We start from the raw sequence: 72,089 nt of genomic DNA on the forward strand, positions 1-72,089 counted from the left end.
GACTCCTTGCACTATCAACTCACAGATCAAATAGGATATATTCACCCGTAGGCAAACGATTAATTCCTGACTACAATGCATTTGCTCTTATGTATTTCAAAACTACACCCAATCTCGCTACCTGATGACCCTTATCGGAATCTGTTTAGAATATACGATACACAAAAAATTGCAATTCCTCAACATTAGGCCAAATGCAAGCTCCTCTGTTTGTTCTTTCTGAAGTTCATTAACACTTTCAAATGACACATAAAGGTTCGAGTTTGTTTCTTTTGAGTCTAGCCATTCTGTGCAGGCTTCTTCATCAGTTGGCTCAAACATACTAATCACGTGATCATTCTTCTGGTCGGAGATGTCCTCGTTTGTTTGTAATAACAAGATCGTAGGACCAATGGTCTTTATCGGCCATCAGCTAGTCATCCATTCAATAACCTATAAATCAAAGAATCAAATGAACATTCTAAGAAATGGAACGTTCAAAATTGTTCTATTCTCTCAAAATTCCATCTCATCTCAAATTTGAAAATTAAAATTTGATCTAACTTATGCAAGAGACATTTCAAAGATGTCGATCAGTGTTAGTCTACATGGAGCTCGTTTGATTACATAATATTGCTATTTCTCTTTTAGGGGAAAAAAGATGATGTTTAAGGTGTTTCTCCCTAATGTTCATATTTTAAATATTACTTATGATGTAACAAAAATTTCACCTTGAGTTCGGTTGGGTGAACAAGTACTCTTTGCTTATTTGATGTGGGTAGGGCAGAGCAGAGCTTTGGTGTAGATCTACACAGATGAACAGAAGTTAGGAGGCACCCGAAAAGTGCATGGATAAAACCATGAGAAACACCTAATATTTATAGAATTAGGAGGAGCTAGATAACTTGTAGGAAAAGAATATAGTAAAAAAAAAAAAGGTCCTTAAAATATTAGATTTGAACTGATATGATCTTAGTTTTAGTAGACCATAAATTTTGAATGTATCTCGATATCTTTGGAATTCTATGCTTATATTGAAAGATTGGTCTATTTGTTTTACATTTGAGAATTTATCTTTGTTTATCCTCATATTTTTTGAGCTCGGCTACCTGGTCCTTTACTTCTTGCAAGACCTTTCCTGAGCTGAGATCAGTTCAAACTTCATGTAAGGTGTTAGTTCTTACTCTGACTTAATTGTATCAAACATGGTCCGAGCCTACTTTGTAAATGGACTCGGGTATTTAGTGGTTCGGTTCAAACTCGGGTCACGTAATCTATTCATGGGTATCAATATTTCCTTTCTCTTTTTTGTTTAAAAGAAGCATGAAATTTGGACCATATATTTGGATTAAGATGTTGCTGACCTGAGCACATAATGTTAATTCTAATCTTGTGTTTCTTCAATGTTTGGGTTTGATCAGAATCGTAGAAATGGGTGATCAAGATTTTGATCAGTTTGCTTCATTTCCCACCGTTGATAAAAGTATTAACATTGGAGATCGTGCGATGGTTTACCTTCATGATGCTTCTACTCGGATTTCCGCCTAAAACCAGATCGTCAGATTGTTTTTATCGCGTAGCTGCCATCATTCGAGTTCATCTATAAATATGTGATCACTTCCTGTCATTTTCACTTTATTTCTTTTTCGTTTTGTTACTCTGTCGAATTTTCTAACAAATCGTAACCAGATTTTCCTGCTTGGTTCCTTCTTCTTGTTATATTTGTGATCTTAGTAATTTATTATTATTTTCTTCAAAATATCTAGTCCCAATGTCTAGTCCTATCCCTAGATAGTTCGGGAGGTAGTCGAATATGTAGGTGCCCCTTCCCCTTCCGAGCACTGTTCGATCTCCGAGCATGATACACCTTATGCTCGAAGACTCAAACAGACTCGAGCTAATGAAGCTCGGCTGAGGGCAGGCAGACTTCCTTGGTACAAGGTTAGTGGGTCTACTTAGATCATAAGAGAGGGGTGAGATTAGATGTCGGGTGTGCCCCCATGTATTGACTTGCTTATGCCCGGGGTAGATGATATGGCTCATAATCCGAGGGCTTCCACACTTCTTACACCGAATAATTAGTGAAACGTCCCTTACTTTTAAATTTAAAATATAATAAATACTACTATTTTTTTAATAAACATTTTCCTCTAAACATCGAAACCATCCCCACCTAAATACTTTAAAATTTAAAATATAAAATTCATAAAAATTCGTAAATCGTTAACCATAAAACGTATGTCGACTAAAAATAATCCAATAATTTAAGTTTCAAAATCAATCATAAAATTTCCATAAAATAGTCCTCAAAATTTTCTGAAACTTTCAATACTAAGCTAATGCATAAAATATATATTTGTCCCTCGGGAGTGTACTATCGGGCCCGATCCACTCAAGCGTCAGCGCATCCCTCAACATTATCCTCCCTACAACCATTCAAACCTAGTAAATCTAACGACTCAGTACGTTCTAACCATACGCAACAAATAATACATATACAGGCACATGCAGGTTTAAAATAAATTTTTTAATAAAATAAGTTGGCGTAAAAACTCGTAAGCATATATAATTTTCGTAAATCATTTAAACATGTAATATCATTTAGCTTCCTCAACGTAAATCATTTTAGCATATAATATCATAAATCATTTCCTCATCACATATCATTTTGGGTGAAGTTTGATCTTTGAAAGTGACTATCTTTTATCATTCATCATTTAGTCGATTGATCAATCTATACACCAAGCACCTAGGGGCGCGGCGTTAGCAACTCTCATCACTGGACTGTGGCTAAATATGAAAATACGATCGTTGGGCTCCTTCTGGGGCTTTTTCTCTCACGATATTCCCATTTGTAAGTTCACAATTCCTTCTTAAAACGGATCTCCCACATATCCTCTGTGGCACAGTCAATTCATATCCTTCAAAATATTTTTCATTTCATTTTATTATAAATTATCGTGTCCTTCAAAAATCATAAAAATAACATTTCGGGAAAATCATTCAGCCTTTGCATATATCATAAAAATATCATATTTTAATCATATAAAGTTTAAAATATCATTTAGCATATATTATGATTCTTCGAGACACTGCCAGACCTCTCGAACTACCCGGGATGTAAAATAACCATTTTACCCTTGGACCCCGAACTTCTCGATTTTGACTTTTATTGACTCAAACCGATCCCGAATCATCATATAAGCTTAAATTTGACTTCTAATATTTTCAAACTCGAGCTTTTCGATTTAATTACTTAATAGCTAAACCGTAAAGCGTTTTGAACCCGAATTAATTCAAAATTTAATATTTTCTTCCCAAATTTTAAAATTAGACTTTTCATCCTTAAAATACCCCCGTGAACCACGATCCAACACCCGTGGACCATGGTTCGAGTCCCTTATTTTTTCCTCACCATTTCCGAACCATTTTCTCCTTCCTAAGCCACGCCCTTCCAAAAACCCGAGCCACCTTGGACCAGACCACGCCCAGACCCTTGCCTACCCTCCTGGACACTCACCGACCAGCCCAGACCAGCGCACTAGCCCCTTCGCACCCTGCAGCCTAGCCTCACGTATGCACGCACAAGGGAATCCTAGGGCTCGCGGCTGCGCCACCTTAGAACCCACGAGTCTAGTGCCTAGGGGACCCATTAACCCTTCTGGCCTCAACCTGCACAGGGCCTGACCAAGCCATGGTCAGCCCTAGCGCGGCCCCTCCCCTTAACCAAGCCACACGTCTCTCAAACCCCATGGAAAACCCTAAGCGTTAGCCACCCGACTCCAGGTGTTCCCTACCCTTGTCCAGTCTTCGTCTCGCACTTAACAACTCTTTTCCCGTCCCTTAAACCTCTCGTATTGGCAGCGTGTCCTTTGAAATGTATAACACAATTAATATATGCATAGAAACGTCAAAACCTTGAAAGTAAACGTCTAAACATTACATAAATTGATCTAAACGTATTTCATGCTTAAAAACATAAATCATGCATAATATGATTTGAATGGTGCAAAAAAAAGTTTAGAAGCGTGCCTTTTGCGTTTAAAACACTCGAAATACGAATACCGAAGCGGTGGAACTTTGGTGACGAACGGATGACGATTTCTCTATATTTTCTCGTCAAAACCCACTGGAAACCCACCTTGGGATGCAAGGGAGTCGGGTGATCGTTGTTGGAAGAAAAAACGACGAAGAAAAATGAATAACGAAGGAGAAAAAAATCAAAAACTTCCCTTGCAAAGAGTCCAAGTTCTCGGCCGTTCCTCATCTTCACTTCACGTGAATTGCGTGAGTGTGTTTCGGTGTGTTTGTAGGTGTGTGTGTGTGTTTAGGGTTTAGGGTTAGTTACTATAAAAAAAAAAGCTTCTTAATTATTTAATTAATGAGCTTAATCAAAATTAGTTTTTAATTAATAAATTAGGTACATTAAGATTTATAAAATCATCAGGTCTCAAATTAAAATATTAAAAATATCTATTTTCAAAAAAATATCTTATAAAATACATAATTTCCTTGCTCCCACTAATTAATTTAAGTTTGATCTTAAAAATGCAAAAAATCTTAAATTATTTAAAATAAATATTTTCTTAACTAAAAATTAAAATTTAGCTTTTAAATCTTTAACACCTTAATCGTCCCCGGTCCTCGGCCAGCTACCGATATTCGCCTGAAAATCTTTAAATTATGCAATCGAGCAAAATTACACAATTAATCATTTAGTCACTCAAAATATATCATTCATGCATCCAAAATCATTTAATTAAAATATTTTAGTAATTTAATAATTTCATACATGCGGTTTAGGTGGACTGATTTTTGGGCGTTACAAATAGATATGGGTATTATGTTTCCCGTCCACCGTATTATCCAGAAAATGTACTAACATTACTGTTTTGCCCATCCAATTAACCCCAAACTCCCACTCTACTTTCCTCTCCCTGGGAGTTATTTTTAGGTACTTCAGCCGAGCACCAGTTTCTAGGAGGAGGCTCAATCTCTCATAAAGGATGGTCGAACAAGTTTTTCTTTATTCATTCTCCTAAGCCCTGAGTCTGCAAAATGGACTGGGCAGAGAAGGTGATTGCTCAGCCGTCTCCTGATCTTGATATGAATCCAGTCCTTCCCAGTTGGAGTACATCTTATGGACCAACAGGTTGTTGACATCTTCATTAAGTCATTACCAGACGTTAAGTTTTCTTAATATCCTAATATTCTTGGTTTAATTGATTTAAATTATTGCATAAATTTAGGAGGAACAAAAGTGGAGCATATAAAACAATATATCAAACTGTTACACAAATCTGAGCGCTTTGGACGGAGCTTTTAAAAGTTTGATTTTATCATATGCTCTGACCGTTTCTCTCTGGAACATATTAGTCTTATTAAACGGTCCGATATTAAATAATATGAATTATTTTAAATCCTCATTATTGCGTAATCAGTTTCTATTAGTCGGATTTTGTAACCCAGATATATGAACTGACATTTTTTAACTTTTAAAATTTTCAAGATTCACCAGTTACATACAAACACATGGACTGTCATATATATATAAAATCGAATCATATATATGTTCGATGTTAAACGCATTTAACTCTTTCTGATTTTTCCACACTCTATGCATTTTATTCTATCTGCATTTCTTGTGTTCTAGCACTCTAACCGTTTCAAATAGCTATTCAAGCCATTTTATTCAAATAACCTGAAAATGACAAGCTGCTCCAACAACATCCTTGCCATCAATTTTTTTCATCTTCTATGTTAAACTATTTGTAATTTTAGTTTGTTATGTTATAAGAATTGCGTTTTAGTATTTCTATTTTTTTTTTGTCAATTTTGATAATTTATTTTACAATGTTATTCGTTTTTCATCTTCATAGAAATGCTTGTTTGGATGCATCGACAATTTCTTACCAACATGAATCACTTGATATCTGAAACATATACATTTGTGTTATAATCTCAACTATATATATTTGTGTTTGTCAAAAAATATAACATTTCATACTTAAAAATTATATTTACGTATTTAATTTGATTTAATTCATACTTAAAATTTGTATAATGTGTGGAGACTTCAATAAATCTATTTTTTTAGTACTACGTTTACACGTTTTTTCTTAAAAAGCGAGCCACCTTCCCGCCTCGCCACGCGGCTCGCTATCCGTAGGGAGCAACCAGAAAGGATGTTTTGCTTGAAAGGGCAGTGGGATCTCTCTCTCTTCCGCACTTTCACTTATCAAATATCAAGGCATCTCACTGTGTTATTCAGGCACCCTTTTCTCTGTAATTAGGAATTACGATTGGGGAATTCCGTCCGATTCCAAGCATTTTTTTAAAAACATTTGGGAGCCCATTTGATTAGTTAAGTCGAAACTTGATCGATGATCTTGTTTTAAAAAAATTTGGTATACCATCGATTAGGAACGTGATGATTTTGTCACATTCGGCTGTTTGGAGCAACTACTGCCCCTCTGTTCGCTCCAACCATATGATGAGGTAAGATTAGCTAACCATTCTTATGGACTTCAGTTTTGCTTTTGCCACCTTTCTGTTTATGTATGTGTCGTGCATACCATGTGGTTTTAAACTTTGGTGGGCTTCTTTTGCAGGAGTTTTACTTGCAGATCAAATTCAGGTGATCGAGCGTCATATGCTTCCAGGTGTATGCCTCTATCTTCTTGGAATGTGAGCTCCGTTGNTTTTTTTTTTTTTTTTTTTTTTTTTTTTTTTTTTATCATAGTATAGTGGCAATAGTTTTCATTAAAGAAGTATCATTATTTGCTTTAAATAAATGGCTCAGGCAAGGCGGGAATTGGGTGTAAGGAGCCAAAGGCATGTTTCCGTTTATGCAAGTCCAGCAGGAGAAAGAATGGACGTTTTTGTTGAGGAGGTTTGTCTATAGGATGCGCGCACTTGCATCCTTGCAATTTTAATAGCATAATTGTTTCTGATTTTCAACATTTACTGTTTGATGAAATGCGGCAATGAAGGATGATACAGTGATATATGTCATTTTAGTTCACGTATTGTATCATGTGTAGACTACATGTTTAGTTATCATATTTCAGTTTACTGTTGGCATGGCATGTCATTGTTTTTTTGGAATATATACCCTTTCTATTAGAGTATTTGATGTTATTTTCTTTGAACTGGAATTAATTTACTTGTATGGTAGTTTTATCTCTGGCTGATATTTGGATGCGATATTTTTGTATATCTGAAAGCATATGACCTATTTCTTTTGGGGCGATGTGGCAAATTGAAATCAATTGTTCGTTTTGTTTACTTGTATCTACTACATTTATTACCATTGAAGCCTAGTTTTTTTGTCCGTTACTTCCTTCAAAGTTTCAGCGAGTGTCTTTTGATCAACAAATGTGATTGACCATGATCACCTAGTTTGTTTGGCATTAGAAATTTTTTTATTTGAAAATATATTTGCATAATTGAAATATATTTGCATAATTGAAGCTCTAAGACTTCATTTTCATGATTATGATAAACAAGTGTTTTTCGATATTGTATCAGGCTCTTGTTTGTGAATAAATACTTTTCCTCCTCTTGTTCCTCTACTCTAGGAAGAATCATCCCAGTTAGAGGTGCCATCGCTTAAAGTTTTTCCAGGTCAGGCACAACCCCTAGGAGTGTCAGAGGTTGAAAGTGGAACCAATTTTGCTATTTTCTCCCAAAATGCTACAGCTGTTACACTTTGCTTGTTTCCTCAAAAGAGGTTTGAATGGATTTCTTCTCATATCAGGAACTTTCTGTTTTTCCATGTTCTATGTTTGTTTCATATCTCATCATGTGATGTTTGGTTCATAAGTTATGTGCCATTTTCTGTTGGAAGCCAATTTTATCTTTTTCCTTTTTTGATATTGGGCCGAACAAAATTATTTGACCGAGTTTCCTTTATCATCTATATAATACAAAATTTTTCATTGTTTAATTTTTGCTCTGAAATTTTGGTGAACTAGTTTGATATATAAGCTGTAGTTGTAGCCATGATGCACGGATACTTCAAATATATGTTTATGACATCGAAACTTCATGGACAAGCTAGGCAGCATAGCCTAAAAAAATTCAAAATGGCAAAATGTTATGGTGTCAATTATATACTTGGGATGTATTTGACAGATTTTGAAACCAGCGGAGGGTTTTTTGCTGTATCTTAAATTTCAAAGATGAGAAATATATCGATGTTACTTTCTCCTTTCATTCAGCCCGTTTCTTTAGATATGTAGCCTCACAAGCTATATCTCTTACACTCTACTTCCTATCACAGACACTTTAGTATGTATGTAGACAATCCATTGTAATAATCCATATATTTTTATTTCATATTGTATACTTGAAGAGATCTTTATGAAGAATCTAATACTTCAATTGTACTTTAATAGCCGGAGTTCTGTTCGATAAACTACAATACATTCACGAGTGCATCGCTGTCTCAAACTTTAATGCGATTTAACGTCGTTGGTTTTCTGATATATCAGTAATGTTGATGTACATGTTCATTTCATGTACTATCTCTGTTAGTGTCTGTTCATATCTCGATTCTATGTAATTATGTTTTAAACATATATGTTTTTCTGTAAAAAACTAAGAAGCCAACATTGTTCATGACTGAGGAGATCCATCTCTAAAATGTGGCTTTCATTTGAAAACCTTTTATATGTGTGTTCAGAGAAAAACAGAACATAGATGATCAAGGGATGATTACAATATCATTGGACCCACTGGTCAATAAAACTGGAGACATATGGCACATCTGTGTTGAGGTAGTTTATTTATTAATATAGTCTTTGTTTCCGTGACCTTGTTAAACTGTATTTTTCACGAGTGAATTTATGTATTGACTTCAGATATATTGGATAATTTTATTTCTGTAAATGAGGAATGAATCAATCAAAGTGGGAAAGGAACCGATATCGATTTCATGCCGGACAAGCCAAATAAAATCGAGCGAAAATGATTGAAATCATAAAAGACTTTGTATCAAGCACGTAGGGCTCACTTTCAAGTTAATAATGTCATCCCAATGTTATCGAGTCTATACTTATATTTTCTCATAAGTCCTTTTTAGGTATTCAGCTTAATCTCATCTTCAACTGCAAGTACTTCAACCTTTTCCTTGATTGCTTATTTCTAAATCAATAAAAATCTGAATAGAATTTTTGAAGATCATGGTTCAATATAATAAGGTTGATTAACATTAATGGTTTCTTAATAATGCTTTTAATTTTTTTTTATAAGAAACGATATTTTTATTAATAATATTGTGTCAAATTACATTAGTGGACTAGTGATCCACTATATGGAGAAGTACATGACACGTTACATTTTAATGATAAACAAAAGCCCAATCTCGCAATATATCAAATATGGAGACATTCTTGAAATCTTCATGAGTGCCGATCCACATGGCCACTGATATCTTTATTCTTTCCCAACATTGATCTCTTGTTTCTTCCTTGTCTTCAAAAATTCTTCTATTTCTTTCCCGCCATACAAACCAACAAATGCACTGAACCACGACACGCCAAAAAGTTCTTCCCCTGGTGCCTGTCAGCTGTCCTAGATCCATAGCAAATAAATCCCTTGTTGATTCCGGCATCACCCATATCAACTCAAGTTCTTTCAACGCCTTAGCCCACAAACCTCTCGTGAATGGACAGTGGATGAGCATATGATCCTGACTCTCTGAGTCATTTCGACACAAAACACACCAGCTTGGACAAATAGCAATTGAGGGCCACTTTATTTGCATCACCTCCGAGGTCGGTAGCTTACCCTGAGCAGCAATCCATGAGAATACCTGAATTTTTTTCGGGACCGGAACCTTCCAAATTTGATTAAGTAGAGGGAAAAGTGGAAAGGTAGAACTTTGGAAAAAAGACTCGAAGAATGATTTGACTGTGAAAACCCCAGATGAATTAGACCCTCGCCACACTCGGAAATCATCTACCCCCTCAATCAACCTAACTCTCTCTATAACTCGGACAACTGAATGAGCTCGTCATCTGTGACTGCCCTTCTAAAGTGAAAGTCCCAAGAAGGAGTAGACAAGTCATTATTGAAAAAGACATAATGAGAGATTGACATATTACGAACTGTTGATAACTGAAATAAAGCAGGAAAAAGCTCTTTGAAAGAAGAATCCCCCAACCACCTATCTTCCCAAAATCTAACTTTATTACCCCCTCTAACCTCTAATGACACACACCGCTGAAACGTCGGGTAGATTCGGGAAATAAACTTCCAAGGGCACTTGAACGTGACATTTCTCGCCAAACCCGCATCCCACCCATTTTCTTGTAACCCGTATATGCTGACAATAATTTTCTTCCAAAGTGTTCCATCTTTGGTGCAAAATCTCCACCACCACTTCCCCAACATGGACTTGTTTCTCAATATGATATTAATAATGCTTTTAATTCATTCATACTTACTAACTTAACAAACTTTTTTACTAGTTATATACATCTATGAACAAAAAGAAAGTAATTCTGATCTTGTTATTCATCACAAATTATCCTAGAATATGTACAATGACAGTGAACAAAAGAAGTGGGAAAAAATCCTCTAAAAAGGAAAGAAGCTAAATCATAGTACAAAATTTTTTGACAATTCCCAAATATTTTCTAAATATATATATCATACTTCCTGATAGTCCCCTTCAAGCTGGTGAGTGGGATGCCTTTCATTCCAAGCTTACTTTATGATCTTTGACAAACCACATTAGACTATCCTATGGCTAGAAACTGCTACTTGATCATTTGTAGACACAAATTTAGAAGAAAATAAGCCGCTATCAAGCTTCTCCATTATCGAGTGTCTATCAGCCTCGATTTCTTTTGTCCTATCAAGTTGTATAGGATAGGAAAATTACCACTATAAGCTTTAGTGACACTTTCCATTTGATTTTCAACTTCCAAGTTAATCACAGCCACAACAGATTTCCCAAGCTATTGACCTAAACTCTGCTACAACACTTGCTTGAGCCATCACAGTTTGCTTTTTACTCCCCCATGCTATCAGATTTTGCACGAGATAAATGCAATTTTCAAAATTGGATCTCTTATCAATAACAAATATTGCAAGTCTACATTTGTGTTGATCTCTAAAGATAAATTCTCTCATGCATCTTCTTGTTATATGTTTAAATATTGCATATACCACTTTTGAAGTTTGTGAAAAGTAGCAAATAAATCCAACAATTTTTAACATTGCATACACCCCTCTCATGTTTGTATTTTTCTTATATTTTCTTATATTTAATCATTAAAAATGTAAGATAAATACGAACTCAACGGTAATGTAAGATAAATACAAGGGTGTATTTCCATTTATAAAAGGCTCAGATATTTCTCCTGAATAAAGATACAAGTGTTTGAAAGTTGTGATATCTAAAACCTTAGCGAGAGTAAATCTGTTTAAGATCTTAACATAATTAAGAACTCACCTTCTTTTTTTAATTAATCTTCATTTTGTGGTTAGTATTGTTTGTGTGAAGTTAATACTTGATGGTAAATTGTTTGCGAATAAGATCAAGTCAAGTTAATACCTTGATGGTAAATTATTCTTTTTTATTTATTAGGATTTGCTGCGTCACGATATCCTCTATGGCTACCGAGTTGATGGTCCCCATGATTGGCATAAAGGGCATCGTTTTGATATCGAAAATATTTTAATTGATCCATATGCGAAGCTCATTGAAGGACGCAGGGTATTTGGTGATACCAACAATAAGATGTCTACATTCTTCGGAACTTATGATTTTGACAGCTTGCCATTTGACTGGGGGGAAGACTACAAGGCTCCTGGCATACCTGAGGTAATCAATATGAACAAAGTGAATGGTGCTCTCCCTATTTGTTTTGTTGGAGATACTAATTGGTTTTCATAATTGGAGGACGTCGGTTCTTCTTGTAGTTGCTTGGTATATCTGCAGAAAAGTATCGAGCAAGATAGGGACGAGAAAACCCTAGATTTCTTATTATTTTCTGATAATAATTTTAGTACTAAGTGTCAATTGCATAGGAAAAGAAGCAGAAATAAATCCCAACAAATCAGAAAATCACATCTTATTTTACCACATTTAATTCTATCTAATCAAAATCTAATCTAATCACTTATTTAAAATATTAAATCACATTTATTGACAATAACCATTTGAGTTAAGACTGGGCAGGAGGTTAAAGTATCTAAAATGACTCTCTTTCCTTGGTATAATATGCTTTACAATAGATTTTACATTGCACATTTTTGGGTTGAGGTTTTTGTGTGGGTGGGTTGGTTCCATTGGATTAGTTAAATAAACAACGTTATGGAAAGTCTGATTTTACTTTACCGAAGTTGTTACTGTGCAAGTTGTGAAATTCTTATTTGTAGGATCTTTCTTAATCTTTCGTTCTAAACAAATGGGAATTGTTATTGTCCAGTTAAACTATTGCACAAATAGCTCTTTTTGTATTTTATGAAACTGATTGGTTGTGTTCATACAGAGTCCTCAACCTTCCATTACTGGTATTGCCTAATTGGGGTGATGTTTCTGGTATGTTAATTCAAAATAGCTACACCCCCATTCATGTCACCAGATTGTCTTGAACCTATCATTAGTGATGGTGCCTGTTGGGTTCTACTGTGCTAGTTTTGGTGTGTTTGTTCACGATAAATTGCAACCCCACTGTGTCACTTGATTGTCTTGAATCTGCCATAACTGGTGGTGCAGCTTGATGTCTCAGTTTTGATGTGTTATTCATAATAAATGCCATCTATGTCCGTCCTTTGATGGCATCACATTAGTAAATATTTTTAGTTTGTCTCTTAGGTTTCCATTAGTACTTTGTATATTTTTCACATATTTGACTGCAGGACATTGCCCACTGGTTTTGCAGAAGGATCTTGTTATATATGAAATGAATGTCCGTGCTTTTACAGCTGATAAATCTAGTGGGCTGGATCCAAGTATTTGTGGAAGCTACCTTGGTGTGATTGAGAAGGTATTATTAACATGCAATTATAAACGATATTTGAACATTTAATTTTGTACATGATACTAACATTTTATAGGGCGTATTTTTGGTGTGTTTGCTCTATCCTTTTAAAGGGTCAATGTTATTGCAGTACCCTTTTGTTTGCATTGTCAAGACATACCATTGCTTTGAATGAGCATCATTTTTCTTTCCAGGGTCAATCCTACATTTGTGTCCCCATCCCAGATCAGTTTCAACTTGCACTGATATTTTCGTTATCAATGTAGTGTTCATAGTGAGACTTGCTACTACATAATCATCGCAGCAAAATAAGGACAGAAAATCCTTTCAGACGTTAGGAAAGCAAAATAAATCGAGATTGATATCCCTCCGATCATTATAAGTAGCATACCTCTATCAGCTATGAAGAGGCAAGCCTAGGGTCAATACCATTCTTAATAGTATCACAAAAGAGCTAGGGAGTTTTCACCTCTACTGTTTGGTTGCGATGTAATGGAAATAAATAATTGGCAGTCTGGGACATGCTGTTGTTTAGCTTTGCTAGCGTAGTTTTAGTGCATCAAGGATTAAGAGTTAATTTGTTTGGCCTGTCAGAGAGAGAAGATATTGAAACATTGAAAGGGGCAGTGAATATGGCAGTGACGAGGTTCCGTAGTTGGGTTTATGACTGGATGAAGCCTCATTGAGCAATACTAAAAAGAGTTGATGAAAAATATTGTTTTTTTTCCTCCCTTTTTTTCATTAATTAGAAGCATATGACTTTTTACTCTCTCTCATAGGATGATGCAGATTGACTTTCAAATGGTCGGCACTAGTTTCTAAGTTAAATGGTTATGGACATTTTAAAATGTCTTTCGTTTTTTAGATACTTGTTCTGTGGAAAACTGAAACTAGGCATTTTTATCGAACATATTTATATTTGTCATATACCGTGCTGCCTGTGATAACTTAATTGGTTTCCAAAATTTGCAAATGCGTAATTTCCTTTCCTGCAAGATACCCCACCTTGTGGAGCTGGGAATCAATGCAGTTGAGTTGTTACCTGTCTTTGAGTTTGATGAAATGGAGTTCCAAAGGCGCCCTAATCCAAGAGATCACTTGGTATGCTTAATTGAGGTCTTCTATTTTTTTCACTCCTGAAAATCTTTGTCTTGGGCTTCGTTGAGTTTGGTTTTAGCGTCACTGCAGTAATTCTTTATTGATCACAAGTCTGTTTTTTGAACTATGTTACATTATTTAAACATAAATACAAGTTGCCTTTTACTTTGAGATTGCTTTCTGATGAATCCTTGTTGAATGTTTACAAATTGGATTCTAAAAAAGATCAACACTTGGGGTTATTCAACTATAAATTTCTTTGCTCCTATGAGTCGGTATGCGAGTAATGGTGGAGGACCCCTTAATGCTTCTCGAGAATTTAAAGAAATGGTTAAGGCGTTTCACAATGTTGGAATCGAGGTATTCTTCTTCCATTTTATGACTTTTCAATTTGAAAATTTATTTCATGCTCGTAATGCCTCTGTGCTGCTTGTCCTACCTATCATTTTGAAATCTTTGACATGGCATATGGTACTCTTGCTTTTTCAGGTGATTTTAGACGTTGTATATAATCACACAAATGAGGCTGACGATGAGTATCCGTATACCACTTCATTTCGTGGTATTGACAACAAGGTGATTAAGCTCTTCACTGCAGCTGAGTAACATATTCTTTTTAATGACTATTTCCTTCCCTTTTTTGTTGAATGGCCCCTAATTTGGAATTTTTGTGACATTCTGGAGAATTGCTGATTCTCTGTCCATGCTATCCCATTTACATTTTAAATGAGTTTCTTGCAAAAATGTTGAAGCTTTAAATAGATTTGTCGAATGCTTTCATATGCCGTTAGTTTGTTCATGGTATAAGAGATATGTAGTGAGCTGAATACATGGGCACTGGACGTGCATTGATCACCTCATGAGAATTATGACACTTTAAGTTTTTAACTGTTGAGAAGACGTAAGGCACTCGTATTCAGTAGTAAATATTCAACAATTTATAGAGCATTAAAATATTTTCTCACTGGTGTTATGGTAACTTGGGCAAGAAAATCCTGATAGCCTTATGACGACCTGGCTAATAAATCTTTACCAGGAATCTTTGAGTTTAGGATGTGGCTGTCTCCATGCAGTTTGGGCGTACTACTTCATTCAGCAAAATCTTGGAATAAATGTTGTCTCACTGGTGTTGGGATAACTTGGGAAAGAAAATTCGGATAGCCTTATGACGACCTGGGTAATAAATATTTACCAGGAATCTTTGAGTTTAGGAGGTGGCAGTCTCCATGCAGTTTGGGTGTACTACCTCATTCAGCAAAGTCTTTGCTCTTAACTTCCAACAATTTATATAAAGTAGCTTCCTTTTGCCATCCCCAGGCTGATTACTCGAGCCACTATGTGCTTTGCCAGGAATTTAAGCCTTGAAAAGTTTGCAAACAATTTTGCTTTTAAGCAAGCTATGGGAGATCACAATCTGTTTATAGGAGAAACGTAGATAATATTAGTCTACTTATTGGCGAAGCCATTATCATAGGGATGGAGAAGCTTTGGAACTATTTGTCTAAAGAATTTGAACGGAGGACTTGGAACATGGAAGCTCTAAAATATTTCTTAGGCATTGAAGTGTCAGTCTAAGAGCAGACTCTCTCTCTCTCTGGACAAGAGTATGCATAAGATCTCTTGTTTGAAACAGAGAACTTAACTTGTCAACCTGCAATTCTCCACTGGGATGAATAATAATTTTACCGTATCTTGATCGAACTCCGACAAACATAGAGTGATATTAATCTATGTAATTCACACTAGATCAACTTATCTGGACAATCCGTGTTGTGAGTCTAGTCACGTGCAATCCAAATGGCTGATGCATTAGTTCAGTTAATTGTATCTTGGGTTATTGTAAATCTTCTCGAGGCAAAGGTGTATTTTGTTCTCTAGATGTGGTCATCTGGATATTTCTGGGTCGAAAGCTGAATACCATGCTCTTCATCATGCGACTATGGAGCTTACCTGGTCGAATATTTCTAGGGAAAATTTTGGTCAAAGGACCACTGTGTGTTTTTTAATACAGAGGGAGGGCTATTTTTTTTTTCAAAAAAAAAAAAAAAAACGCAGTGGGTCCTTTTTTAAAACTGCCTCTATTTTCTAAAATGAACTTGGCTTTGGTTTATAAAAACCTATGACGGTCATCTGTGATTACACATAAGTTATTTAGATAGCTAATAATCCCGGGCTACACGGTTGGACAGAGCATTTTAAGCTTGACAGGAAGTACATAAAAAATAGCGTAGATTCTGGTAAGATAATGGTTCTTCACATTAAGAGTGCATATCATGTAGTTGATATGATGACTCATGTTATTCCCAGTGACCATTCTATGTAACGCTATCCAAGTTGGACATGTGTGATATCTCTGCACCAATTTTAGGGGGAGAGTCGGTACACACAGCTGGGATAATATTTGTATTATTATATTTCCTTTTTATATAGGTTTCGATGTATTAGAATTATGATATTAGTCACTTGATTGATTCTGAAGTGTATATTTGACTTTATTGGAATAGGCTGTGTATACTTTGTACAAATACATCTTGTGATACATGAAAATGATCAGACCAATTCGTTATCCGTTCCTGTAGGCACTTCTTTGTATGCATTAACTATAAACAAAGAGAAACACATTCCAACTGTAATGAAAAATATTTGTACTCTTATACAACAATTCATTATTTCACACAGAAACAAAAGTATATGTAATCTAAGACCTGCATGTTACAGTGAGAGATGGATGTTCGAATTTGACCTTGTATTTGAAATTGATTCTGTTTAATATTGTGTACCTCAATAGAAAGTTCTTTACAGCAGGTGTGTTATGTTTCAAAAGTAGAATAATTGCTGCTAAACTACTTATTACATATTGTTGTAAGAGAATCTTACTAATGTAAATATTTACGGAACTAAAATATTTGTTACAGAGCAACTTTAGACCTGCTTTAATAAATATATGCATTTGTATCATATTTACTTATAAAAATTTTAAATACATGTTACTTGGTGTTTACAAAAGCAATTTTGTTTACGTGACATTGTAAGAGTCAATTTAAGTGGCTAGATTTTTATTATAATGTGCCAAACTCAGTTTCCAGATACCGAAGATCATCTGTTTATAGTCTTTGAAGTTTATCTGGACTTTATTTTTCTAAGAATTGATCTGGAAATTTGTGTCTGTTTCCTTAAATTGTTATTGCATCTTACTCCTCTCTCACTTGCATGCTAAACCTTATGTAGGTTTATTACATGGTAGACTTGAACAATAAAGCTCAGCTGTTGAACCACTCTGGTTGTGGTAATCTCTAATCATTTTCTCTTTCATAGAAGTTCTATTTATTTGATTCTTTTGAAGTCAACTTTAAATAACTTTGTGTTCAAATTCAATGAACTTTTTTTTGAGAATGCTATCTGGTACTTGTATCATTTGTTATCTCATTCTTTGCTCTGTATGAGAGTGAACCGGTCGATGCACTGTGCATTTCATTGGGAACAATTTTAGTTGTAATAATAATGATATACACCAGGTCCCAAATTTAACTTGAATGATTACTAACATTTATTTTTTCTCATAGCTTTTGACAATTATTTTGGCAATAGATTTCTTCTTCGGACGACATGATGCTAGAACCTTGTTCAGAGATGTTTTTGCTGGTATTGACCCAAATTTGGATGCTCAAGTACCGGCAATTCATGACGATGCTAGAATTCATGATGATAGGCGATAGGTAGCAAGAAATCTCGTATAATTGAAATCTTGAACCAAATTAATTCATTAGTAAATTGCAGTTGCTTCCCAGTTTATAGGAAGTTGGTTGCTAGAGAAATCATATCACACAAACTATTTCTGGACAAAGGATTTTTGGTCTTTGATAGTGGTATTTTAAGATCTTTGAAACAAATTTTCGGCTTGAAAAATAATTATATTTTGGTAAAAGGGGTTGTTCTCATTCCCTTACGTTTAACAAATTGTTGCACATTGGAGATGTTTTAGTTCCGTAACAATTTGCTTTCTGCATCATGCAGCCAAGTATATTTCCCCAAGGACCCTAAGAGATCATAATTAGCAAATCAAAGACAAATTTAAGTATAAAACATTAATCATGTCTTAGTTCATGGGCTACCTCAGCATCAAATCGAGGCCCGTATGAAGGTCCTATGTGGTCCACCAGTCCTCTTGTGACATCCTTTTTAGTGACATGATCTCTTAATTGAGATTGTGTCTATCTTGACCATATATTTTTTAACCAGTCTACTGTTTCTAGTTCAGAGTATCAACATTTCTTATGTTTTTAACAGAATATTTTAATTGAATCTTTATTTTTAATAATTTCTATTACAGCAGAGATCCTTCGTTAATTTTATTTAGGAACTGTTCTCAATATTGTTGATGAGTTTGATAGACAATCTTTTGCTAGTGGTTTCAAATTGAATTGTTGCCACATTGTGGATTGGATCTAGATGAAAAATACCTGGATAACACGGTTATATTGCATCATCTAAGGTGAGTCAAGATTGAGCTAAGATTGTCTAATTAAATTTTGTTTATAATCTCGAAGTAAAAAACACAGTATTCAAAGCCATAATAATGAAATTGAAAAGGAAAATATGAAAATATCTGCATAGCCCTGTTGGAAATCTGATATCCTGCGTAAAATTATTGCTTGAATGCCAAGAAGCTTAAAGATTTATATGCTTTTTATTCAAAAGTTCAGCTCTGACAAAGAATAAATTAATCTAATTATACATGGGTGTAAAATGCAGCTTTCTGGCGTAAGATCCAGAAACAACAACATACGAGCCTTTATCCTTAAGTGGAGTCGGTTATATGGATCCCCTACGCCATTGTGTTCTATCTCTTATTATATTCTCATCTATATTTAGATAACGTATATCGTGTATAATCATTATTATACAAGTCTTTTTTGGTCTTTCTCTTCGTCTATCAATATGGATACTAATCATGGTCTCGCATCTCTAACCTAGAGCTTCTATTGGTCTAGTCATCTTTGTACGTGTCCATATCATCTGAGGCGTGTCTCCTTCAATTTTTCTTCGACAACCCCAACTTTTTGTGTGATATACTCTTTTTTTAGCCTATCAATTATTGTATGTCTTCACATCCACCTTAGTATCCTCATCTCCGCGACTCTAAATATTTTGTTCATGTGTCCGCTTTACTGAACAACATTCGGATCCATATAACTTTGCAGACCTAACCGTTATTCTCTAAAACTGCCCTTTGAGCAGAATATCAGATTCACTTATCCAGTTCCACCATCCTACTTGTATTATATGTGGTACATCTCAATCAACCCCAACATCTTTCTGTGAAAACGATTTTAGATACTTAAAGGTCTCACTCATCGTTAAGACATAAATCGAGTGAGACTCTATCATAATTTTTTCTCGAATAAGTCCTCATGAGAACTGAACTCGTGGTCAGTTTGTGGCCATGACGGTGGTTCCTATTTGCCTTCCAAGCATGAGTACGATGCCATGTCATCCATGTAAGCTCGACGCATTTTCATGAATTGTTTTCGTGGTCCGTCATAATGTGATGATTAGTGTGTCAAACTGAGTGTTGAGGGGGCAAAGATTACACATACCTGGTCACATAGTTTCTTTGGTTCTTTGGTTGTCTTTCAGAGCCAATATATTGGACACAATTTTTGTTGGTTATTATGTCTTTTAACCAAATTTGTATCTGTAGCCAACCTATAAATCAAATGAACATCAAGTCGAAGCCTGCAATGCTCAGAATAAAACATGCCAAGTAAGCATCAACACAACTATAAAGTACAAATAAAATGGCAAGTGTGATATCCATAAAAATTGATTAAACCTTGAAATCTAGTGGATCACATTTCATTCTTGTATTTTAAGTTTTTAGAGTAACAATCATATCCTGGAAAGTGCGATACTATAGACATAGTTGCAACTTAGTTCGAATCGAGTTTCAAGCTTGAGTGAGTTATTATTTATCTCTTTTTCTCATGTATTGCTTGGGCTTGCAATGCATACTTGTGGTAATATATCCTAGAGTGCTGTGTAGGGGTGCAATAAGTCCTGTATTTGGCTTATCTTTCTTCTTTTAATTTGAATGGAAGGACTTCATTCATATATTGCATGGACAGGGAGATTGATGCGCATATCTGTCATTCGAATTGCATTCTCCCTTTAACTTCATGCCCAAAATTATTAACTTGTTTAATTATGGATATTTTGTCATGAAAGTTTCATTAATTATTATAGCATTAAGAAAGGAAAAAAATGCATCTGTACAGTGAAAGGTACTACTATCATGTTTTTGTCAAAGAATACGCTCTTTATCTCAATGTAGAATAGACCCAATAGGACCTCAAGGCAGCTTCCATATTTTCAACAGGTTGCCCTCAAATATATAGTATTTCGTTTAATAGGTTCAAGATTTGACTCTTATAGCCTTAGCTCCCAAAGATGCAACTAACAGCTTGCTTTTATACTATTCCATCACATCTCTGATTCCTAGGCACAATCGACTAAGACTGTACGTAATGGGCTATACTAGCAGCTATGTTGCATCTACCACACTTGGAAAGACGATAAACTGTTGTTGCAAAAGTATTTATTTCATAGGCTTATAAAAACCTACAAACTTCTCCCACTAGCTCAATGTCGGATTGGGTATTACAGTAAAATCTGAATTTGGTTTATTCTTTACTTTTTGCTTAAAATTTATGGATGTTCTGATTTAAAAATCAACAAAAGTGAGAGTAAGACATTATTTATAGTTTTCGACTTGGGGAACTTATTATATAATTTCTGAAAAGAAAGATTTCATTTTTTTTTTTCTGGGAACCATATTAAATTGTTTTATTTTTGAAGATGTTCAGTGCTCTCAGTCATGGTCTTTGTAACAGGTAATACATTGAACTGTAACCATCCTGTTGTCATGGAATTGATACTTGACAGCCTGAGACACTGGTAAATTCCGATTATCACCATCATGATACTTTGGTTGATGCTTTATTCTGCGGTTCTTCTACATGTGAATTAATCTACAGTATGGAAATTCTTTTAAAGTGAATTGCTTTTTTTTAATCATAAAATTGTCACCATGTTATAAAAACTGTTATGCGTATATTTAGTTTCATGTTGAACATTAGCATAGATATATTAATATTAAAGAAACTTCATTGTTTGATGGTTGCATTGGAATCATGTTTATTGTGAATACGGAAACACTGAAATCACGATCTTAGTGGAACTAATTGATCTCTTTAACATCTTGAAATGAACTATGTAGATTATTGTCGAGCAATTAGGATTTGATAGGGTTCAATTGAGACTAGGATTTTATATTATAGGAAAGATAGGATATTTCCCAGATTTGTTGGGATTTGATTTTGTTCCTTTGATCTATATAAAGTATACCAATCAGTATCTTTATTATTAGAAAATAAGAGGATATGTTCTTGAATGCCAGACATATTATTCTTCATGGTCTTGGAGACAGGGATTGACCATGAATTTTAAAGCAGCCATGGTTGGCACCAGTTCCAGCGATGACAGTGGTGCAATCTAATAAACTATCGCTCCCTCGTATTCTCTCTTCAAATGACGATCCAAAAATTGAATGGGAAGAATTATTTGGAGTGGGATCAACCAGTCTGACTTGTCATCACTGACTTGTTATTGATGACAAAGTCAAACTAGGGTTTATAAATGGCGAAGTGAAAGCCCCGAGTTTGACCTGACTCGAAATACAAGCAGTGTTGTTCCGAGAATTCGCTGGTCACGAGTCACGACATGATTAATCAATTCTATGGAGCCGGCTATCGGAAAACCTTTCATGTTTTTACCCACGGCCCGTGATGTTTGGGAGCCGGTCCGAGAAACTCCGATGCTGAAAATTACTCCCAACTGTACGAGCTAAATACTCGTTTATGGCAGATGCAACAAGGCAACAAGGATGTCACGACATATTACAACGAGTTAATGGTTCTATGGCCGGAATTGAACCTTCTTGATGTTGACGAGTGGGAGAGCAGCAAGGACTGTTCGTGATACAAGACAAATCTGGATTGCAACGGAATGTTTGTCTTACTTGCGGGTTTAAATAAGGAATTGGATGAGGTTCGAGGTTGGGTACTTGGGCGAAACCTCTGCTCAGCCTTTGGGAACAGTTTTCCGAGGTTTGCCGTGAGAAAACTCGTTGTCAAGTGATGCTGAAACATGTTGAACCCACCGTGGAATCTGAAGGTTCGGCCCTTGTGAGTCGAGATGGGATCCGAGGGAAAACCGTTTTGTGATAAATGCAAGAACTGTGGCACATTGCCATATGGTTGAAAGTGCCTTGCTAGGCCTTGATTGTGTTTGAGGAGAAGAGGAAGAGTTAGCTCGAGAGATTGGCTGTGGGAAGGAAAGTTGGCGCATTACATATCTGGGGATTCCACTTGGCGGAAATCTGATGAAAATTTCGTTCTGGGAACTTGTTTTTATCTAAAGATGTCTAAGAAGCTGGCAAGTTGAAAGAAAGTTTTTTTGTTGAGGGGGAAGATTAACTTTTATTTGTGCGGTGTTAATGCGTTACCAATGGACTTCATTTCTTTTTTCGGGTCCCTAAGGGTATAGTGGAGATTATGGAAAGGACTATGAGAGATTTTCTATGGGATGGAGTTGATGGAGATTCACATTGCCATACGGTTGCGTGGGATCAACTGATCAAGTTTGTAAACCGAAAGAAAGAGGGGGTTTGGGTATTGGAGATATTTGTCTGAGGAATAGGGTCATACAGTTGCGTGGGATGAATTGATCAAGTTTGTAAACCGAAAGAAAGAGGGGGTTTGGGTATTGGAGATATTTGTCTGAGGAATAGGGGGTCCTTATGGGGAAATGGTGGTGGAGGTGCTCTGTTGAGGAGGAATTACTATGGAAGAATGTTATCCAGAGTAAAGGGTTATAGGATAATGGTTGGGATGCAAGTTTAACAAGATAAGGTATATTTAGAAGTATTTGAAAGTTTATTTAGAGAATTTATCCAGCTTTTCACCAGTTTGTGAGGGTAATGTCTAGAAAGGGTAATATGGTCAAGTTTTGGGAGGAGAGGTGGGAGATTTTTCTTTTAGGGATTTTTATCCGATTTTATTTTAGCTATCATCGGTTCATAATAAGCCCATTTCTCATTTTATTCAGTTGGAGGATTTTTTCTTCTCTTCTTCTTTATCTTGGGACTTGCATTTATGGAGGGATCTGTGGGATGAGGAAGTGAATGACTTGAGTTCATTGTTAGGTTCTTTAGAGAGGGTTAAATTGATTGAGGAGGTTGATGATATCAAGGTTTCGGATGGGGATTCCTATGGTGTTTTTTCAGTGAAGTCCTTCTATGAGTCTTTCCGATCAGTGATTTTTTATTTTCTCTCTTTAATACCATTTGGATAGCGCCGATCCCTCCAAAGGTTAAAAGTATTCTCGTGGACTGCGGTGTTGGGTAAGCTTCCCACTTGTGAGATAATGTAAAAAATGGCATTCGTGTGCTTTGTGTCCGAATTGGTGTGTGCTGTGCCAGAATTAGGGAGAAAATAAGGATCATTTACTTATTCGTTGTTCTATCACGACCTGTCTTTGGTTTAGAGCTTTGAAGGAGATGGGTTTTGTTTGGATTGCTTCAAGATCTCCGCACGAGCGCGAACTTTATGCGGCAGATCTTGGTCATCTCGGTAGGAGTGGTAGAATTTTTTGGATAGTGATAGTTCATTGTATTTGCTGGTCAGTTTGGTTCGAGCTTCTAGCTGGATTGGGAAGCATGTAGAGTTTAGAACTTCTCGATTTCAGATTTAGTGAGGAATTGAAGTTATATATATTGTTGATTTGAGCTGGTTGGGTTTTTGTTTTTCTTCTTTCTTTCTGTGCGATTTGCTGGAGAATACATGGTAAACCAGTCCATCTTAAGAAAAAGTTTTGTAGCAATAGGTCAAACACTTGTGGTCTTGATCTTCAAGCAGACAAGGAAGATTTTGGAACGCCCTCATCCTCCTCATACTCATTCCTTCCCTTTAACAAATGATTAGCTCGAGCATCTGATAAAAGTGTTTAACTCCCGCCAAGACACATCCACTCCATCATGTTCCTTGGCCAAGACATGTATTTATTCTTGTGCAAATATTGCACATTCAATTGCCAGCAAACCATATGACAGGATCATCGCATTTTTTTCCCTCATGTGCTGTACACCGGAAACTTAAGTTTAAAATTGCAGATGGCTCATTTGCATCTGTTGTAGGGAAAAGAACTATTGTTACTTCCCCTTCTTTTGACCCTTACAAATGTGTTACACATCCCCCCTTTTATTCTATAATCATTTGTCAATTAGCAAACTCACTTTTGATCTCAAATGTCAGGTCAAATTTTTGTCTTCTCATTGTGAATCTTAGGATTTGACCTCGAAGATGGTGATTGTCAATGCTAGACAGGATGGTGGCCTTTACTCTTTTGCTGCTCAATCCTTCCTTGGTAGACGTGATCCTACCAAGTGTCTCAACTCAGTTTCCCACTCTAGTGTCGATGATATTTTATTATGGCGTACTCGGTTAGGTCATCCAAACTTTAGTTATTTAAAAAGATTGTTTCCCAAGTTTATCAACAAAAATATTTGTACTTTGCATTGTGAATTTTGTGAGTTAGCCATACATCATAGTTCTATTTTTCCGTCTCCAGCATATAAAAGGTCTGCACCATTTACCATGATTCACAGTGACATTTGGGGCCAATGCAAAGTAAAAACTATTACTGATAAACGGTGGTTTGTGTCTTTTATTGACGATTATTCACGGATGACTCGGGTATTCCTTTTGAAAGGTAAGTCTGATGCAGGAATCACCTTTCTAAATTTTTCAAAATGGTTCAGACTCGATTTCACACTAGGATCAAGATTTTTCGGACTGATAATGGAGGGAATACTTTAATAATAGGCTAAGATAGTTTTTTCGAGAGCAGGGGGTTATTTACCAAAGTTCTTGCCCCATACACCTCAACAAAATGGTGTGGTTGAACGCAAAAACAAACATGTTCTTGAAGTTGCTCGAGTAAGTAGTTTTGAAACTGAAATTTCCAAGTATCTTTGGGGAGAGAGTTTTGACAGCCACCTATTTGATATATAGACTTCCATCCAATATTTTGAATTTCCAATCTCCCATAAATATTTTTCAAAAAGGTTTTCCCAATACGTGCTTTATCACCAAAATTCAATATATGGTAGTCTAGCATTTGTTCACATCTTTGATCATAGCATTTTGAAACATGACCCAAAGGCAAGGAAATGTATCTTTGTTGGTTATCCTGCAAACCAATGGTCATATGACTTTGACCCTGTGGGGGAATCCAAAGTTAGTGAAGATGACCACTTAATTGATTCTGATTTTAACATAGAACTTGGAAACTATGAAATATTTGGCTTGTCTAGATATGAACCAATTTTTTATCACACTAACATAACAATGGAGACAAGTGAGAAACAATCCAAAGGGTTAGTTTATACAAGGAAGATGGCCCCAAAGAAAGGGGGAAAACATGTCATGCAACAACGCCATGAGTCCACTCATAGGCTTGATCATGAAACTCAAAATGATTTGTTGACAATGTGCAAAACACCTTGAAGCTGTATATCGAATTCTGAGATATCTAAAGGGAACTCCATGGAAGGGATTGCTAATTGAAAAAAATACAAACGAGAAGTCGAAGCGTATACAAATGCTGATTGGGCAGGATCATTGACTGATCGGAGATCAAACTCTGGGTATTGCACATTTGTGCGGGGCAACTTGGTAACATGGAGAAGCAAAAAGCAAGAAGTAGTTGCAAGAAGCAGTGTGGAGGCTGAATTTAGGTCCATGGCAAAAGGAGTGTGTGAAGTATTGTGGCTCAAAAGAGTCATGGAGTGATGGAGGATCTAAAATTGACTGAATTCCCATGAAGCTGTACTGTGATAACAAGGCAGCCATTGGTTCAAAAGAGTCATGGAGTGATGGAGGATCTAAAATTGACTGAATTCCCATGAAGCTGTACTGTGATAACAAGGCAGCCATTGTGAAAAATATGGAGTAATATGTATTCCTTTTGTTCTAAGCTTACTACAAGTTGCTGACTTCCTAACCAAAGGCTTATCCAAACAAACCTTTGAAGAACAAGTTAGCAAGATGGGCATGATGGATATCTTCACACCAAATTGAGGTGGAGTGTTGAGCAGTTAGGATTTGATAGGGTTTAAATGAGACTAGAATTTTATATATAGTATTGGTAAGATAAGATATTTCCAAGATTTGTTGGGATTTGATTTTGTTCCTTTGATCTGTATATAGTTTACCAATCAATAACTATATCATTAGAAAATAAGAGGATATATTTTTTTTGAATGTCAGACATATTATTCTGCAATTACATATGAATTCGGTTTTTCCTTCTATTTCTTTTTAATTTGTTGTCACCTCTTGTGCACATTTTAATTAGGAAGGCATTTTCTAATAAATGATCGGTGACTCGTTCCTCTTTGTCGAATGTATCACATTTTATTCTTCAAATGTATTTCTAGTATGATTAAATGATTTGATAGCACTATTAACAATGTAGTTAACCACAAAACTGATAAATTTTTGTTATGTTTTGAGTTTAGTTCATCGTTTTTTGAATGTGGAAATATTTAACTTCCCGCTTGAATATATTATCTTTTTATTGTTTCAGAACAATATATTTTGATTCTTGGAAACCCTTTTGACTTGTTTAGTTTTAGCTGCGATCTATATACGAATGAATTTTAACTATTTGACACTCTAATTGTAGGGCACTTCATTATCATGTGGATGGATTCCGCTTTGATCTTGCTAGTGTGCTCTGCCGAGGAACTGATGGTTCTCCTTTGAATGCTCCCCCACTGATCCGAGTAAGTTACTGAACATTTGCAATTATAGTTGTCACAGGAATGACATCTGAATGATGTCAAGGCTTGTTTCAGTAAAATTCTGTTTTTTTTTTCAATTTGCTGTTTTCTTCGGTGGGTTAAAAAACAGCTATCACTTTCTTTAATTTTGATCCCCCCTTCTATTGGCTGTTTGTCCTTCGTCTTTTCGGTTTTCAACGTCTGCGTGCATTTTTCCTTGTACCATAAAATTTGATATCCCTTTCCATGTAGAAAATCTAGAGAATCTGAGCATGTTATATGATTTACTTATCGAACAACAATACAATATTGGTTATTGAAAAGTGAAAAAACAATGAACAGTTTGAGGAAAATGAAAGACTTGTATTCCTCTTATTTTCTGAACACTTAATTCTGTACAAGATACATATATTTTTAAAGGAAAGATTCTTACAAAATTAATTTGGTTTATAGATGTCAAATAACACACAACCTACAATCCAAAGTAGACATATTTGCTTGTGAATAGAACTATTTTCTGACTGCCACACAAGCAATAGAGTTTAGCTATTTGCTGCCTTAATATTATTAAATGGTGCAGGAAATTGCCAAAGATACAATTTTATCGAGGTGTAAAATCATTGCCGAGCCTTGGGATTGTGGCGGTCTTTATCTTGTTGGAAGATTTCCAAATTGGGATAGGTAATCTCTGAGATATTTTTTATTTAGTCTCTAGGAACTCTATAGATGTTGGCATATTTTGTCTTGCATTAGCCGCAGTATATATATGGAAAACTGAAATAGAGGGAGAAAATGTTGATTTTATTGATGTATGTAGAATAAGTAATAACGTGTGCAATAGAAATTTAAATCCCAAGAATTGTGGCATAATAAAATCCTACCTTACCAAAAATAGAGAATAGAAAAATCCTATCAAATCACCTAAATATATAGTGATTTAAATTATAAATATTTTCTACCCTACCCTTCAAGCTTGGTAAATGTTGACGAGACCAAGCTTGTCTACAAGAAACTCCAGTGTTTGCTCTGACAATCCTTTTGTAAGATCTGCTAATTGGTGAGATGCAGGCTCATACTCCACGCATAGAATCCTTCAACCATTTTTTCTCTAAAGAGGTGACACTCAACCTATGTATGTTTAGTCCTGTCACGCTGAACTAGATTGTGAGCTATATTGATAGCTTACTTGTTATCACAATAAATTCTCATTGGGTCTTCACGCTGAATTTTACACTCCTTCATTACTTTTTTTCTATCCACGTGAGTTTACGTACCCCATGAGTCATAGCTCTATTCTCGACTTTTGCACTGATTCTTGCAATAACTGATTGTTTATCGCTTCGCCATGTTACTAAATTTCCCCACACCATTGTACAATATCCAGAAGTTAGCTTTCGATCCATGATTGATCTGGTCCCAATCATTATCAGCGAAAGCATTCAATTTTTTATCATCATTTTTCGCAAAGAGTAACCCTCTTGTACGAGTTGATTTCAAATATCTCATAATTTTATAGATTGCATTGAGATGCCCTTGACATGGTGAGTGTGAAGACAGTGAAAATTCCAACCAGCAGCTCGATTTAGAACGGCTCGACTTTTAGCGGCTCGACTTGCAAACGGCGAGAAATGTGAATGGCCAGATGTATGAAAGACGAGAAATGTGAGCGACGAATATGTGAATAGCGAGATATCTGGCATCTCGATATCAGATATTTCTAGAACAGCTCGAGTTCATCTGATGACCAGTTTCGAATGACAATGGTAATGGCCGGATTTAAAGCCAATGATGGGGCATATTTACAGTTTTGCAACTGACGAATTAAGGCTGATTATGACCACAATGAAGTTTACCATATTTAGCCTATTGCCTCGCCTATAAATAGATGACCGAGTGCCATAAAAAATCACACATCTCAAGCTCCAAAACTCTCTCAAAATTCGTGTATATCCAGCGGCGAGATTCTGTCATTTTCTCGAGCAACCATTAGTACCGAGGTTCTGTCCAACTGTTAGCACCGGCGGAAGAATTATAGCAACTTGTCAAACAATAGTCCAACGGCGATTTTGTCCATCTCCAAGTAGCAGCGGTCAGAGTTACTGAAGCTTTGCAACAGCTTCCTGACGCAACCAGCGGCCAGCTTTATTCGCATATCGATTCAAGTTACAGCAAGTAGGCTTTTGTTTTAAAAGTCGATATGTATGATTTAAATCGATTGACCATGATATGGCCATTGCATTCTTTGAACCCTTTTTTGAACCGTTGGTTTGAAATACGATTTCGAAATCACTATTCGAATATCGAACCACTAAATTGTTTATTATATAACCGTTGTTTGGTTGTGATATTCTTGAAAAGTTCGATGGTTAAGATATGTATTGTTTATTGTAAGCATGAGAAAATATTTGTTTTAGCACTGTTACAACTTGATTTGAAATGGTAAAGAATTTCAGTTCTACTTGTTATTTGAAATTTGTTTCTTGATATGAGATCAAGACTAATTATGATGATTTCTTGCTTGTCGATACTTGGGAGATTTGTCATTTGATGTATATGTTTATGCATCTTGAATATTTAAAGATTATACGTATATATTCTTCTGTGTTCGAGATTTGAGGGAAGATCAATTGGAGGATGAAGAGCAATATCAGTTTTGGGGATGGTGATTAAGCCCAATTTCGAAGAAGAATAATAAGTTTTCTTTTTGTTATATTTTGTTTATCGTTGTTCGTAACTGCATTTTCGTTTTGATCGTACTGTAAAGACAATTTATCTATTTTAGGAAATAGATTGGTTTAGGTTATCATTCGGAGAAAAATTGGTTCGAACAGAATGACATTAACATAGAACGAAACGGAGAAGCATAAACGAACAAACAGACGGAACGAAACGATTTGAAGCAACATAGTGATTTTTGAAATCCACACTTATTCACATCATGCAGTAGACGATCGAATTTTAAAACATACATAATCTTTAAAACATATAAACCCACTTACCTGAAAGATTGTTCCAAAAATCTTGGAATGAACAAGTTGAATTTGACATTAAAAAATCAGTCACCTTGCAAAAATGTTTTTGTCTAATAGAACCGTTGGATCGATCTGAATTTTGGATATGTTGCTCCAAACACGTGTAGGTATATTCTGAACGGTGGAGATCGGATTTGGACGTATAAAACAATGATCAAAACTTTCTGAAATTGGGCAGAATTTTGGTACTCGAAAATTGCAATTTTTGGAGAGAACTTTTGATGTTGTTTTGGTGTGATTTCACTTATTCCTTTGTCACTATTTATAGACACCAATGTGATTTTAAGTATTCCCCCTCCATGCCAAAGGTTGCATGATTTATGGCATGTAATCACCAATGTGTCTTTAGGTCTTCCCCCTCCATGCCAAAGGTTGCATGGTTTATGGACTTAAATATCACCGATGTGACTTTAGGCCTTCCCCCTCCATACCAAAGGTTGCATGGTTTATGACATTAATCACCAATATGACTTTAGGTCTTCTCCCTCCATGCCAAAGGTTGCATGTAATTTATTCTCCTCTATGACATAATTCATCTTCAATGCAAAACTAAAATCAACTTGATACTTTGTCTCTTTGTATAGTAAAATTTTGGTTCTTCACAATTTACAAGATGTGGAGGTATGTTATGCACTTGTGGGTGGGAATTGTGTTTTCATGAGAATAGATTAAGTAATCATGATACCCATTTCATTTATCAAGAGCTTTGGACATATGCCATTATCCAACCGTTGAATGCTTTTGCTTTATTCGTTCCTACTGTTTTGTTTTATTTTCTTGTTTGTTAATTTATTCACGTGCATGTGTGCATACGAAATTAATGTGCCGATTTATTTGGGTTATAGGTGGGCTGAATGGAACGGGATGTACCGAGATGATGTTAGAAGATTTATAAAGGTGATACAAGCAAAGAAACTTACACCAATAAGATAATTACAATTTTTTAACAAAAATCCCCATGGACTCATTTTAAAGACATGTTCACATTTTCTGTGAAGCTGGATGGCTCTCTGTTTCGTAAAATGGACGATAGGCTGCTGGAAAATTCATCTAAAAATTATGGCAATTTGTGGCAGATATTAATTCAATTCAATTATACTCTCTAATAACTTCAATTGATATGTACTTTTTATTATATTGGTGTGAGAATCACACAAAAATCAAGTTGTAGTGTCATCCATTTATAAATTCCCACATTCCCTGGCCTGTGAAGTTCTGCATCCTTGGCCTAATCGGAGAATCCTGTTTTAAGTGAGGTTTTTATTCAACAGCTACCAGCAGATAAAATTTCTGTAATATTTAAAGAATATTCAAATGAAAAAGTCAATTCCATATGGTTTCATAAACTGTATTTTTGTCATTCTCAGATTTATTTTCATCTCATCCTTTGACAACCTTTCCTTCAGGGAAATTTGTTAAACTTTTGAAGGAACCAACAGCATGTTCTTGGTTGAATAAAATGAACCTGGACCAGTCATTTTCTGCCATTATTCTATTGTATTATTTGGACTGCATGCATAATTTCTCTTGGAGTTGCAAAAAAATGGATTTTGCATAAGTTTTGTTCTCTTGATAAAATTCAACATGGTTTCAGATTAGAAGATATGAAGAGGATTTCGGGTTTGGTACAATTTTTATGTCACCGTCGTGCATTCCCCAAAGAAATCCAATATGCATTTTTCAATATATTCCAGTGCCTTCATTTTAATTGTTTTTTTATATTTTATATTGAGGAGTGCTTGTCGTGTTTGTTATACTGTTCATTCTTCCCACTTAGGGATTGGCTCTATCATGAAGGCAGTTCTATGAATATATTTCTAACACTACATTTTATATATGGCAATGGACACCAAATTTGATACTAGGAGGATTTGTGATTGAAAATTATAGATCTTAGCATGCGCCCATCATCATTATTTTTTTCCCTAATCATTAAATGTCATATTTGTACAGGGTGACTGCGGTGTGAAAGGAAGATTTGCTACTATGATTGCAGGTTCTGCTGACCTTTACAAAGTAAGTGTCATGTAATGTTACTGATTTTTTTACGGTTATCTATCTAGCTGTTATTTGTAGTGTTTGTGCCCACAAGATCATACTTTTCTTTGCCACTTTGTTCATGCCTTGATTCTTAGTTATCCTTCTTTTCATGTTGTAATAGCTATTGTTAGTTTTATTTGACTGTGCAAGTGTGATGTCTTTTTCTTATTGTTGAGTTCTGCAAATGGATTAGCATTCTTGTGTTTTGAGATATTTTGGCATCAGGAAAAGGTGCCAAAAGCAAATATTCGAATATCAATTTTTTATGATGATGAGAGAGCTAAGAATAACAGTAATCATACAAGGTTATCATGCCTTCAAAACGTTTATTTACAAACATGGAGTTGAGCAAGGGATTTGTGTAACATAATCTCAACAATGAAACTGTTAAAGCTTTCAAATGTACGAATGAGCCCAAGAAGTTGGGTAGCATAATTGAGAAGGATATGTGATGCAACCTTGTGATTGAAAAAAAGTCTTAAAATTAAATTCTTAGGTTAGGCTTTAGTTTAATAGGGTCAAATCAGGTTAGCTTGAAATAATTTCATATGTATGATTCCGAGGTTTGATTTATATAGGAGTGAGTTTGATGGAGTTAACCTCTACTATAAGATTAATGATGAAAAAAATCATCAATCCACTTGTGCCAACAAGATGAATGATGATAAGAATCGTCAACCCACTTGTACCAACCAAAAAAAAAAAAAACCCACTTGTACCAACCATAGCTAACAAAGCAAAAATAAAATTGTATTCGTTATTTTATGTATCTGTTTTGATGACCATGAAAGCGTTGGAAATGTAAATATAAATGTAATGGTAGAAATTAGCAGAGAAGCCTTCCCCCATAAGAAACGACAGTACAACGCTAGGATGGAGGCAAAAATAAATTTTAAATTAAATAATTATAAAAAAATATAAATGTAATAAGTGGAAAGCACGCATGTTTTGAATTATGATAACTATTATTACATCCGCATATATGTTCTAACAAAAAGGCGGTTGTAGCAAAAAATTTAATTTAGCATAATAACAAAATAATTGCCGCTTTTCCCGAAATGGTTCATTTTTTGTCTCATGCGCCTAATTCGTTCCTTAACTTTCACGTGACTATCACGTGCTCAAATATGTTAGTTCTAATGTTTTGCTAACATCAAGGATTTAATCAGATGCTAAATTCCGTAATATTAAGGACCATTTTGGCACGTTAGGAACAAAAAAAACCAAATTGAGAAAAGTCCCTAAAATCTACCCCTGTAGAATAATCTTCATTGATCGAAATTTTAAATAGTTTCCAAACTTTTCACCTGTTATGGGTGTCTTGTAAGATAGGTGGCTCATCTTAGCGGTGTAAACAAATCGATTCGGTTAGCTCCCTTCAGTTTTCCAGCAAGTTTTCGTCACTTTTCTTCAAGAAAATCCAGCCACTAATAGTTCAGGATCAACCCTCGCATCTTCCCCGCTTCGGTATCGTTGGTTCGGTAACTTTAAATATCAAAAGACATGTATAATCTTTTGTTTCTGCATCGATCTTGTTATATTATATGTTCTTATGTTTATTATGTGTAAAAATTCATGTATGTTGTGCAAAGTTTGAGCAAAAATGGTTGGATCGCTTTTGAAATGATTTTCGGATCTCAAAACTCGAAATTTGCTGTCATTTTAAATACTGCGATTTTTCGGTCGATTTTCTGGAAAAACTTTCAACATATAAAACGTAATACTTTTCGATAGCTTCGATTTGACAGTAAATTCGAAATTTTTGGACAAGAAACGAGTGAGTTATGATCGTTTTCGAGGACTGCTCAAACTGCAATTTTCTGAAAATATGTTCTTGATGAATTCTTGAAGTTTATTTGTTGCAGGCTTTGTTGGGAACCGTTGGGTGATCGTTGCTGCATTTAAGTATTGTGAGTATGATGTTGGGATGATTTTTGGTGATTCGTTTCGTGTCGATAGGCACTTGGTTGCATTAGAAGTCGTAGGAAACATTTTGGTGTCAAAATGTCGTGTTCACAGTTTGAGTTGCGTCGTATGGTTTGCAACGTTGTTTTGAGGCGTCATGGGAGTTTGAATCATTGTCATAGCATCCTAGGATGGGTCTCGAGGTGTTGGTTCACGGTCCGTATGGTCGAATTAGGAGGATTAAGCCCCAAGTACAGTGATTTCCGTTAGTTTACCATTCCAGTAGGTACACGGACCCGTAGCCGGACCCTTACACGGTGTCCGTGCCCTTGTTTCCTTCGAAATGTGAATTTCCAGCGCCTACACGGACCCGGACCTGGACCCTTACACAGGGTCCGTGTCTTCCAAACAAAAAAAAAATTTTTTTTAGGGATTGTTTTGGGGTTTGATGTCGTGATTTAGTACGATGATTAAACGAAGTCAAGTCCCGAGAGATTTAGAACGTCATAAGGAAATTTGTCATTTTGGGTGTGAGCATGACTAATACGTCTAAGTTATGAAAGATAAGTGTTTTAATTCATGTTAGTACGTGCAGCAGTGGCCCCAAGCGAGATCCAACGAATCCTCCAACGTCAAGTAAGTATGTTCGACGTGCAAAAGAAAATATTTTAAGTTTTTGAGGTATGCTAAATGTCTTGTGACCAATTATGAACGGGTTTGGGAGTCGGTGAACGTGACCGAGGACCTCTCCACCCCGGTAAAGCATAACCGGGTTTAGATCAGGATTGGAAAGCGGTAAAGCATGACCACGGACAAATCCACTCAGTAAAGTATGACAGGGGATCTCATGTATGTGGTAGTGGATTTTTCCTGCCAGCCCAGTACTGTGGTTTAGTCTGATCAGGCACATTTATGTATGGATCACTTGCTTTGAAATATATCTCTACGCCAAATGATGAAGTTTATGCCATCAACGTAAAACTTTTCATAAACATTGATGCAACATGCATAAACTTCATCATTTTGCGTAGAAATATGTTTCAAAGTAAGTGACTCATACATAAATGGGCCTAATCAGACTAAACCACAGTGCTGGGCTGACAGGGTAAATCCACTGCCACATACATGAGATCCCCGATCATGCTTTATCGGGTGGATTGGTCCCTGGTCATGCTTTACCACTTTCCAATCCCTGATCTAAACCCGGTCATGCATTACCGGAATAGAGAGGAGGTCCTCGGCCACGTTCACCGACTACCAAACCTGTTCATAATTGGTCACAAGACATTTAGCATACCTCAAAAACTTCAAATATTTTCTTTTGCACGTCGAACATACTTACTTGGCGTTGAGGGAATCGTTGGATCTCGTTTGGGGCCACTGCTGCACGTACTAACATGAGTTCAAACACTTATTTTTCATAACTTAGACGTATTAGTCATGCTCACACCCAAAATGACAAATTTCCTTATAACGTTTTAAATCTCTCGGAACTTGACCTAGTTTAATCATCGTACTAAATCATGACATCAAACCCCAAAACAATCCCTAAAAAAATAAATTTTTTTTTGGAAGACACGGACCTCGTGTAAGGGTCCGGCTTTGGGTCCGTGTACCTGCGGGAAGGGAAAGACACTACATTAGTGGTTTATTCCTCCTAACTCAATCATACGGTCCGTAAACCAACACCTCGAGACTCATCCTAGGATACTATGGCATTGACTCAAACCCATACAAACGTCCCAAACGACGACGCACACCAAACAACGCAACACAACCCGTAAACACGACATTTTGACACCAAAACGCATCCCACGACTTCTAATGCAATCAAGTGCCTATCGACACGAACCGACACACCAAAAACCATATCAACATCATACTCACAATGCTTAAACGCAGCAACAATCACCCAACGGTTCCCAACGAAGCCTGCAACAAATAAACTTCAAAAATTCATCAAGAACATATTTTCAGAAAATTGCAGTTTGAGCAGTCCCACAAAAACGATCCTAACTCACTCATTTCTTATCCAAAAATTTCGAATTTACTGTCAAATCGAAGGTATGGAAAAGTACTACGTTTTATATGTTGAAAGTTTTTCAGAAAAGTCGCAGTATTTAAAATGATAGCAAATTTCGAGTTTTGAGATCCAAAAATCCTTTCAAAAGCGATCCAATCATTTTTGCTCAAACTTTGCACAACACACATGAATTTATACACATAATAAACATAAGAACATATAATATAACAAGATTGATGCAAAAACAAAAGATTATACATGCCTTTTGATATTTAAAATTACCGAACCGACGATACCGAAGAGGAACGAGTGCGAGGGTTGATCCGGGACGAACGTGGCACGATTTCTTGAAGAAAAGTGGCGAGAATTGCTGAAATCTTTGAAGGGAGGGGGCTGCTACTGAGTTTTCTTAGAACTCTAGGTTTTATTTTGCTCTCAAAAGTCTGAAATGAGATGGAATGAATTATGTGTGTCTCGTGTGTGAGGTGTGTAAATGTCTGTGTGTGAGTGAGTTTAGGTAATTAGGGATAACAAAAATTGCTTAATTACATAATTAACAAGGTAATTAAAATAATAATTACCTACTCACCTCTAATAAAACCCCCTAATTTAAAATAAAATGTCCACTTGCTAAACTTTAAAAGTTTTAAAATCCTAAAATCACTAAATAAATAAATTAGTCTTTAAAATGCTAAAAACCAAATAATAAATCCTTTAAAATGCCTCAATCCTAACTTAGAATAAAATACCACATTTTAAAATTGCCAAAATCGTCGCCGGTCTCTTTTCCTCGATCCCGCATCGAATAATCGCCTGAAATATGAAACTCAAGAAACATTTTAACGTGCATCACAAAACATAAATAATTTAAATAATGCAAAGAAATAATTCATGCATTGCTAAAAATCATTTTAAACTTATTTCCGTTAATTTACCATTCCAGTAGGTACATGAACCTGTAGCCGGACCCTTACACGGGGTCCGTGCCCTTTTTTCTTTCGAAATGTGAATTTCCAGCGCCTACCCGGACCCGGACCCTTACACGGGGTCCATGTCTTCCAAAAATAAAAAAATAAAAAATAAATTTTTTTTATTTTTTTAGGGATTGTTTTGGGGTTTGATTTAAACAATAGTTCAAATAGCTCGCAAACATGCAAAAATATTTTCAGCTATCCTCAAACTCGAGCCTTTTCTTGATATTCCCTCGATTTGGTCCATTTACACCCTATCTCATCCTATTTGTTGTAGACAATTCCAATCTACTCATATGTATTATCTGGTTTCTTTCTCAATTTTTCCACTGATGTTTTAGTTAAATGCCTTCCCTGCATATGACTTTAAAACTTACCGATGGTAAAATGTAATTGGATTAATTTACTAATTTTTCCTTGGTAAAAGATTGGATTGTATTAGGAAGTTAATAATGACACAAATATGGAGTTTCTCTTATTTCGTTTTGACATGTAAGACATGAGATACATGGTTTCATTTAAAACTCGCATTTAGCCAATTAATAAGGTCATAGTTTTATTTTCCTAACTAGTACCACTTGTTATTTTGATTTTCGCCCAAAGTACGCATACAAACAGCATTGACTTCTCTCAGTACCATATATAGCAAGTACCCATGGTCATCTTAGTAAGTTGTTATGATTGTGTGAGATCATACTGTCAAATAACAATCGATGTTCGTTTCCTCTTTAGGTCAATAAGCGCAAGCCATACCATAGTATTAATTTTGTAATTGCACACGACGGGTTTACATTATACGACCTTGTGTCATACAACAACAAGGTAACACATATTTCGATGGTTTCTATCTCCATTGTAACATTTTTTTGTCAATTCCTCATAATTTTCTTCTCTTGTTTGAAACCATAGCATAATGATGCCAATGGAGAAGGTGGAAATGATGGATGCAACGACAATTTTAGCTGGAATTGTGGATTTGAAGGTAGATTATAGTAAATTTGAATTTTCCTTTCATACAACTCATTGTCCTGCTTCTTACAAGTAGCTTTTCACTTTTTCATGGTACTTTGCATGTATGTTATCAAACGAGTGGCTGATATTGGCTATAAGCAATGCCTGGTTATGCTTATCAAACCATCTAATGTAATCTGATGCAGAAATGGAGTAACCATTGTATCTTAAGATACAAATCAACTGTCAGTTTTTTGTTTCGTGATCTTTTCGTTCTGTCCAGAGTCGAAGTCAGCAGGGGGCGGGTTGTTGCACTTCCCCACCCCAATTTTTCAGCTTGGGTGGGGGGTTGAGCTCCCCCAATAGTTTTAAAAAAAAATTATTTTTAAAAAATATTGAATTATGAAACAATCGAAACACAATATATAACCAAGACCTACTCTTCTACTACTATTTCTCCTATTTTCAAATCTTCTCTCTACCGTGTTGCCATCTTTAAATTCGCGTCTTCCATTTTTTAAAGTATTTTATCACATTTAAACTATTATGAGATTAAAATTTTATGAAAAATATGTAATTACTAATTTACATTAAAATAGAGATTGCTCAAACTTTAGGTATTGACTCAATTATTGATGGGCTTGAAGTTATGAATTAATGTCGAGCACAACGTAAAATGATTAAACACGATAAATAACTCAACACATTGATTTTATTTCTATCTTTTGTTACTCTGGTTTTATATTATTAACAGGATTACAATTTTTAAAGTATTATTTTTCGTCATTTTTTGCAAGCTGTGAAACTTGTTATAGATGAAACCTTGAAAACTTTGGAATTGTAACTTGTTGCACTTTTTTTTACCGAAAATAAATTTTTAAAAATAAATAATTAAAAGATATAATCTAAATATGATCATTGACTTAGATGCATAAAATAATAATCGTTACCATATTTGCACGTTTATTTATGAAAAAGGTCATTATAATCTTAATTTAGTTTCATCTTCGTGTCTGCCTTTCAATCAGTTCAGGAGTACTAATACTTTGTTTACCATCCAAAGATATAACAACAAATGAGGAAGTTTCCTAGAAGTGTCCAAATATAGCCAGTTCGCCAGAAAACAGCTCGTCATAGTGCCAAGCGGTCTTAATTTGTGGGGTTGGAAAAGAATATCAAATATATTGGCTATATTATTTGTTGGAAAAAATCAGATGAAGGTCCAGCCTATTCTCGATCGTGATATTGCTCGAGGAAGAGTTAACAACACTTCTAATAAAGACAAAAAAGTTGAGTGGCAGCATCATCGAGAGACGAAGTAAGTCGAGGATGGTAGTAGACAGAGGCTGGTTAATAACTGGTATGAAGCACTTATTGTTACAAACGGAAGGGTTAACACTTCGTGGGAGCAGATTCAGACTGTTTTTGGTAACTCTGTCAACAGGAGAATTTAGCTCTTTCATTTTCTAGCTAATAAGGCAGTGTGGTGGCCTTCCAATCAGCCAGAGTATTCATATTTTTTAAACCTCAAGAGAGGTTTTTTGATGGAAGGGTGTATTTGGTTTTTGAGTGGAGACCAGAAATCAATAAGGACATGGTTTACGAATGTTGCAGCAATTGGGTCAGGATTTTTGGTCTACCTTGGAATTTTTGGTCTTCTGATACTTTTAAAATCGGGGATCTATGCAGTGGTTTGTTGGATATAAGTGATGACATTGCATGCTTCAGAGATGTGGCATCAAAGATTAAGGTGAGAGGTACTAAAGGAGGATTTATTAGCAGTGGGATGCAAATTCAGTTGAAAGAAGGGATTATAGAGATTAGAATCGAGGTTGATTCTATTGATTTAGCAGCCTATGAGTATTACGAACATCAATCGTACGCTCAGGTCGTGGTAAATGGTAAGAGGATGTTGGCACGATGGGGGAAGTCAAATATTCGTAGAAAATAAGACGAAGTTGCGGGATCCACCAGTCGCTCTAATATTGTCGTCAAGGAATCTGGTGTAAGGCGAGAGCATGGACCTTATTTAAGAGATAGAGTGGAAGGTATCGGGATTTGCATCAATGAGGTATTGGTGAAAGATAAGAAGACTCTTGTTCTTCCTAAGGAGGCCGAGCGTCGACCAATTATTTCTAATGTTATGTCGGCTCCTCCATTAGGGGGCAATGTGGTTAAGATCTTACAAAGAATCGCCCCTAAAGAGGTTAGTGATTTCAGAAGATCACCCTATCTATTCCATGATCAAACAAAGGTTTGAAGGTCGTACCAGACTTAGAGGAGCTGATGGTATAAAAGATATATCGCCTACCTTTGAGAAAACGTACAGAAGAAGAAAATTCAGGAATATTAATGAGAACAAAGTTGGTCTCGAAAAGGGTGAGAACCAGGAGGACTTTTTGTTGGGGGAGGTTGACTTGGGAGATAGGGAAGAATCTATTTTCAACGACTTAGAAGATGATTTCTCAGAGGAAGGAGATGAATCTTTTGTTTCAGACAGCCATATTTCATGCCATTCAGATTTTTCAGTACATACTGAAGATGAGGTCGCAGATTTAAAGGGGATGTTCTCATCTTCACCTGGTCCTATGTGAAATACTGGGGCACTTCAGCAGGAAAATGCGTAACCTTTAGTGGGAGAGGTACTCTCTTGTATTCAATCATCATTTCTTTTCAATCTTCATTCTATTCTTCATGCGTCGTTCTCCGTTCTGGGGATGTCTAGCGGTCTTTTAGGGGGAGGAGGGCAACCGAGGAGAGATGTTGAGCCGGGTAAAGAGAGATCAAATTTTACAGGGGCTAAGATGGGGAATAAGTCCCAAGATAAGGATGAAGCTTCGGCGGTGCATTCGATTTATAAGTGTTGGGAAGGAGTTAAGCAGTCAATGTTTTAAGTAGGGAACTAAAAAGATTGAAGTTCAGGATTAATTACGAGAAAGGCTTGGTTTTCAAGGGTTCAAATGCTTTTTATGAAGATATGCTCATGGAATATTAGGGAAGAGGGGCAACAAGAAAGAGGGGATTAATTCGTACCGCATTATGTAAGGAAAAACCGGACATTGCGGTGCTTTTAGAAGTCAAGAGACAGACGCTGGATGGTAGATTTGTTGCAAGTTTGTGGAAGACTAGATTTCTTAAGTGGGTTTTCTTACCGGCAATAGGAAGATCAGAGGGTATTCTAGTGATGTGGGATCCCAGAGTAGTGGTGGTCAGTGATAACTTGATAGGGGAGTTTTCGGTCTCGATAGAGATCCAACTTAATGATGATATCAAATGGTGGTTCTCAGCTATTTACGGACTGTGTAAGCCAAGAGAAAGAGAAATATTTTGGGATGAATTGGCGGGTTTGAGAACAATTTGTGGTGACAAGTGGTGCTTGGGAGGAGATTTTAATCTGGTTAGAACTTTGAGCGAAAAGATGAACAACATATCCACAACTACGAGCATGTCGTGTTTCGATAAATTGATCAATGAGTTGGAACTTCACGATGCACCTTTATTGAATGCAAAGTACACGTGGTCTGACTTCAGGGATATACCGATTTGTTGTAGGCTAGACAGATATATGTTCTCAGGGGGTTGGATGGACATCTTTCCCACTTTTAGAGAAACGATGTTGCCCAGAATTACCTCAGATCACTTTCCAGTTTTGCTAGATACTTCTAAGGTTACTTGGGGTCCATTTCCGTTCAGATTCAAGAATGCTTGGCTGACTCATAAAAACTTAAAAGATTTAGTTTATCCTGGTGGAATAATGAGGATAGTCAGGGGCGGGATGGGTAGAAGTTCATGAAGAAACTTAAAGGATTAAAAGTTAAGGTATCCAAATGGAACAAAAAGGTCTTTGGGTGTGTGGATGTGAAATATGTGGTTAGTTAAAAAAATTAGATAGTTGGATGAGCTAGAGACGGAGGAGAATTGGTCGGATGTTTTTGCTGTGGAATAAAGGGTAGTGAGGTGTGAAATGGAAGAAATGTTGTTTAGAAGGTTTCAAATGGAAAGTCAAAAAGCTAAAGTGAGATGACTGAGGCAAGGGGACCAGAACTCGAAGTCTTTCATGCCTTGCTGAATTATCGAAAGAATAGATCACTGATAGATAAATTGAAATTGGAAGATGGGTTTGTGGTTATCAGATTGAAGAGTCTATAATCTGATTATTATAGGAATCTTTATAGGAAATCTGATGGTATGGTGAGGTGGGGTGGAGGGGTTTGACGGGCTGGAGTGGAGCCCTATCGGTAAGGTGGATGCAGAGGAGTTGGAGATTCCGTTTCCAGAGGGGGAGATTAAAAAAGTGGTGTTTGATGGCAATGGAGCGAAGGCTCCAAGCCCGGACGGGTTTACATTGGCTTTTTATCTAAGTTGTTGGGAAACGGTCAAAGAGGATTTACTGAAGGTGTTTAGCGAATTCTTTGAAGGAGGTGTGGTAAATGAGATTACCAATGAGACTTACATTTGTCTAATCCCTAAGAAACTAGATGCGGTCAAGGTGAAGGACTTTAGGCCAATCTGTCTGATAACGAGCATGTATAAGATTTTGGCTAAGGTCTTAACAAATAGGTTGAAGAAAGTCTTGAGTGAAACAATTGCGGAAAATCAATGTGCATTTATACAAGAGAGACAGGTTCTATAATGTTGTCTTATAGCCAATGAAATAGTCGAGGAGTGTAAACGAAAGAAGAAGAAAAGACGAGTGTTCAAAGTTGATTTGGAAAAGGCGAATGATAATATGGAATGGAGATTTCTAGATTTATTGCTACAAAAGAAAGGTTTCGGTGATAGATGGAGAAGTTGATAAAGGGTTGCGTATTGAATGTCTCTTTTTCGATTTTTATTAATGGAAGGTCACATGATAAAATTAAAAGGGAGAGAGGTCTTAGGCAAGGGATCCATTATCCTCTTTCCTGTTTAATCTTGTGATTTATGTATTGGGGCGGTTAGTGGATAGGGCTAAGGGTTGCGAATGAAGTCAGAGGGTTGGAAGTTGGTAGAGATAAAATAGAGATCTCACATCCAATTTGCGGATGATACTTTGTTTTTTGTTAAATCTGAGAGGCGTTTTATCTCCACTCTTTTAGCTAGAAATCGGGGCTGAAGATTAACTTTCTAGTCGGGGCTGAAGATTAACTTGGAAAAAAGTGTTTTGTTGGGTCTAAATTGTTCGAAGATGGAAGTAGAAGGGTTGGCTTCAGGGATTGGGTGTAAAAAAAGTATAGGTGGAGATGTCCTATGGATAGGGAACCTTTGTGGAAAAAAGTATTTGCTTGAGGAATAAGGCACTTTTAGGGAAATGGTGGTGGAGATGTTATGCGGATAGGGAACTTTTGTTGAAAAAAGTTGTTAAGAGCATTTATGGATTACAAGATAATGGTTGGGACGTGGGGTTGGCAAGGAATAGAACTTTTAGAAATCCTTAGAAATTTATTTCTCGATCTTACCCGGCTTTTCATTTTTTAGTTGGAGCGGTGTTCAAAGGGGGGAATATCGTTCATTTTTTAAAAGATACTTGGTCAAGGGTTTCGTCGTTCAAAGATATTTTTCCATCTCTTTTCCTGATCTCCTCAAGTTGTAACAAACCTTTTAACAGTTTTATCAGTGAGGTAGGCCTTCCAGTTAATTCCATCTATGCCTGGGGTCTGCGCTTCAAAATGGTTTTGAATGAGGTTGAAATTGATGAGTTGAGTACTTTTTAGGGGGTTTTAGATACTGTTCATTTTGAGTTAGGAAGGGTGGATTTTAGGGTTTGGTTGGAGGACTCTTCAGGGACTTTTTCTGTCAGATCTTTTTATGACTTTTTTCTGGTCAGTAATTTTCTTAATTTCCCTTATTATTCTAACATCTAGAGAGAACCTATCCCACATAAGGTTTAAGTTTTCTCGTGGACTGTGACTTTGGGAAAATTGCCGACTTGCGATTCTTTGCAAATAAGATGGCCTAACTGTGCATTATGTCCGAACTGGTGTACACTTTGACGGAACAAAGAGGAGAATCAAGATCACCTACTTTTGCATTGTTTGTTCACGAGTTGAATTTGGAACAGAGCATTGCTGCAGGAATTTGGTATGTGGAGTGGATATGTTCAAGAGCGGCGCATGATATGTTTCTTTTGGACCCCGGATTACCTAACGGATGGAAATGTCGACTTTTCGGAATGCCGTAGTTCATTGCCTTTGTTGGTCAATCTAGTTGAAGCGGAACAGAAAAATCTTCAACGATATAGCAGAGTCTATAGACCAGGTTTGGGAAAATATTAGATTTAGGGTTGCTAGTTGGACGAGAAAGCTTATAGAATTTAATTATTTTTCTATCTAAGATCTAGTCAGAGATTGGAAATTTTTATGTTATTGATGATAGTGTTGTCTTTTTTGTATTGTGCTTTTGTGGGTATCTTGTCCGCCTCCCTGTAATTTGTTTTCCTATTTTAATATAATTTCATTTCTAAAAAAAAGTTAAGAAGAGCTACTTTTGATCTTATTCCTTGTGTTTTTGTGTCTGATTGTTTCACATAATGCTTTCGGCCAATAGAAAGCTATTCCATATCCTTCCCTAATTTTTAAAACCTGTGTCTGTTTCCACAAATTTCATGTTTCAGTGGTAGAATTGTTTCTTTCCATCTAATTTACGAACTCGGTATTCTTTTGATGTGTGAATATTAGGAGAAACCTCAGATATGAATGTCAAGGCACTACGTTCACGGCAAATGAAGAACTATCATTTAGCTCTCATGATATCCCAGGTAAACATGCATGAAGATTTGTCTAGTAGCAGTGTAATTGTCTTTTAATTTCTAATTGGAATATCATGAAATATGTTCTACTAAAATAATATGTTTGTGTCTGGTTCTATTGCAGAACGCTCATCTTAGAGAAACAAGTTGCTTGCAGCTAAACTTATATTGTTTAGCTGCCTGCCAAGTAGATAATTCAATGTTTTACTTTGACAAATGATCTCAATGAGGGAAACAACTGTAGAAAGTATTGTGGAAAATCATGAGTAGTTTATTATGACGGTTGCCACTTGCCACCATTTTATTACTTTTGTCGGTATCTCTTTATAAAATGAGCCTAATAATTGATGTGTGACTGTTAACTTCAAAATACTGAATATTGATATTTCGTATTAGAAAGATCAATTTCTTTACAATCACAAATGGAAGAGCTTTTCTGCTGAATTATCGAAAGAATATTGTGTCAATGTCCCGTGCACATTCTTCGAAGTTAGTTAACAAGCTAGATAATATAGATGAATGTTTTTTATTCGACTTAAGAATGACAAGTGTTGATAAAGGTTAGCGGCTGTTTACTTAGTGTTGGACGTTTAGTAATAGAAATATAGCTAAGAGAGAGCGAACACAACATAAAATTTATGTGGTTTGGTCATGAAGGCCTATGTTCTTGAGGTAATAACTAAAGCTCTGCATTCTTTTTAATCTCTTCTATACACGAGAGTTGAAACTCTTACTAATCTCTCCTAAACTCAGGGATTAAAACTCTAATTGATTTCTCTATATTAAAGAGCAATCATCATCTTCTTTATTTATGAGAAAATATTGGGATAATTATGGTAGGAAATCTTTTGATATATGCAAAATAAATTATAAATTGAATTATATCAAATCTAATTCTAGAATATATATTCCTTAATTTCTAACACTAATGTCAAGTTGAACATGGAAATCTAAGTTGGATTGTTCAACATGGAACATAAAAATGTCCAATGTTCCGGAATTATTTTATTTCGGATTTAGTTAGGGACTGGTGTTATATCTTTTGTTCAACGAATACTGGTTTTAGGTAGTTGTGGCATTTCGTGGATGTCTCATCCACTTGCATTGTAATCTTACTACTAAATTATTTCAATGAATTTTAGTTTCTGAAAAAAATAAATAAATAAAAATGTCCTGAAGAAAGTCTTGCACGATGTTGTAACAAAAATAAAGAGATAGAAAGCAGATAGCCAGATATGTTTGACTCCCTCGGAAAATTTCAGTTGTTTTTATGAGTAGTTCAACTTAGTGTCAAGTTGAACATGGAAATCTAAGTTGGATTGTTCAACATGGAACATAAAAATGTCCTGAAGAAAGTCTTGCACGATGTTGTAACAAAAATAAAGAGATAGAAAGCAGATAGCCGGATACGTTTGATTCCCTCGGAAAATTTCAGTTGTTGTTATGAGTAGTTCAACTTGTGACCATGATAGTCTGTAATTGGAATGGATAGTTAGAATTATGCTTATTCTTGACTGCGGAACTGTTTTTCAAATAAACATTTGTGTTGCTACTATTCACATGAATAGTAAAAGAATAGGACAGCACGCTGCACACCAGACAGAAAAAACTAAACCTAGTTTAAGATTCTCGCAAAGGCCTATATAGACAATACAATACCCAGAAAACTAAAACTCCTATGATCTATTTTAGTTTAGATTACAATTATTACCTATGTTTGAGAAAATATATTAGGTTAAATATGGTTGGAAATTTTTACCAGCTAAATATCAATGAATTCACGTCAAATATATATTATAATCTTAATAATTTGAAATATGATTTTTGAATATGTTATTTAAATTCCAGCGTTCCGTTTGCTAGACAACCTTCCCATATAAACTCATGTTTTTGGTTATTATGCTACTAATCTTTATAACATGGCCTTTGACCGGACAGTTACATGCTTCATGCCTCAAATGAATCTATGTATTAATAAATTCTTAATTATTTTTGTTGTCCGGAAATTATGTAGAGTAAAAAATAGAGTGTCAACACACTATTAATATTTTCTTGTGTTTTTCCACCTTTTCTTTTGATTGTTCAATTCAAGTTTTGATTGCTCCAATAACATAATTTATTTTGAGGACTAACTATTCCAATTTTGCCTGTTTGAAACTTCGTAATATTCACAACCCAGACTCATAAGTGTCATCCGTTTTTTCTGCGATTCAGTTAATAAATATGCATTTATTGTGCTCACTCATTGTTTTCTGATGCTATAGCTTCATAGTTCCATCGTTTACGTCCTACTTAATATTCAGATTTCAATAAGAGTTCTCCATGGGAGACGCATTTTCATAATATGGATTAGTTTTCCCCAATGACTGGGCTCTAAACTTTGTTGATACATCTGTAATATGCATTTTCATTGTTTTATGTTTTAGGGAACTCCAATGATGCTAATGGGGGATGAATATGGCCATACTCGTCATGGAAATAATAATAGTTATGGGCATGATACTGCCCTTAATCATTTCCAATGGGGACAAGTATGTGCTACATAAACTATTTCTTTACTTATATATCTTTAGTGTAACAATTGTAATGTCAAGATTGAAATTTTATGAAACAGTTGGAGTCCAAGAAAGATGATCATTTTAGGTTTTTCTCGGAGATGATAAAGTTTAGGCAGAGCCATCATGTCTTCAGAAGAGAGAACTTCCTTGGGAAGGTAAAAGTTTAGATTTCAGAGGCCTAGTTCATGTCTTGCATGTGCGCAGTTTGTGTCTGATTGTTAGCTTCATTCAAGTTATTAATAAATTTAACTGTTAGTCTTGCCCCTTGACCTAAGTACTTCAAATAGGTAGATGTGACACTAGCTCATTGAAATATTCTACACATTGGGAAGTCTAATGTTTGAGCAATAATCTGATAGGGGATTTCTCAGTGTCCATTGAGATTTGTGGGAGTGAAGATACAAAGTGGTGGTTTTCAGCCATATACGGTCCAGTGAAACCAAGAGAAAGAGAATTTTTGGGACGAATTAGCAGGCCTGAGTTCTATCTGTGGTGATAATTGGTGTATGGGAGAGGATTTTAATGTGGTAAGAAATACGGGAGAGAAACTAAACAGTACATCCAACACAGCTAGCATGTTGTGTTTTGACAGATTGATCGAGGAGCTGAGATTACACGATCCTCCACTTTTGAATGCTATACATGGTCAAACCTAAGGGCACAGCCGATTTGTTGCCGGTTAGACAGATTTCTGTTCTCCGAGGGGTGGAGAGCTTTATTTCCAAATTTCAGGCAAATGGTCTTACCACGAATTACCACGAATTACCTCAGACCACTGGCCAGTGATACTTGATACTTCTAAGTTGCGGTGGGGACCTCCTCCATTCAGATTTGAAAACGTTTGGCTGTCCCAACATAATTTCAAGGATTTGGTTAGGATGTGGTGGGACAATGCGGTTTGCCAGGGGTGGGAAGGGTATAAATTCATGAATAAGCTTAAAGGAATCAAAGTGGAAGTTTTGAAATGGAGCAGAGAGGTTTTTGGGGCTGTTGGTGTTAGATACAAAGAGTTGACAGAAAGGATAAAGAGTTTGGATGAGATCGAGGCCGAGGGAGTTTGGTCGGAATCTTTGAATGATGAAAGAAGGGAAGCTAAGTGTGAACTGGAAAAGTTGTCTTTTAAGAAATGTCAAATGGAAAACCAAAGAGCAAAATTAAAGTGGCTAAAGGAAGGGGATCAGGATTCGAAATTCTTTCACTTCTTATTGACAAATAGAAGGAATAAGGCAATAATAGATAAAATTGAATTGGATGACGGGACATTGATTACAAACGAAAGACAAATCGAGGATCACATCATCAATTTCTACAGAAACTTGTACAGGAAACCGGAAGGAGTTGGGGGGGGATAGATCGAAGGGGTGGAATGGTGTCCAATAGAATTGAGCGAGTCGGACGAGCTGGAACTTAAGTTTTCGGGTGAAGAGATAAAAAGAGCGGTGTTTGATTGTGATGAAGCGAAATCACCAGAGCCTGACGGGTTTACATTGGTTTTTTTCCAACATAATTGGGATACGGTCAAAGATGCTTTATTTAAAGTGTTCGATGAATTTCATGATGGTGGGGTGGTTAATGGTATCACAAATGAAACGTATATCTGCTTGATTCCTAAAAAACAAGAAGCTTATAAGGTCAAGGACTTTAGACCGATTAGCTTGACGACGAGCTTGATTGTTGTCTCATTGCGAATGAGGTGATTGAGGAATATCGACGGAAACGTAAGAAAGGGTGGGTATTCAAAGTTGATTTGGAAAAAGCTTATGATAATGTCGATTGGGGATTTATGGAGTATGTGCTGCAAATGAAAGGATTTGGTGTGAGATGGAGGAGGTGGATGATGGCGTGTGTCTCAAATGTCTCTTTTTCGATATTCATTAACGGAAGGCCGAGGGGAAAATTCAAAGGGGAAAGAGGACTTAGACAGGGTGATCCATTATCCCCTTTTCTCTTTAATTTGGTCGTTGATGCTTTGGGAAGAATGGTAGATAAGGCCAAGGGGCTGGATGAGGTTAGAGGACTCGAGGTAGGGAGGGGGAAATTGGAGATTTCACATATTCAGTTTGCCGACGATACTTTGTTTTTGGTTCAGACTGAGAGACACGTAATGGCCTTAGCAAATATGCTTACGTGTTTTGGGACTAAATCAGGATTGAAAGTTAATTGGGATAAAAGTGTTGTGTTGGGGATTAATCACTCGGAAGAGGCAGTTGTTGCTTTGTCTCAGGCTATTGGATGTAGAAGAGATATTTGGCCGATCAAGTATTTAGGGGCTCCTCTCGGTGGTCAGCCTACGAAATTGATTTTCTGGGAACCAGTCTTATCGAAAATGGCAAGGAAATTGGCCTCATGGAAAAAGTCATTTCTATCCAGGGGTGGTCGTTTGACGTTGATACAGTCAGTGTTGAGTGCAATGCCATCATACTACATGTCTCTATTTAGAGTTCCAAGACGGGTAGAGAAGCACATGGAAAAAATAATGAGGGATTTTCTGTGGGACGGCTCAGATGGAGACAAGCATTGTCATGTTGTTGGGTGGGTGCAGGTGAGCAGACCAAAGGACAGGGGAGGACTGGGACTGGGAAATATTTGTTTGAGAAACAGAGCATTATTGGGGAAATGGTGGTGGAGAGGGTCAGTGGAAAGGGAGTCGTTGTGGAAAAAGGTAATAACAAGCATCTATGGAGTCCAAGATAATGGGTGGGATGCAGGGTTAGCAAAGAATCGACATTTAGAAGCCCTTGGAAATACATCTCTCGTTCTTACTCGGCGTTTCAACAACTTGTGGGAGGGGTAGTAAAAGGAGGTAACATTATTCGTTTTTGGGAAGATGTGTGGGGGGAGGGTCTCAATCGTTCCAAGAGCGTTTTCCATCTATCTTTCAGATTCGTACCTCAATTAATAAACCAATAAATAGTTTCTTCGCATTTGACTTTAGCGGTCCTTCACTTCAATGGGATGTGCGTTTTAGAAGAGATTTAAATGAGGTAGAAGTGGGTGAGTTTGCTGAGCTTCTAGGAGTTTTAGAATCGGTTAGATTAGAGTTGGGAGTGGGAGATTTCAGAGAGTGGTTGGGGGATTCTTCAGGTGTTTTCTCTGTCAAATCTTTTTACAATTCTTTCTTTCCATTTAACTCTTTCCCGTCATTCGCCTACCACGCAAAAACCTGGAAAGTACCTGTCCCTAAAAAGGTTCAAATTTTCTCGTGGATTGTTGCATTGGGAAAATTACCAACTTGTGATTCAGTGCAGAGTAGGTGGCCGAATTGTGTGTTGAGCCCGCATTGGTGCACGTTGTGCCGGAATGAAGAAGAAAATCAGGACCATATGTTGCTTCACTGCTCTTTTGCAAGAGGAATTTGGACTAAAATTCAGCTTGAATTGGGTTTCACTTACGTCCTACCACAGAGGGCAGCATGTGCGTTTGTTATTGAGCCAGGGAGAGTTTGAAGCAGAAAGACGACAATCTTCTGGTACTTGATCGTCCACTGCACGTTTTGGTCTATATGGTTAGAGAGAAATAATAGAATTTTCAAAGAACAGTACGATGACGAAAGGCCAAGTTTGGGAGAAGATAAAGTTCAGGGTGGCTACTTGGACAGCTAATGTCAAAGATTTCAGTCATGTGTCTGTTTCAGAGTTGGTTAGGGATTGGAAATTTGTTTTGGCATAATAGTATCACTGTAATGGTTTTTTATTGGTTATCGATTGTGCGGATTACTCATCCGCTTATTATGTAATACTTATTTCATTAATAATATTAGTTTCTTCTAAAAATAAAAAAAAAAATTTATGTTGCTGTTAGTCTTCAAATATCATACCGCTCTGGATACTCATTATTCCATTGGTCAAATAGTGAGGCTGATCCAGTAGGATAAAAAGAAGCTGCGAGCCAGAAAATCTTATTCTAAATGACCAAAGGAGAAGCTGCTGATTTATTTATATTTTATTATCTCATGTAAGCCTATGTTATGACGATCTTATGATCAATAATTTTATTTGATTCCAAAGATTTATGATGTTCCATGTGGCCAAAATTTATATGTTGAGTGGCTTTGGACATTGCTTGTCCCTTGTGTGATATTTCCTCAATACGTACGCAACACTATTTTAGAGGGCACACAAATATGGAACAAGGGCTGGAATTTGTGGCATTACAAGAACACAGACTTTGTTGGCTTTTGTAATTTCTAGCTTGTATAAGATGATCTTTTTAGAATCATTCTTTCATTTGATACTTGAACTTAACAAATTATCCGGTCAATGCTTATTTAACTCTCCTTGCAATGCAGAATGACGTGACATGGCACGAGGACAACTGGGACAATCATGAGAGTAAATTTATTGCATTCACGTAAGGAATCACTCATTTGAATCTGCCATAATATGGATTCTTTTACCGTTCCTCATTTTTAAACATGTTATGCTTTCACACATACCAAATCTTGTGTGAATTCTACTTTTGTTTAATGTAGGATAACAAAAATCTTTAAACTGAGTGTCTTTCTAGAAAACCACAAATTTGTATAATCAAAAAAAATCAATTGTATTCATTTTTTATTCCAAGGGTCTTAGCATTGTTACCTTTACATTTATTTGATTTAGACGGTATAAATTTTCTGAAACCATATGTTAATGTGGCTAAAGTATATTTTACACATGCCCGACAAACCAACACGACTTACATCATGAGGAATATCTTTTTCAAGCATTTGAATTATGCATGATTGCTTTTGTATGAATAGATAGCATACTGATTGTCAAAAAAATTTAGATTCCATCGTGTTCTCCCTCCGTTCTCCTGGGAACCCCAACACAAATATTTACCTGATTTTAAATTTATGATTACATTCATGCTGACAAATGTGATGGTTTCAGACTTCATGATGAAACTGGTGGTGATGTATATGTCGCATTTAATGCACATGACTATTTTGTCGAGGCTATTATACCGACGCCACCACAAGGAAGACAGTGGTATCGGGTGGTTAGTTCCTAAACTCAATTGTTCCTGATGGTTTAAGATAAATTGCTCAGATGCCATCACATGTTGTGCTAGTTACTGGTTAAGCTATTTACATACTTTATCGGAAATCCATATTTTTATATGCTTCTTACCGTTAGACTGCCACTAACAGTCTGTTATCATTGGCTTCATTATCTAAGAATTTGCATGTTTCTTTGTTAGAAGAATTCCGGCCTTGATTTTGTTATTATCCACATGCAATCCAAACTTTTCCCCTCAGTGGATTGTAGTGGTATCCCTGTAATTGCAATCCACGCTGAAAATTGTATTGGTTAGATAATCAACCGCTGTTACGAAACACAAACGCACTTTCTTTCATTCCACGGCACACATTGGCGTATCTGTTGAACTCAAACAAGTGTCTTTCCTACATACTGGTGCTTGCATTTATCTCAACTTATAACGGATATCAGCTTTGTCGCTTCAGAAATTTCCAACCATATCTGAACCAACTCATCGCCCATTAAATTCCAAATNTTTTTTTTTTTTTTTTTTTTTTTTTTTTTGCTTCCAATGACTTCAGTAAATTATTTACAACTCACCCTCAAACCTCTTTTGCTTTAGACATTAGATAGCATGTCCAGGATCAGACTGAGATTTCTCTTCGTTCAGTGTGTTTTACTTGAATATTCTATGTTTTTCCTTGCCCTTGGAAAAATGAAATATATTATGCCGGGTGGTTTTGAATTCTACTTTGATTATCGATGTCGCTCTATTACGAGGCATAAACGAAAATGACTGCAGGTTGACACTAATTTGGTTTCTCCCGGCGACATCGTTCCTGAAGGTGTTCCTGGCAGTAGGGAGATGTATAACATTGCACCTTACTCTTCCATTCTCCTCGAGGCCAAGCTGTAAATTCTCTGAAATTCTGTTTGTCGTAATAAATTAAATCGATGAAAGAATATGGTAACCAAGTGCTACCCTTAAACTAGTAACTTGTACATGTTGAATTGAGTTGGCCCAGAAACAGCTTGGAACCTAACCATGATAATTTGTTTCGGGTTTTCACCTGGTTCAGCGGTGTAGTAGGTCGAATCGACTTTATAAACTTGGTATTGGAAACTTGAGGGTCAGGTACATCTGTACTTTAAAATAGAAGAAGAATTCTACTTGGAAACTATCATGGACTCATATTTTCTTTAACCAAATCTTGATCTATCCATTTACATTATTTACTCACAATACAATGTAGATTTCATGGGCATGGTTTCATGAAAGAGAATGGGCAAAGCCAACTGTTAGTTAATTGCTAGCACTTTTTTTTTTCCTGGTTTTTCAATCTCTGGGTGATAACATATTTTACGTTTTTTTGTCTTCAGATCCAAAAGTTTTTGAAATACTCCATATTGTAAATATTACTAATGTTTTTTTGAAAAATAAAAATAAAACTATTTAATTGTTATAATATAAATGCAAATCATAAAGTAAATTAATTATTTTCTTATGACGTGAATTGATTGCTATTTAAAGCAATAGAGTGGACTAACATCCATTTAAGATATTTTAATTTTATAATTAAAGACTTCAATACATAGCTTTATCTTTACTATTACTATTTGTCTCTCAATTTTTACTATCCATGCAAAAAAAATTTCATGAAAATATTTGGCTCAGATCGAGGCATTATTTTATGTTGAGCCAACTATGTACGATTACGAATTACAGATGTATAAAAAAATGTGACAATTTTCATGAATAAAATAAAAATTTATTTCGATTGAATATGTATTATATACGTTATATATTGTATACTTACAAAGTTGAAATATTATACATTATCCTATCTTATCATATTTGCTATTTTTTTATATACAATTCAGTTTTACTAATGAATATTTTAAATAAAAACTCATTAGTTATGTTTAATTTAGTCCACACAGATACAAAATTTTGATTTTCACCAATAAATATATATTATCTGAATGCTATGTACACATGACTGTCTAATGTTGCAAATCTCATCTATTAAAAAAAAATTATTTGATTGCTTTGATGTTTGGCTGAACATGATGAATGACTGATGGCATTCATGCAGCACCTGTGGGCCACGTTCACTTGGGTAGATCCCACCTTCGTACACGTCCACAGATCCTTGACATGCACTAATACACACACCATTTTCTCGAAACTTTGCCCCGTCTTGTCTTCCTGTCCTTGTTCAAATGCAGCAAGCACCAACTCCTTTTGCGCCATTCCAAGATTTTGCCTCACGAAATCCAAAATAATGTGTGTTCATAGAGAGACAGAAACCGAGACTTGGCAGCAGAAACAACAATATAATGATTGAAACTTACTTTGAAGAAAGGTTAGCTTATATGTACTGTTGATTCTAGTTTCTTGGAAAACAAAACAAAAAAATGGCTGGTGCAGCCGTCCAGCTGGTGGATTGGACGAGGACCCTTTAGTTCTCAGGTGCTTTCCACAGCTGGTTTTTGCTGAAGAAACCACCGATCTCAGAGATAAAATAATGGCTCACGAATGTTTCAGTTCCCGTTCTTCTTTTGCATGCAATGATCCGAAAATGCTGTGTTTTGGTGGCTTTAATGGCGGCGATGCCACGAATTTGGGTCAGGAATCAGGGACAATTTGCATGGATTGTACTTCAACATTGCCTAAATCCAATGTCAGTGCTAGTAAATATGCATGCAATTCTTGGGTTTGTTTTGTTTCTGTGTTTTATTTCATTTTTTCGTTCCTGAGATTGCAGAAGAAGAGAAAATGGTCGGGGGATGAACCGGGTACGAATCTGGGTTGTCTTTCCGGGGGCCCGACTGGAAGTGGGAGGAGCAGCAAGAAGGCCAAGTCGAGTGACTTTACTGCCCATCATGCAAAGGTCAAATTCCATGTTTGGATTATTAAATTTGATTATCATTTAATGCCCAATTAATTATTTGTTATTTAATTATTAATAATTAATTAATGTACTAATACACTTCTAATTTTGAGTATTTAGATTGTTAAGAAAGAGAAGCTTGGGGAAAGAATCACTGCATTGCAACAACTTGTGTCACCCTTTGGCAAGGTGGATTCAATAATTTTTTAATCAAAGCATAGTTTTAATTTTTTTTAATAATATTTTTTGGATTTTCATATTGTTTAATATATTAGGGTGATATTTAGATCGAGTTTGTGATTTCCATTCGATTTTATTTGTTTGGATATATTTTTTATCAAGTGAATATATTATTTACTTAAATTAGCAATTATATATNNNTTTTTTAAAAAATATAATTCATTTCAATCTTTATAATATTCTATGGATTTTATATATAGATCTATGTATATAATAATATTCTATGGATTTTATATATAGATCTATGTATATATATTTAGAATATTTAACTTTATTATATAATAAAATTTGTTTCAAGAACCATGATTTTTCTATGAAAAAATTATAAGTAGAGAATATTTAATTTTTATTATATAATAAAATTTGTTTCTTGAACCATGACTATTAAAAAATTGTAAGTAGAGTGTCGGAAAATTAATTAGCTCTATGGCGCCATATTTAACGTGAATGAGTTGTGCAGACCGATACAGCATCGGTGCTACATGAAGCATTAGGTTACATAAGATTCCTGCAAGATCAAGTGCAAGTCCTCTGTTCTCCATACTTGCACCGCCACAATCGTCCGGCGGTAACTACCTCTAGTGATCTTTTCCTCCTGCGTTTGTATTTTGTAACCCTGATCAGATCCAGTTTCATTTTTCACTTACAGGGAAATGACCGGAAGACCGTAAATTTTCGAGAAAAAAATATGGATCTTATAAGAAGCAAAGGACTGTGCCTTGTTCCGATTGAGCTAACATTGCACGTAGCCGACGAGTCTAATGGTGCTGATTTGTGGTCATCTGTAGCAATGGTCGACAATGTCTCTCTTTTTAGGTTGTAAATGCTTTTTGACATTTTTGTTGTAATTAATTAAGTGCTTCACTAAAAGCTGCCGAAATGGAAGATGTAACGTATATATCTATATATATTGTTTTGATTGTTAGAATTTTTTCTAAAAATCATGTTTCTGTACGTATATAAACATGATAATCAATATGCGAAAATAAATCGAGTATTATCTCCGGCCATTGAAAATTTTTTATTTATCTGCTTTTCCTCTCGGTTGAAGCTTTCTAAGCACTTCACGTTCTCTGTAGATGGTATATATTTCTTATGAGATGTGTGTGCTTAGGGACTTCAAAAGCTTGTATTTATAGGTATCTCATACCATCGATGAGTGTATCAGGAGCCGAGATTCAGAAGAAGAAACGTGTACGTATCTCAATTTTCTAAAGTTGAGGTTGCGTACGCAAGTTTTGTCAAAATATGTAGGCAATAGCCGTCGCCATTTCCTACACGTTTTTTTTTTCTTCATTTCTGTTATGAGTCATTTTCTTACATTCTCCCACTTGGCTCATATATCTCATTTACCATAGGAGAAAACAAAACACATGAATCATGGCGATATGTCCTCTAAAAGCGAGTATTATCTTTCATGTATTACAATGTATTATATCTCTCAAATAATTTAATGAATAAACCCTATGTTTATTCGAGGTCCAACTTTATTAATATTTCTCAAATCAATGAATGTGTGAATAACAAATATGAGAAAATATCACATCATAGTTTCATTAACTTTGTTCTTACAACAAAATTACGTAAAGTAACCAAGTCTCATTCTTTCTGTATGATCCTTGAATTTCAATGGTGGCATGTCCTTAGTTAAAGGATCTACAATCATCAATTCAGTGCTAATGTGCTCGATAAGTAACTTCTTATCTTTAACATGTTCTCGTATGGCTAAATACTTAATGTCGATGTGCTTGCTTCGACTACCACTTTTGTTATTTTTAGCCATAAAAACAGCAGCTGAATTGTCACAATATATTTTTAATGGCCTAGATATAGAATCCATGATTCTAAGCTTCGAAATGAAACTCTTCAACCATAAACCATGTGAGGTTGCCTCAAAACAAGCTATGAACTCAGCTTCCATAGTGGAAGTAGCAGTCAATGTCTGATTTGCACTTCTCCAAGATACAGCTCCACCAGCTAGCATGAAAATATATCCTGAAGTGGATTTTCGTGAATCAATGCAGCCAGCATAGTCTGAATCAGAGTAATCAATTACTTCCAAATTATCAATTCGTCTGAACATAAGCATATAATCTTTGGTCCCTTGTAAGTACCTCATTACTTTCTTTGCAGCTTTCCAATGGTTTAAACCTGGATTATTCTGATATCTTCCCAACATCCCAACAACAAATGCAATGTCAGGTCTAGTGCAAACCTTAGCATACATTAAGCTTCCGACAGCAGAAGCATAAGGAATGTTTTTCATTTGTTCCCGCTCTAGATCATTCTTTGGACATTTGCTCAAATTGAATTTATCGCCTTTCACAACGGGAGCTATACTTGGTGAACAATCTTTCATCTGATATCTCTCTAAAACTTTGTTGATATAAGTTTCTTGAACAGACCTAGAATACCTCTAATTCGGTCTCTATGTATCTTAATGCTAATGACATAAGATGCATCGCCCATATCCTTCATATCAAAATTTTTAGTGAGGAATTGTTTCACCTCATATAACAGACCCTTATCATTGGTTGCAAGTAATATATCATCAACATATAGAATAAAGAAACAAATCTTACTCCCACTGACCTTCTGGTATATATATTGATCCATGATGTTCTCTACGAATCCGAATAAAGAGATAACATCCTGAAATTTTAAATACCATTGACGGGAAGCTTGTTTCAATCCATATATAGATTTTTTAAGTTTACAAACCAATTGCTCACCATTACTAGAGAAAAATCCTTCAGGTTGTTTCATATAAACCTCTTCTTCTAGTTCTCCATTGAGAAAAGCTGTTTTCACATCCATTTGTCATAAATCTAAGTCAAAATGTGCAACCAATGCTAGAATGATACGAAGAGAATCTTTTTTAGATACAGGAGAAAAAGTCTCCTTATAATCGATTCCTTCTTGCTGAGTGAATCCTTTAGAAACGAGTCTTGCTTTATACCTTCAATGTTGCATAATGAGTCTTTCTTTGTTTTGAAAACCCATTTACATCCAATGGCTTTTACACCGTCAGGCAACTGAACAAGATCCCAGACTCCATTAATTGCCATAGAATTCATCTCTTCTTTCATAACATTAAACCATAGTTTTGACTCATTACAACTCATGGCTTGTGAAACCGTTTCAGGATCATTTTCGGCTCCGATGTTAAAATCCGATTCTTGTAAATACACATCATAATCACTAGATATAGCTGATCTTCTTATTCTAGTAGATCTCCTAAGGTTGTTTGGTTGATCAACAATTTCTTGTTTTTTTTCATTAACAACTTGATCTATTGGATTTTCATCAGCGATTTGTGGAACTTCAGTAACTGGTCATCTAACACCCATTTGGTCTTGAGAGGTGTGAATAACCATCAATCTGTCATTTGAATAAGAGGGTTGTACATTAATGTGATCATTCTCAAAAACTATGTAATGATCACTCCCACTAATCAAGTCATTTTCAAGAAATTTTGCATTTCTTGATTCCACAATTCTAGTGTTGTGAGATGGACAATAGAATCTGTACCCTTTGGATTTTTCGTCATACCCAATGAAATATCCACTTATAGTTCTTGGGTCCAGTTTCTTTTCATGTGGGTTGTAAACTCTTATTTCATAAGGACAATCCCAAACGTGTATATGTTGCAAACTCGGTTTTCAACCTTTTAATAACTCAAATGGCGTCTTTGGGACAGCCTTAGTTGGAACTCGGTTTAATATATACACAGCTGTCTTAAGAGCTTCAGTCCACAAGGATTTAGGAAGTTTGGAGCTACTTAACATGCTCCTCACCATGTCCAATAATGTTCGATTTCTCCTTTCGGCTACGCCATTTTGGTCCGGAGAACCAGGCATAGTATATTGGGCAACAATCTCATGTTCTTGGAGAAACTTCGCAAACGGACCAGATGCTTGTCCATTCTCAGTGTATCTACTATAATATTCTCCACCTCTATCAGTTCTCACGATCTTAATTTGTTTATCACACTGCTTCTCCACTTCAGCCTTAAAAACTTAAAGGCTTCAAATGATTCGTTTTTATTATGAAGCATGTAGATATACATTTATCGTGAATAATCATCAACGAAAGAGATGAAGTATTTCGGACTTGCATGTTCATATCTTGACAACAAATTTCTGAATGTATTATTTCTAATATTTCTGTACTCCTCTTGGCACCTTTTTTAGACTTATTGGTCTGCTTTCCCTTATTATAGTCCACACAAGTCTCAAAATCAGTAAAATCTAAAGTACTGAGTACTCCATCATTTACTAATTTTTTAATTCTCTCTATGGAGATGTGTCACAATCTCTTGTGCCACAATATAGAGGAATCTTCATTTATAACACATCTTTTAATACCTCCTTGAACATGCATAGTGGTGTTATTATTTTGTAGAGAAATAGAGAAAAGACCATCAACCATTGTACAATTTCCAATAAGATTTGATTTATAAAACAAATTTATTGATTTATCCAAAAACTGAAATGAATAACCAAGGGGTACAAGTTTTGAACTGAAATTAAATTCCTAGAAAAACTAGGAACATAAAAAGTCTTTTTCAATTTTAAAATATAACCACTATTCAACACTAGGCAGCAAATCCCAATAACCTCCACATGCGAAGACATCTTGTTTCCTAAATAGATGCTCCGCTCATTTTCTATTGACTTCCTTAGGTTTTGCATACCCTGCAAGGTATTTGTAACATAGATTGTAGAACCAGAATCAATCCACCATGTGTTATAAATCATATTAACCATATTAAATTCATAACAGACAAATGAAATAGGAATACCTTTCTTTTCAAGCCAGTCCTTAAATTTATTGTAATCTTTCTTCATGTGTTCCGTCTTTTTACTGAATAAATACTTGGATTCTTTCTTAATATCAGGTTGAGGTGGAATTATTCATTTCTTTTTTCCCTTGACTTTGGCTTGCTTCTTAAATTTTCCTTGTGTAGTCATAAAGACATTATCACTTGTTTCCATCAACAACCTCCCTTTCTCTTGAACACACATGGTCATTAATTCATTAATTGACCATTTATCCTTATGTGTGTTGTAGGAAATTTTGAAGGGTCCATATTGCTGTGGAAGAGTGCATAAAATATAGTACACAAGAAAAGTCTCAGACATTTCCACTTCAAGTGTCTTGAGCCGAGCCGCTATGTCCCGCATTTTCATTATGTGCTCTCGCACACCTCTCACACTTGTGAGTGTTATTGAAGAGAATTCCATAATTAGGGTGCTTGCTAGTGCCTTATCTGAAGACTGAAATTATTCATCAATAGCCTTCAGTAAGTCTCTGACATTATTATGCTGATCGACAGAACGACGCATACTAGCTGAGATTTTGGTCTTTATGAACATTACGCAGAGTCGATTAGATCGCTCCCATTTTTCATTAAGATTAACATCATCCGGAATGTTGTTTTCGATAATAGCATATGGTTCTTATTTTCATATGGCATAATCAATATCCATCCACCCCAACTGAAGAAGAATTCTTTCTTTCCATATTTTATAATTATCACCCTTTAGTTCGGGAATGTCACATTTCATATCAGAAAAACTCGCAGGTTGCATAACTGCACAAAATATCATATGCTTAAAATTTTGAGACAATATCATGTTTTAGCAATGTAATTCATGTTTTAAAAATCTAGAGACATAAAATTTGCTTGTGGGCTAAAATTTTAACTCAATAAGATTTTTCTGTAACTTTATGATAAAACTATCAAAATGTATTTTTCTTAATTCCTGTGGGTAAATTAAGAAAAATATAATTTGATATTTTAACTTAATTAGTTATATAAATATAATAAAAATCCATGTGGGGTAAAAGTTTATTATGTTTATATAATTAATTACAATTGATGTCCATTATGTGTTCCAAATCCACTTAATGCATAATTTTTCATAATTAAAGATGTTGTAGATATTCCTCAATTATTTAAAATTATACGGTTCACTTGACAAATTTTGGCTTTACTTTAATATTTTATATAATAATTATTTAGTAACTTTGAAAAATATTGAGAGAAAAAACTTGTGTATTTCATTGAAAATAATACATGAATTTATAGTTACAATGGATATATCAAATTCCAACTATTAAGGAAAAACAAATATTACCAAATTTACAATAACAAATATTATAAAATATTATCCTACCAAATTTACAAGATTATCATATCCTATCACATTAATACAAATTATAGATATCAATTTAAATTTTCATCAGATTTATCGTAATCTACACTCCCCCTCAAGCTTGGCCATAGATGTTGATGAGACCAAGCTTGCCAACGAGAAGTTCATGAGTCTGTTCTGAAAGTCCTTTTGTAAGTAGATCAGCTAGTTGATGAGAAGTGGGAACATATTCAACACATAGAATTCCTTCCTCGAGTTTTTCTTTAATGAAATGCCGATCAACTTCAACATGTTTAGTTTTATCATATGGTGAACCGGATTGTGAACGATGCTGATAGTTGATTTATTGTCACAGAATAACCTCATAGGACCTTCAAATTCTATCTTTAGTTCTTTCATTATTCTTTTAATCCAAATGAGTTCACATACTCCATGGGCCATAGCTCTATACTCAGCTTCAGCACTACTTCTTGCAACAACTGACTGTCTCTTGCTGCGCCATGTCACTAGATTTCCCCAGACAAGTGTACAATAACCCGAAGTTGACTTTCTATCAGTGATGGATCCAGCCCAATCAGAATCAGTGAATGCAGTAACCCTTCTATCATTAGTTTTCTCAAGAAATAATCCTCTTCCTGGAGTTTGTTTAAGATATCTCAGAATTCTGTATACTGCATTAAGATGACCTGGTAAGGTGAATGCATGTATTGGCTTACTAAGCTCACTGCAAAGGCAATATCAGGGCGAGTATGTGAGAGATAAATGAGTTTTCCAACAAGACGCTGATAACTCTCTTTATCCACTGGTCCACCCTCAAACATTTTTCCTTTGTTCCCTGCATCAATAGGTGTATGACTTGGTTTACACCCCAACATACATGTTTCCTTCAGGAGATCTATAGTGTATTTTCTTTGAGAGACAGAGATTCATTTCTTGCTCCTAGCTATTTCCATACCTAAAAAATACTTCAGTGTTCCAAGATCTTTGACTTCAAATTGTTTTGCCATCATCAACTTAATCATCTCCATTTCATCATTGTTATCTCCAGTGACAATGATGTCATCAACATACACTATGAGAATGGTGATTTTTCCTTTCTCAGAATATTTAAAGAAGAGTGTATGATCTGCTTGTCCCTGAACATATCCTAATTTTTTGATTACTAGAGATAATCTTTCAAACTAGGCACGAGGTGACTGCTTCAACCCATAAAGAGATTTGTTAAGTTTGCAAACATTGTGACTCCACAACCTTTCTTCAAATCCCGGAGGTTGACTCATGTAAACTTCCTCTTCAAGATTCCCGTTCAGAAATGCATTTTTTTATATCCAATTGGTGCAATGGCCAATCAAGATTTGTTGCCAGGGATAACAGAATTCGAATAGTATTGATTTTGGCAACAGGAGCAAACGTTTCAGTATAATCAATGCCATATGTTTGAGTGAAGCGTCTAGCCACAAGTCGGGCCTTGTATCTTTCAATCGAGCCATCTGCCCTATATTTAACAGTAAATACCCATTTGCATCCCACCGTATTTTTTCTTTGTGGTAATTCGACCAGATTCCAAGTGTTTTTCATTTTCAAGGCCTTCATTTCCTCAAGGACGTCATTTCTCCATTCAGGTATAACAAGTGCCTCTTGAACAGACCTGGGAATTATTGTACTAGACAATCTTGAGGTAAAAGCACGAAATGATGAAGATAAATTTGAGTAAGATACAAAATTTGAGATAGGATGTTGGGTACAAGATCTCTTACCTTTTCTGACTGCTATAGGTAGATCAAGGTCAAGGGTAGCATTTGGCTGAGGATCCAATACCGGTTCATCCTCTTGACTGTTGTTGGGATTCACAATGTCTTTAGTTGCCTGAGGTTTGTTCCGTCTTGAGTAGACTTTTAACTTCTGTGACAGTGTTGATTCTTCCTCTGTTTCCTGTATTGGGATATGAGTGTAACGCCTCGAAAATTTAAAGGTCCACGCGAACCACATGTATTTGAATTATTAAATTCTCATGTATTTTAATTAAATGTTCTAATTGCATTAATTAATTATGTTGTGCATATTGACATAAATATACTTTTCTACATGGTTGCATTAAAATGTATTTATAAAAGGTTATTCGAGTTGCGATCGAGGAACGGAGATCGAGGGCTGAAAATAGAAAATGATTTTATTAAATAATTGTTTTTAATTATTTAAAATATGGGTGATGCTTTTTATTATTTTTGAAAATAAGGGGTTTTGAGGTGATTTTATACGCCGGGACGTAAATTTTATCAGTGTTAGATTTTCAACAAAACTACGAGCTTTTTGGCAACCTAATAAATCCACAAACTTATTTTACCAAAACTATTTTTATATTTTAACTAAATCCTAATCAAGCACTAATGGGCCTAAACTTATGCTTGATAGGCCTAAAGCCTTAATTAGTGAATTGATTAATATATAATATGTAAACCATTACCAAAACCCTTCACTTTGCAATTGAAAACACACGGCCACACACTTCTAAATTTCAGAAACTCTCCCCTACAACACTCAAGTCACGGATCACACACAAACACACTTTGGGAAGAAAAATTCGAAGGTGTTCAAGGAGAAGATAGCCTAGGTTCCGTCCCGTTCTTCGTCGTCAACGATTTTTCGTGCGTGTACAACACAAAGGCACACCATACATCTCCTTTTCTCATCCATCATATCATATTATTGTTTTAATTATTGTATGCATGAAGAACATAAATTTATTTTCAGAATATTTGGAATATTGCATGCACACATGGAGAAAGATGACCAGTGATTCAAATAACATGTTCTTTGCATGTTAAGGGGCTGCCATGATGTCTAAGGATGTTTAAGCAAAGCTTTTATGTGAATTATAGTCCCACACACACACCCAACTCACGGCTGGAACAAAAAGAAACTAGAACAAGCGAAAATCTGCTGTCAAGGGTTTGGGGTTATCGGGCTCCATGGATAAAGGGTTGGCTTGGGCCAGGGCTCGGCTAGAGTCTGTCATGGGTCAGGGGGAGATTCCTAGCCATGCTAGGACTCGGTTTGGAAGGGCTAGGACGAGTCCTTGCAAGCAAGGACTCCTACCCGAGAAGCTGCACAAAATTGTGCAGACTTCGTATGACTTGGAGGGGCGTAAGGTCTCGGTCCAAGGCTCAGCGGCTGGGCTAGGAAGAGTCTTTAGAGTCTTAGGAAGGTGTGAGGGTGAGTGGTTTGGGGCCTGGGCTCGCTGGCAAAGTCCTGGAAGCAAAAAGGAGAGTCCTATCACAAGTGCAACTCTCGGCCAGAATAAGGGGCAGTAAGGGGGTCCTCGTTTTTGGGTTTTGGGATGAGTTCTATGTGATCTAAGGGTCCAGTAGGGTACTCTAGGATGTTGATCAAGTTTTGGATCAACTTGGTTTGGGGGAGACTCGTGAAAATCGAAAGTTGGCTCGCGGTCAAAGTTTAGGTGTCAAAATAGGGTTTTTAACTAAGAAAAATTGAAAAACGGCTCATGGGGGTCGAGTCGTGGTTCATAAGGGCTAAAATAATATAAAGAGACTAAATTTAGAATTTAGGAATTTTATATTGAAGTTTGGGATTTTTCGGGATTAAAACACCGTCAAAACAATTAGTTAAAGATAAATGAAAAAGTCTAATATTTAAGCTAAATAAAATTATGGAAAAATTCATGTAAGCTAAAATAATTATTTGGGACATGTTAGAGTCAAGAAACCAAGAAAAAAGTCAAAAACGTAAAATGTCAAGTCCAGGGATAAAACGGTCTTTTTACATCAAAAATTAGTAAACGTCATGGCAGTGCTCTAAATGCTATTCTTATGATATTATGATTACTTTTAAATGTTTATGAAATATTCATGATTAAATTATGATTTTTAAACTTCTATGGGATTTTTATGAATTAAGGAAGACATTTAAAAGACATATTGCATGCTTGGTTTCAAAAACGAGAAAAATGTTATATTATGCATGATTTTATAAAGTGATGAGAATGTAAACGTTGAAGGAAGTGAAGTAATTGTGACTAATTCGATAATGTTGGAGATATCTTGAGGGTAATGGTCCTAGTGGGAGCCCGACGATCGTATTTTCATCATTACGAATATGTGGTAACGGTAAGAATGGGAATATCGTGAGGGGAAAAGGCCCCAGAGAGAACCCCGATGATCGTTTTTCTATTCGAAAGAGGATAGGCCAGGGCCCAGTTGACCGGTGAGAGTGTTGCTGGTGTCCCCGCCGCCCAGTACTGCGGTTTCGTATAGATGGATCCATTGACTTTTAAAGGTTTAAGGAAAATCACAATTAACGATCTGAATTCAACGAAAGGAAAAGGAAAAAGGAAAAGGAAAAGGAAAAAGAAAAGGAAAAGGAAAAGAAAAAATGTTTATGATCATAAAAAATGTTTTATGTTATGTCATGTTGAGGAAAAAAATGAAAGGTAAAGTTCAAGTTTTCATGTCATGAAATGTTATGTTTACGTAAAAGTATTTTCAATGTTGCATGTGATTTTATATGTATTATTTGTTATAAAATTATGGTGTGTTGAGTCTTTAGACTCACTAGGTGTGATGGATGCAGGTGAGGTTGAGGGAGGTCTTGACGGATGATTTGACTGAACTGAAGACGCACACAACCCGAGGACCATCGCTTCTACTATTTCCGCATTTACGATTTATGAATCATGATTTATGTTAAAGATTTTAAGACTATTTATTTATGCTTTTGAGATATTTTTGAAAGGTTTAGTATGGGCTATAATTTTCAAACTTATTGCTTTTTAGGTTTGGTAAACAGTTGACGATTTCATTTTATGACTATTGCACTTGATTTTTAAAATGCGAGTTGGTTGGTGTTTTATTTTAAGGGGTAAAATATTTTCATGTGGTAAATGTACATGGCCGAAAATTGAGTGTTTTAAAAAAAAATTCTAGTACTTTTAAAGCAATAAAAAGGCTGACGTTTCAACGTGCCTGAGAATCTGTGTGAGAATTTTGAGGAGAGTTTGTGTCTGGTGTTCGAGGAATCTCGTGGAGTGGATCACATATGGGAAGAGATGGAGTATCCCACCAAGATTCTGTATCTAGGTTCCGCCCTTGAAGCGAAGGTGGAGGAAAGTAAGGAGTGTTTTCAAGGAAGGTGACATCACGAGAGACGTAGGTCTTCTTGTGTGTGGGTAGTAGCATTTATAACCTTTTTGAGTGGAAGAATAGCCAATGAACACAGTCTTCATGGATCGAGGATCAAGTTTACTTCTGTTATGATTGTGGACATGAACGAAGGCTGTACAACCAAAGGTTTTTAAGGGAAGATTATTTGAAGTAGACACATGTGGATATTTTTTAAGAAGAAGGGATAAAGGTGTTTCAAAGTCAAGAGTGCAGCTTGGTAAGCGATTGATGAGATAAGCAGCAGTGAGAATGGCATCCCCCCAAAGATACTTAGGAATATTCATGGTGAACATTAGGGCACGTGCGACTTCCAACAAATGATGATTTTTTCTTTCGGATACGCCATTTTGTTGAGGAGTATCAACACAAGAGCTTTGATGAAGAATCCCGTTATCCAACAGATAATCACCTAGAATGGTATTGAAATATTCTTTACCATTGTCGGTTCTAAGAGTTTGAATATGGGTATGAAATTGAGTTTGAATCATTCTGTGGAAATCTTTGAAAATTTTGCTTGTGTCAGATTTATTATGGATAAGATACACCCACGTGAGTCGAGTATGGTCATCAATGAATGTGAGGAACCATTTTTTGCCATTTGATATAGCACTTGGTGAAGGACCCCAAAGATCACTATGAATAAGAGAAAATTAAGCGGTTGGTGTATATGTTTTTGGAGGAAAAAAATTACGAGTGTTCTTAGCTAAATGACAAGTATCACACTGAAGCAAATCAAGACTTTTATTATTGAATAAAGTTGGAAACAATTTTTTGAGATATGAGAAACAAGGATGGCCAAGTCTATGATGCCATAACATTATTTTCCTAATACTAGAATCAGAGAGAGAAGCAACGTGAGACACTCGAGTTGGAAGACAGTCTTGAGGAATCTCTAGGTAGTAAAGGCCATTGTGAATCCTAGCACTGCCAATCGTCTTCTCGATAGTAGGTCCTGAAATTGACATGACAGAGGAACAAATTTAGCAATACAGTTATTGTCAAGTGTGAATTTACTCACTGAGATCAGATTGCAAGTTAGGGTAGGAACATGGAAAACTGACTTTAGGATGACATCCTTAGATAAATGTATGCTACCAAAACCAGCAACTGGAGTCATTGAACCATTAGCGATTTTCACAGAAGTATGGGCAGAACAGGGTTTATAAGTGCAAAATAAATTAAAATCGCTAGTCATATGGTCGGAGGCCCCGGAATCAACTATCCAAGAACCAATGGAATAAGAGCGGAGGGCCGAGAAAAGATTACCAGATTGAGTCATAGAACAAGAACCAACAGTTTTGTTTTGCGGTGGATTAAGTGAGGCCTGGCAGATGAGTCGACAATATTCTTCAATCTGTGCAATATGCTCCTTGGTGAAAGAAGCAGAATTTTCTGAGTTTCCAGGTTGTTCTTTAACAGATAGGGCTTGATAACCATGCTGTTCATTCTTTTTCTTGAGCTGCCAATTGGCTGGTTTGCCATAAATCGCCCAACACTTGTCTTTGGTATGGCCTGGATGTTTACAATGATCACACCAAGGCCTTTTTTGGAAATGTTGGCCAGGAAATGCAGTTTTTTGTGTGGCTAATGCAGACACATCAGGAGCAGAGGGTGGGATTGGTGAATCATCAGAAAACATGACTTTTCTCCGCATCTCTTCACGTCGAACTTCCGCAAAGGCATCGTCGGGAGATGGAAATGGGTCTCTTGCAACTACCCGGCCGCGAACATCATCAAGATTGCGATTAAGCGCAGCTAGAAAATCAAAGACCCGTTCTTTCTAAAGATTACTCCTGATCTTGATGCTGCAGTATGCACAAGACGAGGAATCATCACGAAACAGGTCCAGTTCTTGCCAAATATCTTGGAATTTCGAAAAATATTTCGTTACAGATTTTTCCCCTTGCTTCATATCCTTCAATTTTGATCGGAGCTCATAGATTTGGGATGCATTTCCAAGGTCGGAGTACATCCTGCGAGCAGCGTCCCACACTTCCTTGGCTGTGTGAAACCATAGATATTGCCGACTGATTTCAGGCTCCATCGAGTTGATTAGCCAAGCAAGAACGATGGAATTTTCAGCCAACCAATTCTTATGTGTTGGGTCAGATTACGTTGGTGGCTTTAATTCCCATGTGAGGTAACCAAGTTTCCCACGCCCACAAATAACGATTTTTACTGAGAGCCCACTCAAGGTAATTACGTCCATTTAATTTGTGGGTAGTGATCTGGATTGAAGAAATGTCACTACCGGAAAAAATAGTGACAAGCCCAAGAGTTTTTGCTGGCATGGTTGCTTCATAAGAGACGGATGAAGTTGAAGACATATTAGCATAGGATGTATTGAAACCCTAGTACTCTGATACCATGAGAAAAATATTGAGAGAAAAAACTTGTGTATTTCATTGAAAATAATACATGAATTTATAGTTACAATGGATATATCAAATTCCAACTATTAAGGAAAAACAAATATTAGAAAATATTATCCTACCAAATTTACAAGAAAAAATATTAGAAAATATTATCCTACCAAATTTACAATATTATCATATCCTATCACATCAATACAAATTATTGATATCAATTTAAATTTCCATTAGATTTATCGTAATCTACAGTAACATAATCAACATTTTCCAAGAGTGCTCCCAGGAAAGATATGTAGTGCCAAAGTCCTTTAAATACCTAACTCCTAGTCAGAACACATTCCTCAGGGAGACCAGTGGCTAGTCAATGCAGTTTAAAACGATCTATGAAGAACTCCCTCAAATCATGTTTTCTTACGTCACTTTATAATTATTATTCAACTTAATTATCCACATTTATATGAATATTTATAAGCAAAAATTTTTCATTAAATAACTTTATATTCACATTTTTACTTAATATGAACAAATACGTTCCCCATCAGTTTTTCTCTTCAATCAGAGTAGTGATAAAGTGAGGATCACATTTACGTGAAAAATGTGGGCTCCTCATCAGTTTTTCTGTTTTATCAAAGTAGTGATAAAGTGAGGATTATTTGTTCATTTGTGAACATTTGAAATATTTTATTATATTATATTCACATTTTACTTGATATGTTCATTTCAAATTATAGACAACTTAATATAATTTAATATGAACATAATGTGAATATTGATGTACCAATTATTTTTAATATTATTTACATTTTAAATTTCAAGAATAAATGCAAACACAATATTAAATTTGCATGTACACATCAAACACTTATCCATAATATTTGACATTATATCTAACATGCAAAAACTATTTTCTAAACATGTATTAGAAATTACGTCGAACCTGGAATTATTTTAATGTGTACAAATTATTTAACTAAATACTATATGTACACCGGATTATACATATAATTTAATAACACATTAAAAATAATAATAAATTTGAATCACCAAGTCATCCTACAAGCTTTTATTATAGTACATAAATGGGGTCAACATCCATAATGTGAGATTGAGATTGTGTCTCAAATGTTGTGATTTTGCATCCATATATTATTATAATATTTGTTATAATAATATCAATGCCAGAACAACTATTCATGCATATGAAAAACCAACGAAATGTTGATATTAAATGCTTCCTATCACTAAGTTGAATTCTGAATACATTATTGAAGCCAACCTGAAAGTTATCTTCAACCTCTCGAGAGTTCATATTCAATTTTCTCGAGCATAATTTTCAGAAATCTTCCTCATGAAAATTTCTTTTCTAAAAAATCAGAAACTGTATTTAATTTTCAAGATTCAAGGAAGCACTTCAAGGTGCAACCGAGAACACAATTCTAAGGTAAGTTTCTTAATATTATTACGTCCGATCTTTAAACTTTCATTTTTCTTACGTAAATTCCCAGAAGCAAAATTTTCAAGGCAGATGTATCACTTCTCTGATACCAAATGTCAGAAGTTTTCTAAAAATCATGTTTCTACACGTATATAAACATGATAATCAATATGCGGAAATAAATCGAGTATTACCTCTGGACATTGAAAATTTTTTATTTATCTGCTTTTCCTCTCGGTTGAAGCCTTCTAAGCACTTCACGTTCTCTGTAGATGGTGTATATTTCTTATGAGATGTGTGTGCTTAGGGACCTCAAACGCTTGTATTTATAGGCATCTCATACCATCGATGAGTGTATCGGGAGCCGAGATTCAGAAGAAGAAACGTGTACGCATCTCAATTTTCTAAAGTTGAGGTTGCGTACGCAAGTTTTGTCAAAATATGTAGGCAATAGCAGTCACCATTTTCTACATGTTTTTTTTCCTTCCTTTCTGTTATGAGCCATTTTCTTACATTGATATGTTGTCTATCTTTGTGTTCATCGCTAAAGTATCTATATATTGTTTTGATATTGATAAACTATTCATTAATTATGATCTTTATGATCATCGATCACCTCCGCGAAGAAATTAGATATAAAATTTGACTTATTTCAACTTTTTATTAATTTTTTTATTACCAGGTCCATTCATTTTGTAACTACAGATTTCACATTCATGATTTTTGGATAGATATGGAAGTATATGTATTTTAACCGTTAGGATTAAAAAAAATTATGTATTTCAAATTCATTTCATCATAATCAAATGTTATTCAGTCCATCTCAAAATGCCATGTATCTTGGATCTTCTACTTATAAAATATCAGGTTACCGTCCGAACATGATTTCCACCTACTAACTCGTCCAAACATTAACATGTTTTTCAACACACTAGCGGTAACATATCCAAATAATTTTTCAACACAATAGAGGTAACATATATAATATTTTACTCGTCTAAACATCTTTTTTATACTTCATAGTGCACTTGGGAAAAACCATAAACCGGAGAATCCATCATACTAAATCATTAAGAATTTTACTGAAAACTTAAGCGGAAGTGTACCTGAAGTCATAATTCTGAATTATTTAGAATGAATCTCGATCTTCTAGATCTATGAGTTTTTTCTTGAGAGAATCTTTTATTTTTCTCTTCTGAACTATTTTCTTAACATGGTAGAGAATATGTAACGTGATGTCACGTGATCTAGGTACCATGACCAATATATAGATAATGTCTATCATTATCTTATGATAGTTATGTTTTAACACATCATAAAAGCAGAAATTATAGTTGTCTTTACACATTAAAGGCCATAACCTATTAGATAAATTAAAGCCAATAACCCGAAACTTTAGTTGATCACTTTATTTTGAGCTTAAATTAATAGACAACCCACAACGCATAATCATCTACATATAAGCTCATATAAATAAAATTGATCCAACACACTAATCTTGCTGTGTTGCCATAATGAATACGATTCAAATGACTATATCAACAACTTTTTAAAACAAAAATAAACTTTTGACAGTATGAAAACAAATTTGTTTAATAAATTTTTTTGATATAAAATCGTTCCATGTCGATTTTTCATAAATATTTTAACCTTGATATTTATA

At 35.5% G+C, this 72,089-nt stretch overlaps 2 protein-coding genes across 3 annotated transcripts; both read left to right on the forward strand.

Annotated features, from left to right (window-relative positions):
• The first annotated feature begins 6,073 nt into the window (after positions 1–6,073).
• On the forward strand, positions 6,074–53,351 carry LOC140973599 (isoamylase 3, chloroplastic). 2 transcript variants are annotated; one of them, XM_073436529.1, is made up of 25 exons: positions 6,074–6,264; positions 6,403–6,477; positions 6,591–6,666; positions 6,782–6,871; positions 7,560–7,711; positions 8,666–8,759; positions 11,579–11,815; positions 12,879–12,983; positions 13,974–14,078; positions 14,301–14,435; positions 14,565–14,651; positions 17,304–17,361; positions 20,966–21,029; positions 26,880–26,979; positions 27,557–27,657; positions 30,854–30,905; positions 31,962–32,024; positions 37,680–37,769; positions 37,857–37,929; positions 44,555–44,634; positions 47,052–47,156; positions 47,240–47,338; positions 51,472–51,533; positions 52,058–52,166; positions 52,950–53,351. In XM_073436529.1, exons 2-25 carry the CDS (start codon positions 6,410–6,412, stop codon positions 53,061–53,063), a joined length of 2,319 nt encoding a protein of 772 aa, XP_073292630.1. In that variant the 5' UTR covers positions 6,074–6,264; positions 6,403–6,409; the 3' UTR covers positions 53,064–53,351. The 2 variants fall into 2 exon arrangements, with proteins under 2 accessions (XP_073292630.1, XP_073292631.1); XM_073436530.1 differs by having other exon boundaries at positions 6,606–6,666.
• Positions 53,352–54,315: 964 nt separating this feature from the next.
• On the forward strand, positions 54,316–56,285 carry LOC140972208 (transcription factor bHLH154-like). Its single transcript, XM_073434660.1, has 6 exons — positions 54,316–54,513; positions 54,696–54,831; positions 54,916–55,041; positions 55,162–55,230; positions 55,742–55,849; positions 55,931–56,285. Exons 1-6 carry the CDS (start codon positions 54,488–54,490, stop codon positions 56,102–56,104), a joined length of 639 nt encoding a protein of 212 aa, XP_073290761.1. The 5' UTR covers positions 54,316–54,487; the 3' UTR covers positions 56,105–56,285.
• The last annotated feature ends 15,804 nt before the right edge of the window (positions 56,286–72,089 follow it).

This window comes from Primulina huaijiensis, chromosome 3 (assembly GCF_012295235.1).
Source record: "Primulina huaijiensis isolate GDHJ02 chromosome 3, ASM1229523v2, whole genome shotgun sequence".
Classification (NCBI taxonomy): Eukaryota; Viridiplantae; Streptophyta; class Magnoliopsida; order Lamiales; family Gesneriaceae; genus Primulina; species Primulina huaijiensis.

Bases quoted from the DNA above. Each gene is read 5' to 3' on its own strand.
- LOC140973599 (XM_073436529.1), top strand. From the start codon at position 6,410: ATGATTTTGTCACATTCGGCTGTTTGGAGCAACTACTGCCCCTCTGTT. The intron at 6,667-6,781 runs GTGAGCTCCGTT...TAAATGGCTCAG, and splicing joins TGCCTCTATCTTCTTGGAAT to GCAAGGCGGGAATTGGGTGT. The intron at 12,984-13,973 runs GTATTATTAACA...CTTTCCTGCAAG, and splicing joins ACCTTGGTGTGATTGAGAAG to ATACCCCACCTTGTGGAGCT.
- LOC140972208 (XM_073434660.1), top strand. From the start codon at position 54,488: ATGATTGAAACTTACTTTGAAGAAAG. The intron at 54,514-54,695 runs GTTAGCTTATAT...CGAATGTTTCAG, and splicing joins GAAACTTACTTTGAAGAAAG to TTCCCGTTCTTCTTTTGCAT. The intron at 55,042-55,161 runs GTCAAATTCCAT...TTGAGTATTTAG, and splicing joins TTACTGCCCATCATGCAAAG to ATTGTTAAGAAAGAGAAGCT.